Consider the following 69,043-nt stretch of genomic DNA (forward strand, 5'->3'; position numbering starts at 1 on the left):
GTGGCTCCCACTCCCCTCCCCTCATTCGGGCTTCTGTTGTTGGTTGTTTTCCAGTTTTTATGTTGTTGTTATGTTTTGTTTTGGGCTTTTCTGTTGTAACCTCTCTGTTTATTCCCGTTTCAGTGTTTGAGTTTTTCGAACTCTTTATACATCTTTTACCACCTTAATTGGTGGCCTCGATTTTTGGCATCCGTGTCACGAATCACAGGGCCCGCATTTTTGGAAGCATTGCCCTCACGTACTTTCGTTCATAATTTAAATTTTGGGTTACTCAGCCCATTTTGAAAAATGTTATGCACTTAAAATCACCAGTTTCTCCTACCAAAACATGAAATATCACAAGTATTATTACGAACCGTTTGAAAAATGTTATGCACTTATGTTCTGTTTGTTTCGGTGTAAAATGTTTTTTGAAAAATGTTTTCACCATTTTCAGTGTTTCATAGGAGCGAAAATAATAATCAACAGAAATAATTTTTAGTTTGGTAATAAAAGTCTCTTTAATTTTTGAAAAACGTATATCGTTTTCTGGATTTAAACTCTTCATTCTTGCACACACATTTGTGGGAATCCGCCACCGCTGAGAATTTGAGTTTGTTGGTAGCCCGACTCTACCGCTGAAGATCCTTGAATTTTGGTACCTGATTGCTAGAATCCAATGGCACTGGCCGGAATCTGGTTCGCTAAAATTCAGCAACGGCAGCCGGACGTTGCCGGATTCTGGTGGCGGTTGCCAAATTCCATTTTACGCCATTGGTGATTTTTCGTACGAGCCAAATGCCCAAAAATATTTTCAGGAAAATCATTTTTTCTGAAAAATGATTTTGTTAAAAATATTTTACGATAGAAAACATTTTACGTCGAACTAAACGGAGCATTAAAATCATCAGTTTCTCCTACCAAAACACGAAATATCACCGATATTATTAGGAAAACTTTTGGGCACTACAAGTTTTATTACATTTTTTTTTTATAAATTGACGTGACAATTTATGTGGCACTATCAAATTAGTCACAAATCAAATTTAGTTATTCAGTGGTTGATGTAGTAAGTGTTATGTAGACTTACAAATTGACGTGACTAGGGATGTACACGTAGATCAGCATTTTACGGTTATCACTTTTAGATAATTGCATCTGCATCATGCGGTTACTAACCATTATCCTCACGATTGTTGAATGTGGTTATTAACCGTTACCCGTATATAAAGTAATGGGCATTTTGAGCATATTTTAGTATTTTTGGGCATATATTATGACATATTTTAAACGATTTTGAAAATCTTGAGTCTGTTTTTAGTGTTTTGAGTTTGTTTTGTATTTTTTTTAAGCCATATTGTTTTAGATGAAATTCATATCTTAATTTGACATTCCAACTTAAAAATAACAAAAGAAAATACAAACATCTCAGGATAGGTATTAAAAATCAAAACAACATCGTTTCGGTAAATTTTTATATATATAAGGCCAGGGTATGCAATTACCGCTATATACATCTGCATATGCCGTTAGTAATTTTTGTTATATGCATTATCACTTCAATCACAATTAAATTTAAGATTTTAATAATTGACGTAAAATATACTCTCATATTAATTTTTAAATCTACCTTTAAATTTATAAGGCTTATATTGAGCCTCACAAATTTAATGGTAGATTTAATTTAATTTAATTTTTTATTTTTTTGACATGTCCACACAAGAGGGAGGAGGGAGGAGGGGGAATTCGAACTAGTGACCTCCGCTTTATGAGGCATGATTTTCAAGCGATTGAACTACCCCGTAAAGATAGTAAATTTAAAATTTGATTGAAGGTAGATATACAATAAATATAAAAGAAATGTAAATGTATCATTTCTATACGAAGTCTTTGCCACACATATGATTCGAACCCTCGGTAGGCCCCACAGTGACCCCCAACCTCTTCTCGTCGTTATCCGACGCTCAAGAATCATCGCCCCAAGTAGACCCCACGCATCACATGTCTCCTCCTCCCTCATTGGACGAAAAAAAAAACACAATAATCGAAAAGACGAAAATACCCTCTCTCCTCATTCTATAAATGGCAAAACAAACTCCCAGCTCCGAATTCCATTGTCTGTGCTCTGAACTTCCTATTGGGAGAGAGAGAGAGAGAGAGAGAGGGTTTACTAGGTGGAGATGTTGGGAGTGTTCAGTAGTTCGATCGTGTCGCCGCCGGAGGAGCTGGTGGCAGCCGGCAGCCGGACTCCGTCGCCGAAGATGACGGCGACGGCGCTGCTGAACCGGTTTGTGGAGTCCAATGCCTCCGCGGTGTCCGTGCAGGTCGGAGACCACGTCCAGTTGGCCTACACTCACCATAAGGAGTCCCCGTTGTTGCCCAGGTAAATGACAAAGAAGAAATTAAAAGAAATCGCCGCTATTCGTTTTGTGCTAGATCACGGTGGTACCGTATTCTGATTGGTAGAAATGCAAAATTAATTGCTCCTCAACAGTTAACTCAGATTATTGATAACTTGATCAGTATTGTTAGAGTGGATCACAATTTTGAAAAACCATCGTCTACCTGCTGTGATTTATGTCACCATTTTTATCATTAATTTTCTTAGATATTAAAGGTTTTACAAAATCGTGGTCCATCTTAACAAATATAACCAAATAATGAAAATAATCATAAAATTGGTTTAATTTTGGGTTGTTGGTCCAGTCCTGTTTCAGTTTGGAAATCGTACGGTGGCCAGACTTTTTAGCTTCACATATCGTAAAGCTTGATAAAACAAAAATGATTGAAAATATCATCTCTCGTACTTGGCTGCGGAATTAATTAAAAAGTTAAATTTTTTAATTTTAATTTATTAATTTTGTGCTGAATTTGTATTAAAAGTTATTAATTCTAAACGTCATGTATTGAGTCAGAATTACGTCGAGACATGAATATAAAAAATTATATAAATTAATTTTAATTTAACCTATTTAATTAAAGATGTTAAGAGCATTTATAGTAAAGTCGTCAAACAGATGATTTTGCTCAAAATCTCGTTGGAGATGAGGGCTGGCCGAGAAGTTGCTGGCCGTTGAAGGATCCAGTTGTCATCGAAAGCCGGTTCCGATGGATCTAGGAACAGAGAAGGTCCACAATTCGTCAATCTTTCATTTTTGAGAGGAAACACCAGCCGTCGAGCCTCGGTCGTTGAAGGTTGGGTCCGATGATAGTCTTTGTTGGATCCGATGAAAGTTGAGATTCTAGAAGGGTCGGTGGTTTTTTTTTTTTGGAACCAGAAGGTTTTTGTTGGGTTGGTTGAAAGAATAATAAAAAAAATAATATTTATTTTGAAATAGAAAATATTTAGAGAGTTTAATATTTAAAATTTTTAAAAATTAAGTAGCTAAAATGCTAAAAGTGATATTTTTCGTCAATTTTGAGGACTTCACTATGGATGCTCTAAATCTCCTAAATCTAGCTCGCTAAACGAATTTAAAAATTAGCATCAATCGAACTTACAAATAACAAATCTGTGTAGAAAATTAGCTGTCATATTCTCACGTGACGTGGAGGGAGGAGATCCAATGGTCATCATTTTAAGATCATAATGGTTCATCATCGGTGATTCCGGAGGGATGGATCGCCATGGGAAAATAGATTTGACATTTAGTTGGTGGAGACAGGCTTCTCTGTGCTTGCCACGTGGCTATAGAGATTCTCTGTCTTGAAGTACTCTCAGCCCTGCGCGTGGTTGATTTGCCGGAAAATAAGTTATAGCCAATAGGTGGACGGTGGGATGATGGTTAACGTGAGTCGACGTTTTACGTGGACAACTGTGGTCGTGGAGGACCAACTGGTCCCACCAACTTTTGACTTCAATGTTGACAGTTGGGTTGGCGGATTTGGTATACATTAAATTAAAACGAAAGAAAAATAATATATATATATATTTTTTATTTATTTATTTTGGGTAGATCGTGATAATAATTTTAACAGATGTTTTTTTTTAAAAAAAATTTTTTATTTGATATAAAAGTGGAAGTTTTTTTAAGTGAGATTTATATTTAAAAAGTATTTTGTGTTTTGAATTGTTTATTAATGATTTGTTTTATTTTTTAAAAAAAAATGTATTTTTAATTTTTAAACTGGAAAAAATATTTAAAATCGCTATCAAACGAGCAATATTATATAACTATCTCTAAATTATAAAGTTATTTTTAAAGAAAAATAATTGACGTGCAATATTAAAGGTATTAAAGTTATTCCAAATAAAATATGATATGTTTATTCATAGTTAAACTCTTATATCTATTTTCCTAAACAGATTGGAACATTACACTTTACAGCACGTCTGTCTTTCCCAAAAAGAAAAAAGAAAAAGAAAAAGAAAAGGAAAAAGAAAAAGAAAAGAAAAGGGTTAAATACTTACATGTTGGAGCCACTAAATTTATTGTTCATTGTATGTTGGCCATCTCTGTCTGACTGTAGTGGTCACAGCCACAATTTTATGATGTGGGCAGAAGAGACCTACAAGTCACAGCCACCATTTCTCGATCGACCATTGATGCGAGTAAAGGATAATTATTCGTGGGTCCATTTCTTCTGTGTGGGTGTCTCTTTTTTCTTTTCTTTTCGGGAATTTTGATAGTGGTTGATAGTTACCCTTTTGGACTTCTTAGACTGGATAAGGTTGGTGGGATTAGGATAAGGATTACAGAACTTTAGGTGGGGGACCCCGTATAGATGCAATGAATGCCCAATGGTAGAAAAATCAGTGTTAGTGATAGGTCGTTTAGCTAATTACTCTTATGGGTGGGAAATGGCAGGTCGTTTGCAGTGAAGGATGAGGTATTCTGCTTGTTCGAGGGTGCGCTCGACAACTTGGGAAGTTTAAGGCAGCAATATGGGCTGGCCAAGTCTGCGAACGAGGTGATTTTGGTGATCGAAGCGTACAAGGCACTCCGTGATCGAGCGCCGTATCCTCCCAACCATGTTGTTGGCCACCTAAGCGGGAATTTTGCTTTCGTAGTCTTCGACAAGTCTACCTCAACCCTCTTTGTTGCTTCTGTAAGTTGATTAATTAGCCCAACAACCAAATGCCTTGGCGAAGCTAATTAATTAATAGCTGTGCTTTTGGTTTCTAATAACAGCAGCTGGGTTTGGTGTAATATTGTGACAGGACCAATATGGTAAGGTTCCTCTCTATTGGGGAATCACTGCTGATGGATATGTCGCCTTCGCTGACGATGCGGATTTGCTTAAATGTGCTTGTGGCAAGTCACTTGCTTCTTTCCCTCAAGGTGGGTGAAAAACAAGATGCTAGCTTAATTATCAGCTTATGGGGTCGGTCACCATCATTGTTATTTAATTACTTAACTTTGTTCACAATTCTGCCTTGGCTTCTGTAGGATGTTTCTTCTCTACAGCAGTAGGAGGACTGAGGAGCTATGAGAATCCTAAGCATAAGATCACTGCGGTGCCTGCTGCTGAAGAAGAGATCTGGGGTGCAACATTCAAGGTACAAATTTCTGTAAACAAACACCTCTACTACAAGTTTGCAGTATGTTTCAGATCAAAGTGCCACATATTATAACTTTCTGTTGTATTGACTTGTCAATTTGGTGGGGGTGAAATTTCAGGTGGAAGGGGCATCAGTTGTCGCAGCCACAGAGTAGAAGATTTTCCTTGAATGGCGCAAGGTCGAACATCATCTATATATACTCCTGAGGTTGAGAGGTTTTTATATGGCAAGGCATGGAATCATGGATGAAGGGCCATGTAAATACCCTGAATGAGTGAGAGTCTGTTGGTAGACTTGGTTTTTATGTGTAGTTTGCCTTTAGTTAGCCTCCTTTGCTCTAAAGCTTTAACCAATGTACAGCTGCCCTTTCTAGTGTAATAAAAGTCGGTTTGAGGATTTGACATCCACTAGGTAGTCACAATCTTGTGATTTATTGTTCTCATCCACACCCACAAAGCATTATGCCAAGCCTTGAATTCTATGCCGGTTTTTACAAGGCGGAAGTTGGACCATACTGATAGCTTATGCTCATAGTAGCTGCCTCTCGCGTCAAACACTACAAACCACGGATATAAAATATAATTTCGGGGAAATTACACGGAGATATAAAATAGTGAATAAAGATGCCTTTCTCATTTATTCTGCCGAATTACCACTCGTGACAAATAATTTCCTCAACTACGATTTGAAAGCAAAATGCCCCTCCTGTAACACGTTGTCGGTGGCAGAGCCACCCTAAACAGGTTTGAAATGGTTGGGCCACCTTAGGGTGAATTGGTCACCTTCATGTGATTTGGGGTGGATTTAGGGCTAATAATTTGTGATACGATTTACGAATTCAACATGAAAATAAAGAGTTAGGATTCAAGAGCATAATCCGTTTAATTAAATGGATCGGATTAGAGTTGACTTATGTAGTCTTATAACCATACTTCAGCATGACTCGCCGACAGATAATTTTTACATGATCCATAAACCCAATACAAAATTAGAGGGGTTGAGGAGTTTGACCCGTTTAATTAAATGGATCAAGTTAAAATTAACATATATAGTCTTATATTTATACTCCGACACGACTTAAACTCGACACGCGAATACAAATTGCCACCCATCATTTTAAGTGGTTTGACCTTTCTTTTTTAGTTTTAAATTTTAAAGTTTTTTTACACATTTTCTTCGTTATTTCAGAGAAAAATAAATAAGCATGCATAAGATTTAACGCCTTCAATAAAATTATAGAACAAAATATAAAATTGCATTTAAATGATGGGTCAAGTGAGGAAGGAAAAAGGCTTTAGCTCTAGGCTCACAAGTGTTAGAAACAGAAACGAGAGACCCAGCCATCGCAACGATCATAAATATTTTACTAAGGTTTGGTTGGGGTGCGCCTGGCCCGTGCTGTAATGCAACGCATGGGCGACGCACGAGAGCCCCAGAAGCAAGCTCCTGTGATGGGCTCTCCCCCTAGAGAAATTAATTTAATATCGTGTGGCCCATTGGGCCACGTATCAGATATTAAACTGATAAGAACAGATACTACACTTGATCTTAGCCAAAAGGCCGAGAAAGGTATGCTTTGTATAACAGCTTGCTTCTGCTTTTGTACCGGGCCTCCGTTTCCTTGCTCTTTCATTTCTTCGGTGTGGTACCACTTGAGGATCACCGATTCCCAAATTCAACCATCGTGGCATCGTGCTAGTAAACATGTGAAGCCATACTATTCAAGATGCTTCCAAATAGCTAATCCTCTGTTGGACTGAAAAAATAAATAAAACTTCAGTCTTCCGACGTAAAAACGAGAACACAAAGACATATATACATTTGCAAGCATAAATGAAGCATAAGGTGAACACAAAAAACTTCCATATAGTTCCCAATCCTCTTTTCATTTGTTTAGCTGTGCTATTGCATCAGCAGTTGAGCATGGTTGAGATTTGTTTTCTGCTCTTGTTGTTTGGTGTTGCTATTATCGGGAGCTTCGGTTTGGCGTACTGATTGTGCTTTGGGTTATCTTAGGGTCTATATGTGCCGCTAGAATGTGGAGCCATTTTGGAGCTGTTGATCGATGCTTTGCTGAAATTTTGGTAGTTCTGCTTAGGGGTATACAACCGGTTGTGGTTGTAGTTATTTCCTCATAACTACTATTCCCATTTAAATACCCGCAACCAAAACCGGTCGATCGGTTGCGGTTATTATCAACCGCCGGTTATCCGATTATTAAAAACTGATTTTCATACATTGTTAATTTTTTTTTTTAATCTAATATCCAACCATTCAATATTTAATGCTAAATAGTAAATATTACTGCACGTACATAATTTCATTTATCATTAATCATTCATTCATTTCAATGCGCTCATAGTCAAGTCCATAGATTAAATAAGATGATTGCAAAGAAAATCAAACAAACAAACAACATTACAAATCCAAAATCAATCTAAAACCAGTTATTAAGAATTAAAAAACATTAAAAATCCAAAACATTAAAATAAAAAAATAAAAAAAGTCTAAATCAATGGCCGGCCACGGGCCACCAATTCCCATTTCAGTGATAATAGGATTTTTGTTTATGTTTTTTCTTTGTGAATCGATTTTTTTTTTTTTTGAACTTTTTGCATTTGAATCCATATTCCACTTTCCACTATAAGTATTCATTAAATTTTGTATTGACGTTGCTTGTCTCGATGTTGGGGTATTCATTCATTTAATAGAGGGTTTTTTTTAATTATTTACATTTTTTTTATTTTTATATATATAGATATATAAAAACTGATTACTCAATTTTCTAAAACCCTATAATTTGTAACTACAACCGAGGTATTCGGTTATTCGGTTGCGGTTATTTTCGATTTTTCAGTTATCCGGTTAGTGCACTACAAAAAAGAAAGAAAAAAAAAAAGGATTTCTGGGCGGTTTAAAACCGTCCAGAAATCGAGAAAAAAATCGTTTGGGAAAAGGTCCAGACGGTTTTTTCTGGACGGTTTTAAACCGTCTAGGAGAATTGGTCGGTATTTTGAGTTGCGGACGGTTTGGGCCAAACCGTCCACAATTACAGACGGTTTGGCCGAAACCGTCCATAAGATGTTATGGACGGTTTTTCGAACCGCCCGTAAATAATTCCAGACAATTTGGGCCTAAAACCGTCCGTAACTATTTATGGATGGTTTGGGCCCAAACCATCCGTAATTTCGTATATGGAAAATGAATTTGGCCCAAACCGTCTAGAATGATATTTTCTTTTTTAAAATATATAATTAAAATCCCAAATATAGAATTTCAAATCCATTTCCAAAATCCCAAATTCAAATTCAAATCCAAATCTATTTCCAAATTCAAACTCTTCACAACAACGGTCCATTAGCTTACATATTTCAAAAATTCATGCATACCTATTACAGAATTCAAATATAAATACATAATTAAAATCCAAAAAAATTAAAACCTATATTCCATTCACCATTATAATCATCAACGCATGGAAGCCCAGAGGAGAATCTGATTTATGGCCTTGTGTGCATCAACGCATGGAAGCCCAGAGGAGAATCCGATTTATGGCCTTGTGTGCATTGCTTGCTTCAACCATCTTGTTCGTTTATGCTTATAGTGTTTGCTACGATAGGTATACAAATCCCAAATTGTTAGGTAAGAATCATCTTGATGAGGCTATGATTAACATATTGCAAGGTGAAAACTAAACACAACTAATGATTATAATATAACCGCCTAGATACTCATACAAGCAACTTTCTTTTTTCTTTTTTCGCTTCAAAGGATAGAATAGATCCTTGAACTGTAGTAGTATTGCAAGGTGAAAACTAAACACAACTAATGATTATAATATAACCGCCTAGATACTCATACAAGCAACTTTCTTTTTTCTTTCTTCGCTTCAAAGGATAGAATAGATCCTTGAACTGTAGTAGTATTAGGAATTAAGTAGCTAATTTTTAACTTCCAATATCACACTGCTAAGCTAATGATAGAATAGAGAAAACAATGACGATATTTTGCACTACAGAGCCATTTCAGCACCTACACTACCAAAGAGTACAAAGTTCTACAAAAGATCATTGATAAACAGCTAAAATTGTAGCTAATAGAAAATACGAGTTGATGATGTTTTCCCCCAAGAAAAGACATGTTCATGAGGATTCCAAGATTCAACTTAAGCATATAATTATAATAGTTAACATTCCTCTTAAGTATTAACATTCCTCTTCAACCATAAATTATTCTTGTGGAATTTGAAATAAAAATAAAACAAGTCCAATGAACAATAAGAGGGGACAATTAATGATTGATTAATAAAAAATTAAGTGTAAACCAAAACATCACCTTCTTCTTTGTTTCCCATTGATAGTTGTTTTCCTACCATAATCATGGCTACCATATGTTTGACAACTGCCAATTCTTCCTGTTGCGCTTCATGCTTGTTGTTTTGCTCTTGCAATTTGATGTTTTGCGCTTCGTACAAAGTCTTCAAACGTTCCATCTCAGCTAGGGGTGTAAACGAACTGAGCTACTCGTGAGTTTACTCAAGATCAGCTCGACTAAAGATCGACTCGTGCTCGAATCGATTATTAAATGAGCTACTCGTGAATACGAAATTAGGATCGATTATTAAATGATGCAAACTCGTATAAACTCGGCTCGACTCGATTAAAGCTCGTGAACCCGCTCGTATAAGGATCGACTCGTTTATTAAGGCTCGACTCACATGCATATATATATATATATATATATATATATATATATATATATATATATATATATATATATATATATATATATATATATATATATATACACACACACACACTAATTTGTTAATATATATAACTTATTTTTATAATAAAGTATATTAATAAACAATATACTATATGTAAGCATTTATTAAGTAACAAATAACATTGATCATTAGATAGTATCTTAAATTTTTAATTACTACCAAGTAAGCTCACGGGTAATTGGTTACAACTTATAATACAAGATGAATAATATCAATACTTAATTGTTATGCATGTGATATAATGACAATCTAAATACTTAATCATATTATTCATGTAATATAACATGACTATATAATCATATAATAATATAACATTGTGTCCCAAATGGGTAGCTCAATCGGTTGAGACCACGCCTCATGAAGCGGATCACTAATTCGAATCCCCCATCCCCCTCTTGTGTGGACATATCAAAAAAAAAAACAATATAACATTGTGGCATATGACATGTAATCACTTTATTATATGTTATAAGTATTATCATTAGATATTTAATAATCATTACATCACGTGATCCAAGATCTAAGATCATACGGATTGTTAAATTATATTAATTTGTTAATATGTTGTCATATGATAATACTTAGACCGTATGATTATATGATATATACTATTATTAATAGATAGTTATGAATTATGATAATTATGATTTATTGATTTATGATTCACAATAATCATACTTATCATAGATTCATAGATAATCTCATAAATCAAGTGATATGATATGAATCATATGATTCAGAATTCATAATTATAAAATATATATACATATATAATTATAAATTAAGTTATAAGTATAAATTATAACTACATAATGTCATATAAGTATAAAAATTTACACTAATATAATGATTAAGAATTTAAATACTTAGATACACTCATATACTGATTAATTATGATTTAAGACTTGAAGTATTTAATAATTATTAGTAATATTTAGATACAATGACTATGTATATAGATTACATATGTAAATATGAATTCACGTTAATCATATGATATAATGACACTCCTGAAACTTAATCATATTATTCATATATAATGACAATGTGATTCATATAATTAAAAATTAAGTTACTAGGATTGGAATTACCAAATATGTTAATTATAATCACAAGTTAAGTATTACTAATAAAATTTAGATCATATAATCTAACATTGTTGTATATAACAGCTAGATATGATATAATTAGTATTATCAATAGACTTTTAAAAAAAACTTAAAGTATTATCATTATATATATAGGACCATATGAATCATATAATAATATAATAATTAACATTGTTAATGTTAATGTTTTAACTTAATAAGTTAGTTAGTATTTATATTGACTATTATTTTATTTTTCTTAGTGACAAAATTCAAATGATAATAATTTTTTATTTGAGAATATACAAACATTTAAATTAATAATAGTAATGGTAGTTTTTTTTTCTTCTATGCATATATGAATGTTAGTTAACTAACTTTTTAAGTATCTAGATTTTATTAATGTTAGTTTTATTTTTTCATACGCATATATTAATGTTAGTTAACCAATCCTTTAAGTATCTAGATTTTCTTAAGAATCTTAACGTTAGTTTTTTTTTTTTTTTTTTTCCTAAGCCTAAGCAACTTTAACTAGAGATTTTTGTAAATTTATTTGTGAGTAAAAAAAAAAAAATGTTCATCGATTTTCAGTTTGTTTTGGTAGAATATTGTTGGTACAGTTTCCGGTATGGTATGAATCTGCATGTTCCTTTGATATTCTTCACGCTTCTTGATAATTCTGCAAAACAACAAAAACTAGGGACCCTTCCGGGGGTCCCACTCCGATGCCTAAGTTAGCTTCTTTGAGAAAATAATGCTCTATGCATAAAATTGAGTCTTCGTTTATACCTGGGGTATGGGCCTATTTATAGGCAAAGAGGTGAAGTCAAACCTGGATTAGGACTCCTGCTCTTTGTTGATCTAGAACTGCTGTCAGAATTCTAATTGGACTTTAATCCTTCTTAGACTTCTAATTTGATATCTTCTTAGACTTCTGATATGATATCTTCTTAGACTTCTGATATGATCATTATTCTTATCTGTTTGGACCTTATTTGACTTTTGAATCTCCTCTTTGGATCGGGTTGAGTGGGATTTATCCCCAACAGTTACCCCCCAATTCCCTTATCCGAAGCTTGCTTGAATAATGGGAATTCCATGTCTAAGGAAACCCGATCTTTGTCTCCTTCTGAAAACCTTCTAACCTGCAAAACCTGAGGGTTAAATCTTACCCCCCATTACCTTCTTGTTTTTCCTTAGGGTTCTCTCCCTGTCTCTTGAAAAACCTGCAAAACCCGAGGGTTAAATCCGACCCCCTGGCTCTCTTTATTTCTCTCTCTCGGCAATGATTGATCCGAGAATGCTTTCTTGTTGCTCTCGGCAAGGACTGATCCGAGACTCTCGGCTAGGACTGATCCGAGAGTTTTCTTCTTGGACTCGGCTAGGACTGATCCGAGACTCTCGGCTAGGACTGATCCGAGAGTTTTCTTCTTGGACTCGGCTAGGACTGATCCGAGACTCTCGGCTAGGACTGATCCGAGAGTTTTCTTCTTGGACTCGGCTAGGACTGATCCGAGAGGCTCCTTCTCGGCTAGGACTGGTCCGAGAAGTTTCTTCTTGCTCTCGGCTAGGATTGATCCGAGAGGCTCCTTCTCGGCTAGGACTGGTCCGAGAAGTTTCTTCTTATACTCGGCTAGGACTGATCCGAGACTCTCGGCTAGGACTGATCCGAGAGTTTTCTTCTTGTACTCGGATAGGACTGATCCGAGACTCTCGGCTAGGACTGATCCGAGAGATTTTACCTACAAAATAAGCGACATCAACGGGTTCCCGGTCCCTAGACCGGGAACACTCCGATGCTTAAGTCAGCTTTATTCATTTATTTTGAAAATACTTATTCCCAAAATCTGGGGAATTTTCTATCTAGTCTGAATTAAAAATAAAAGTCTTTCTTTGCAAATATAAATGCTAAAAAATGAAAGCAAGCCTGAAATTCCCGAGAGTCCTTTTTATGGGATCACGGGCAGATACTGTTGTTGCCTCGGCTCTCTATGCTGTGGGCTTCTGCTTCTTCGGTCCTCTCTTCTTTCTATGTCATCTCGGGGAGCATTCTCTTGATGCCTCTCGTCTAGCTGAGGACGGTCTCAGGGATAATAATCCCGTGGCTGTTGATCTCGGGGCTGATAGTCCTGATGATTCCGAGGCCTGTTATTTCCTGGATGGTTCCGTCGCTCTCCCAAGAACCGAACTAGCTTGCCATTCTTTATGAATTCTTCTATTAACAACCTTAGGGTTACGCACCCCTCGGTGTAATGACCTGCTTGTTTATGAAAATCACAATACTTCCCTGCATTCCTATAAGGAGGATTACCTGGTATCTTTTGCGGTTCCCGAAACGCCGGATCTCTCTTGATTTCCATGAGGACTTCTGATATCTCGGCATTGAGAGGTGTAAAGTTGTAATCTTTGAACTTCTTTACTTGCCTCTGCTCTTCCCCGTCAGCTTTCCTGAATTCTTTCCTTTTCTTTTCTGGGGCTGTCTCTCGGGGTAGTCTAGAACTGGCCATAGACTTCAGTGTCTCTTCCTGATTAATGAATTCTTCTACCTTATCCATGAGGCCCTGCAAGGTACTCGGTTGCTTCCGGATGAACTTTTTCATCAAAGGCTCCTCAGGTGAAATTCCCTGATAAATGGCAGCGAAGATCATATCCTTGGTCGGATCTTCGACCGTAGCCTTCTCTCGGTTGAACCGAGCCATAAACTCCTTAAGACTCTCGTTGCCCTGCTGGTACAATGATAGCAAATATCCCAAAGGCTTCTTCCTTGTCCGGAAAGCCAAGAACTCCGTTAGGAATATCTTGGACAATTCCTTGAACTGATCAACGGAATTCGGGGGCAGCTTCCTGAACCAGTCTCGGGCATTCCCCGAAAGAGTAAGAGGGAAGGCCCGACATGCTACTTCATCGGGTGTCCCGTGAAGGTCTAGATGAGCTTTGAAATTCTCTAGGTGATCCAAGGGATCTCTGTCTCCTGCATAACTTAGAATTTGGGGTACCTTAAACTTATCGGGAAGCTGATAGTCTGCCACCCGTCTGGTGAAGGGTGAGTCTGTATCCATTAGGAGCTTGTCCACCATTACGGATCTGCTTTTGTCCTTTCTTTCCATCTCCATGTACGTGCACCTTCTCTCCAGCTCGGCAATAACTCTGCTCAGATCTCCTTGGCGGTCATCCTCCCTCCGAGGATTAGTGTTGCTGTTGTGATCTTCTTCCTCTCTCTCATCCCTGTTCATCTTGGGATTGGGCTGTTCCGGCCTCCTGCGCAGCAACTCGGCATTCCGATGTGTTAAGGATTCAATCTGGGCTTCCAACGCTGCTATGCGATCTTGATCTCCACCCCCCGGGGGAAGGTTCGGTGGAGGCTGCTGATTATTCTGAATACCTGGCTCCATTCGGACTATGGGCTCTCGGTTGGTTTGGCTTCCGGAACATGTGTTCATCACCATGCTGGATCTTATTTTTCTTTTATGAGGAACGAATAATCGTTTCCCACAGACGGCGCCAAACTGTTGGTACAGTTTCCGGTATGGTGTGAATCTGCACGTTCCTTTGATGTTCTTCATGCTTCTTGATAATTGTGCAAAACAACAAAAACTAGGGACCCTTCCGGGGGTCCCGCTCAGATGCCTAAGTTAGCTTCTGTGAGAAAATAATGCCCGCTCCGATGCCTAAGTTAGCTTCTGTGAAAAAATAATGCTCTATGCATAAAATTGAGTCTTCGTTTATACCTGGGGTATAGGTCTATTTATAGGCAAAGAGGTGGAGTCAAACCTGGATTAGGACTCCTACTCCTTGTTGATCTAGAACTGCTGTCAGAATTCTAATTGAACTTTAATCCTTCTTAGACTTCTAATTTGATATCTTCTTAGACTTCTGATCTAATATCTTCTTAGACTTCTAATATGATCATTATTCTTATCTGATCATTATTCTTATCTGTTTGGACCTTATTTGACTTTTGAATCTCCTCTTTGGATCGGGTTGAGTGGGATTTATCCCCAACAAATATGTTCATGCTGCTGGCTAATGAAGGGTTTTATTTGGTATTTTTGGTGGAGATGACTTTTTAATTAAAATGAATTTGCCATTTTAAAATTAACATAATGCCATAATATGAAATTTAAAATTACGATTGACTACGTATTTGTTATTAATATGCTTGATATTGGTATAATTAAGGATATTATATTTATACTTATCATTGGCAAATAGAACTGTTGAAAATATGACCGTTTAAAAATTATTACGTTAGAAAAATGACAGAATTAACAAAACGATTGTTGAAAAATATGATTGTTAGAAAAATGATCGTTTGAGAAAAAATAATTATTTTAACAAAATGACCGTTGACAAATATGATTGTTAGAAAAATGATCGTTTGAGAAAAAATAATTGTTTTAACAAAACGACCGTTGACAAATATGACTGTTTGAAAATAAAAAAGGACAGTAAAAAATTACGATAATGAGAAAAAATAAATAAATAAATAAATAAATATAGTTAAAAATAGATAATCGGATGTATGGTGCTTTTAAAAGTTATTAGTTATACTAGATAAAGTGAGATTTAGTTAGCTATTTTATATAAAAATTTACATAAGACTTTGAAAATGCTCTTAGTCACTTAGATAAGTCCCACCTACTCATAATTTCCTATTTAATCTAACCTAAGTCTTAATCTATTAAGAATTTTTTTTTTTTTAGAAAAAAAAAAAAAAAAAAAAAAAAGGAAAAAAAGAGGTGTCTAGTAGTACATTTCTCCTTGTCTTGTGTAAAGGGATTTTTATATTAGGAAAATTATAAAAAAAAAAAAACCACTCAGTTACAGACCCACATACCACCCCCTTCAAACACTCCCCTTTATATTAATATGACCGTGTACACTATATAACATCATATCTTCTTTTTGACTTGTCTGACTCAAGTACCATATTTCAACCAATATATATATAAAAACAAGAAAAAGAAAGGCACATCCGAACACTTGATTTAAAGGAAAACGCATTCCTCCCAATTTTTTTTTGTTTTCCTGAATGGTAAAAACTAAAAAGCGTTGTCCTTTGTTAAGTTAAACAAGGTGTTTTGGCTTTGCCACAATCGTCCGCGTGTCAGAAAAAACGTGAAGAAATGTTTTGAGCAGTGCGCCTATCACTTGCAATAATGACGCCTATTCGCCTAACGTAAACATTTCCCTCCAAAAAATATCAGCCACTTTTATTCCTAATTTATCCTCAACAAATCCCGCCTCTTCTCTCTACAAACTCTTCACATTTACCCCTCAAGGAAAATTTTTATCGTGGTTGACAATCTCGTCTTTCCTTCAAGTTCAAGGTGCGTCTTCTTCAACCTCCTTTGCTTGATTTTTTTGCTTCCAAGTTTTAACAGTTTGACGAAATCACTTGAAAACTAACAAAATCTCGGTATGACTCATGAATCTCAGCCACAACAATCCACAACTCTGAAAAAGAACTTGCCCAAAAATCGTTTCTTTCCAAGCTTTCAAGATTGAGAATGGCGCTTCTGGCATCAGCTCCGTTCCATCTGGTTTGTTTTCTACTTTCCTGTCCTTTGCTTTTTTCTGGATTTTGTGTATGAGATTTGTTGGTTGATTGGTTTTGATTTTAGGGTTCTCGATCTACTTGTTTGTGTTAGGATTTTTTTTTCACTCCAGTCGAGCTCGAGCTCGATCAGTAATTCTCTCTTAACGAGCCGATCTGGCACACCAAAATTAGGCTCGTGTCGAGCTCGAGTTTCACTGTTACATAAACGAGCCGATCCCGAACAGCCAATACCCGCTCAGGATCAGCTCGTTTACACCCCTAATCTCAGCTGCCATCTCTAGTTCTTTGGGAGTAGGCGCACTAGAGATCGATCCTTGTCCGGAGGTATAAGAGGTGGATTTATCAGGAGTCGGCCCTAGCCCCACCCCACGTACACGACCGAAATGTTCTGGTCCTAGCACTTGTGCACACGCATCGTTATGCGACCAATAGACTGACCCCTGTGAACACACTTGTTCTGCATGCGACTGATTCTCGATAATTTCTCTCATCTTCACCTGCACAAAACACCCAAGGGTGAAAACTTGAACATATAACTAATATTACGTATTTACCACTTACGATAGCTTCCCCAGCCACTGCATTCACAAGGTTCCCATCTTTCTTAGTATGCGAGACAATGAACATATCATCTCGGTTCGATGTTTCTCCTATGTCTTCCTCCTGCAATATCATTAACATTATCAGTTATAAGCTTATTATCTTACTACAATACGTACAAGCCGTAAATGTTTATCTATTATACGTACAATTTATCGTGCAACCTGTGTGATGCTTTTCGATCCCAGAGTGTGAAGAAGTGCGTTTTGGTCACGGCTTGTCTTGGACTTCAACACTCTCTCCAATAAATTTGGTGATGTTAATATGTGGATTTCTTCAACAAAATAAAAAAATAAATGAAAATATCTTATCAGTCGAAGACAACCACGTATCAATTTGCATTTCGAAGTCTTCTGCATTGAAGACTGGCGTTATCGAAGCCCTACTGACCACAGACTCTACGGTATCACCTTCTTTCAAATTTAGACTCCTCTTGATCCCGTACCTGTATTGCCTTCTTTTCTTTACTAGGTCCATTAATGTTAATCTTTTTATGTGCGCGAGTAGGTGAACATGCTCAAAATAAAAAATTTTCTACACCAAAAAATGAAATCTCATAGCTTAATTGGAAATGTAAGGCTACAAAACTATAAATAAGAAGTGATTGACATGAAAATAAAAAGTTTCATACCGTTATCGTCTAACCCTACAACCGGTCGCTCATGTAGTACATGCTAAGAATCTACGCCCCCTTGTGTCTCGTTAGGATCATGTGTTGTATCGTCTGACCCTACAACCGATCGCTCATGTAGAACATACTAACAATCTACACTTCCTTGTGTCTCATTAGGGTCTTGTGTCGTATCGTCTGACCCTACAACCGGTTGCTCAACCGGTGTGCAGTCTATAGGCTTCCAAAAATCCTTTCTCGGTTGCAGCGTCCAAAAATTCTCTAAGCAAAGCACACAAAAGAGTAAAGAACACTGCTTTTGATTAAACAACGTCAAACAATTATACCACTCACAGTGAAAACAATAGTTGACCATAAATTCCAGAAAACAACAAAAGAATCAGCATCAGCAGAAGTCTAGGAGTGTACGAGTATGGTGGTTATTAACCGCTAGTAACTGGTAATCGCCAACAATAATTTGGGTTTGCGATTTCAAAAAGTACAATTTTAAAAAGTGATTTTAAAAAATGTAGTTAAACGTTTAATAAAAATTGTAGTTTGACTTTTAAAATCACAAGTTAGCCTTTAAAATTATGCGTTTTAAAAAAAAAACAACCATTTGCTTACGAATTGAAAAGAAAATTTTATGTGTTTTTAAAGGAAAATACGAGAAGATAATAATGCAAGCTTAAAAGTAGTTCCGAATCAATTAATCATCTTGAACATCTTTTATAACAGATGGTGTGGTATGCCGTGTTCAACCTAGCAACAACAAAAGTGGAGAGATTGTGGATTTCGAAGGATTACATACGACAATTACTTTTTATATCACATTAATAATTTTTTATATTATTCAAATAAAAAAAATCGACTACTGTACAAAACTTTTTCATATTTCTATATAAATTATTTCTATTTTATATCACGTCAATCACTTCTTACTACTGCTAAAAGAAAAATCAACTCAACCATTTTTACCAAACACACCCAATTGTCTAGTGAATCCACCAATAGTACATTAATATACATATTTGGACATCATTCTAGCTTAAAAACTTAAGCTAATGAGCTTGGGTCTACTTACGTTTATTAACTACTATTTTTCTTTATACTTTTTCAAAGTAGGACACAACATTCACAAGTTCACTCACAACAAATCTCTCTCTCACTCTCTCACACACACACTTGTGAGTTGCGAGTCTCTTTCACCCTTTTGTGTGTGAGTCATTTACAAATCCAAGATTGTCACGTGTACCATAATTGCACTAATTGCAAGCCACATAACGCAACTCTGCTCCAAGAGCCATCAACACTTTGTTTACTGGAACTGAACCAAACTCGTCAAAGACCAAGACACTCGTATTGGCGGAAGCTAACCATATCTCTGATACCAATTATTAGAGAGAGAATCGCTTAAAGAGTCCACCAATAGTACATTAATAAACATATTTAGACACTTTTCTAGTCCAAAAGCTTAAGTTAATGGGCTTGAGTCCACTTAAGTATATTAAGTACTCTTTTTTTTTATACTTTCTCAAAGTGAGACACAACACTCACAAGTGTATTCACAACAAAGTTGATGACTGTCAATTAAGGAGTATGCAGCCAAGTTTGTGGAGCTATTGCACTTCGCCCCCTGGCCTACTTGGTACCAGATGAAGATCTGAAGGCAGGAAGTTCAAGAAGGGCTTACACCCACAAATCATGGATCAAGTAGCGGGATTCGAGTTGATGAATATTTTGGCAGAACTAATTAATAAGGCATCTGTTGTAGAGTAGACTCTAAAGGTGAACGCAAAATTCTTCAATCAGAGAAAAATGTTTGCACCCTAAGGTTTAACACATGCATGGAGGGCAACAAGCGAACAACAAACGAAGGAATTTTTCGTCTGTTGGATAAAAAAGCAGGAGAGCCACGACTGGCCGTGGGTTGTCTCCATGGTCCCAGCATTGTTTTTTAATCTAAGGGCATAGTTGTATTTTCATACTCTCCTAGGGAGTATAGTGGACATTTTAGGCATTTGCCAACTAAATTAACAGAAAATCTTAAAGCAGGGGTAAGTGAAATAGCTCAGTAGTTTATGAGTGGCACATTACAATTTTTTAAAGTTTAGAAGAGATATTACAAATTGAGTGATAGTTTGAAGGGACTAAATATAAACTATATAGTTAATTTTTTTTTTTTTTAATATGTACAATTCACATTATGGAAACATTTTTTGCACCTCTGAAATCAATGAGTTAAGCTATTACAGGTCTCCTTAAACTCTTACATCTTACATTTTTTGCAAATATGTTCCGTTTGTTAATGCTTTTTAGACTTTTTTTTTTTTTTTTTTTAATTTGAAAAAAAAAATATATTTTAATGTGACATATAGGTGAAAATAATTTTAAGTAATTTATAAATATTTTGTGTTTTTAGTTATTTGTTAATATTTTTATTTTAAAAGAAAAACAAAAAAGAGAAAATGAAAAAATTGTATGGAACAAAGCTCAGCATCTTCGGCATCATGAGCCATGCACCTTCTCCCTTTTACTTAAAGCTGCAGTATGAACTAAAGTATTTAATTAGTCAATGAGTACAGGTCAATTGAAAAAAGAAGTGGCGTTGGGATGGGGTATTATCAATAACAGGTTCATTGATGATGGATTTAGCGGACCACAAATTTTTTATTATGTGAGAGAAAATGATAACTTGTGTTATCAACAATCGTTCTACTCTTTTTTACTTCGTGCATTTTTATTTTTATTTTTTCTTTTCTTGAAGTTCTGTTTTGATAAAAAACAGAAAATCCACCAATTTTTTTAAGCTCATGAGTTGTTATAAGCTTAATTATACAAGTAATACTAAAAACTACATATTTCTCATTTATCTAACATTTATCATATAATATTGTGATGTGACAATTTTGGTTAATTTTTAAATTAGTCATTGTTAAAATATAAAATAAAATAAAAATTAAAAGTTTGTTGGAGCTGTCATATCAATATTGTGGAATAATTATGTGACAAATATTTTGGGATAATTTAACAATGACCAATTCAAGGATTAGTTGGAACTGTCACATTAACATTATAAAATAATTATAAGATAAAAATGTGGTTTAATTCTAGTATTACTCTTACTTTAATAATATACATATAGTCTATGGAGACATCTAATTGCTTCTAAACACTAACAACCAATAATAAAGCCAAAAGAATAATGTTATATATTACATTTCTTTGGCCCAAGTGGTGAAGACCTTAGGTTTGGTGGCATTCCCATTAAGTGTAAGATTTGAATTCTTCTAGATGTAAACAATTTTTTAGGGCCACGCTCGCGGTGAAGCCTAGTCTTGCACGGGTTTGGAATTTTCCTAAAGGGTGGGTACATGAAGTGATCTGCCTTAAAGGGATTCTCCGTCGTTATCTTATAAAGTTGACGTGATAGTTTTAACAAACTCTTAATTTTTTTTTTTTCAACAAAGATTGATATAAGAGTTGTTAGCATTGCCACATTCGCATTGTGGGATAATTGTAGGATAAAAATGTAACATTTAGCATAAGTAATGTTATATGCAGCCAATCTATCCGAATTTCATTTGGATGGGCTGCATATACTGTTACTCTTTGTGGACGGAGGACTGCTTTATATAGCATTACTCAAGTAAAAAATATAATTGGAAAAACTTCACATATAACCCTTGATCTTTCATCATTTTTGCAATTAAGTACTCAAACTTTAAAAAGTGTCAATTTAAGATATCTATTTTTTAATTTTTTTTAAATTTCAACCATATGTTGAAATTTTCCCTTCAATTATGTCAAAATTTTCAAAATACTCTTCATTTTTTTTAAGAAAAAAAGAAAAAGAAAAAAGGTATTGGTCATAATTTAACGAAATTTACAAAAATACCCATGTCTGAATCTTTGAAAAATTTTATAAGTTTTTTTTTTTTTTTTTGAAAAAAAAAATTGGGTATTTTGAAAATTTTGACAGAATTTAACGAAAAATTATGACGGGTCGTTGAAATTGAAAAAGATTAAAAGATTTACACCTTAAATTAACATTTTTTAAAGTTTAAATACACAATTGTAAAAGTGATAAAAGATTTCAAGCTGGCCAGTATTTTTCAATAACCTTGATTTTAATCTTTTCCCTCGCACTTTCTACCAGAGAGACGACAATAACTGACATGGAAATTCTTTTTCAAAAATCAGAAAACATGCGCTCTTTCGTATGACTAGGGTTTCTTAGAAATCTTCTTTGCAAACGATTGGATCATTATTATAGAATCCCACCCAATGCACCCATGCGACCCATCAGCATGTAAGAGGGGGGCAGGTCAATAAACTAAACGGGAGGGGCAAAATAGTGAGAGGAAAAAGGGTCAAACCGAAAGTTATAGTTGGACGACGAACCGAACTGGCCATGGCGCTTTTTCATAGTCAACCTTCCACTCCCTTCTCCACTTCGATACCTTAACTCTTTTAATTTTTTAATCCCATTTTAAATTACTAAACAAATCATAAAAGGGTTTTTTTTTTTTTTTCTGAATTATTTGAGATATAGTTGTGTACTATATAGTTATAGCATAAAGATACATCCTCCTATGTTGGTCTTTCTTGCTTTTCTTCGTTTCCAATTGTTCTCTTTTGCTTCTGCTATATCGGAGACTCAGAGTCGACTTATCTTTTGGGGTTTCACTGAGCAAGGAATCGGACCAAAACGCTGCGAATAAGGTACGTACCCTTTTGTTTTTCTACGCAGTGGTTATTGGTTAATGGATGATCATGTTTTGTTTTCGATTGTTTTAGTGTCCGTACGTTTTTTTTTTTCTTTGATTTCTTGGTTGAATTTATTTTCTGGGATTTTGGTGAGGCTTGGGCGTCGGTTGTTGTAGATGGTGGTTGAATTGTTCGTTGGGGGTTTCAGAAACCATGGAATTCGATTTTGACGTTTTAGTACGAGGTTCTTGTCGTACATGGTTTTGTATAAGATCCAGTTGCTATGTGTCGGTTGCTGTTCTTGTTGTTGGGAGTAGTTGGTCCACTCCAGTTTAGTTTTTCCTTTTATTTTATTTTATTTTTTTAAAAAAAAAAACTTTCCTTCAATAGAACTATCTTACTATAAATGTTATCATATTTTTATGCCAGTTAATTTTCTTTCCCACTTCAGGCTGATAATTTCTTAGAGAGTCTGGATGAGAAAAAAACTTTTTTGTGGTGGTTGGCTATCTGGGGGAGACCATGTCTGAGACAGGTGTTAATCCCAATGAGATTGATGGGTTTTTGAAGATCAGAACTTACTTGATCCAAATGGCTTGTACAGTTGTACTGATCTTCTTTCTCAGCAATTCGGTTCAACAGATCTAATATTTGCAGAACCCTAGATTAGATTTCAGATCATGAAGTAGTTTTCACTAATTTTATAGACACAGGTTTTGATCTATATTGGTTTGAAAACACACGTTTTTATGCTGTTTATTTCAATGTTTATATTTGAAGCCTTGCAAGAATGCAAGCTTGTATAGAAACTTAATGACAGATCCTTTTCTTTCTGATATTTTGAATGCTTATTTATGTACTTTAGTTAGCATCACAAGTATTTCTTCCAAGCAAATCTACACCAGTATGGATCATCAAGGGCATGGACAGCCTCCAGCTCAAATGGCATATGGCGTCAACCCATATAACCCTAACCAAATGATTGGATCCTCCCAACCGGGATCGGCCGTTGGAGCTATGCAGTCTCCTACTCAGGCAGCCTCTTCATCTCAGCTTGCACAAAGCCAACTTGCTTATCAGCACATCCACCACCAACAGCAGCAGCAACTGCAGCAACAGCTCCAAAATTTTTGGGCAAATCAGTACCAAGAGATTGAGCAGAGTACAGATTTCAAGAACCACAGCCTGCCATTGGCTAGAATTAAGAAGATCATGAAGGCTGATGAGGATGTCAGGATGATATCAGCTGAAGCTCCTGTCATATTTGCCAGGGCCTGTGAAATGTTCATTCTAGAATTGACGCTTCGGTCTTGGAATCATACAGAGGAGAACAAAAGGAGGACACTCCAGAAAAATGACATTGCAGCTGCAATTACAAGGACTGATATATTTGATTTTCTGGTTGATATTGTCCCGAGGGAGGATTTGAAAGATGAAGTACTTGCTTCCATCCCAAGAGGAGGGAGTGTTCCTGTTGGAGGAGGTGACGGTGTTCCCTATTATTACGTGCCATCTCAGCATGCTCCACAGGTTGGTGCTCCGGGGATGATGGTGGGGAAGCCTGTAATGGATCAAACACTTTATGGCCAGCAGACTCGCCCTTACATGACTCAGACGATGTGGCCACAGCTTCAACAGGAGCAGCCACCCACAGATTCTTGAGTGATCGAAGACTAAGAAACATGAATTAAGGACAGTGCTTGTGAGTTAATCATGATCTTTTGGGGTTGTAATTTGAAAATAAGCAGTAGAAAGTCGATCACTTTGCTTAATATCTATTTACTACAGTTACAAAAAGTGCTTGTTTTGGGCTTATATCGTTTTCTCCAATTTTGTAAAAGGTGTGGTCTCTTCTTTAGTATGTGAAATATAAAGGTTTCTCTATTATGTCATTTTCCTCAGCTTGATATCATCTACGCTCTTTTTTCATCTTTTTCTTATTCTGAAAAGCATATCAGAATTTATGAAAACAGAATTTATGAAATACAGATGCTTCGCAAAATGCAACTTTCTGTCTTATCTCTTACTTGAAAGCATTATTGCGGAGCGATTGAATGAATAGCTGCCTCACAGCAAAATGCTTGTCGGGTAATTATACTTTGAATTATTGGATTGGACCTCGAGGATGGACTAGTACCATGAAGGGGGCAATGCAGAACGAGCCCATCAATCAAAAGAATCTATCGTAGCTAAAGACTTCTTTAAAAGGAAGTGGTAGTGCGGAGCATCCATCACTTGGATGCTCGGACTTTCAGATGAACAGTTAGGTATTCGGTATATGTTCAAAAGGGAAGATCTCATTTATAAAAATCTTTGGCCATTTATTAGACATGGGATCAGCCAGTCCAATCAGAACTAAGTACAGAGGGAACAGCGCGTCTTGCGCCGCTGTTCAAGCCACTTCATCATACTAATGGTCAGAATACTATAAATGACCGCTAATCGTGTTAAATCAAAGTAAAGTTGGTCCTCTCAGACACTGTGAAGATCACACGTACAAGCTCACAAAAAGAAGATGGTATAAATTGAAATCATAAATGGGTAACACCTAACTTCAGTTGCATTAATTGTTATTCTCCTTCCTCTTCACAAAAACAACGACTGACTTAATCATCGGAGGAGGCATCATTGGCCAACCCCCGGCATACCCCTTTTTCTGTTTTGCAGATCCCAAGTCCATCGGCCCAACAATCCTCTTCGGGCTCTCACTGTTAGAAGGACTACCCAACGATTGACACGTCACCGTTTGGAAACTGTGTAAACAATGCTAATGATCTTTTGCAAAAGAACCAAAAAGAAAAGAATGTAGACTAGGAGCATGAGAATGATCATTACATTTGTGGTAAACGGACCAATGTAGAAAAGCAACCCTTCTTAATATGTCAATCTTCTTCACAGCACGATAATACATCAAAATTGCAAGCGAAAGAAAAGGACCAAAATGGGGAAAGAGAAAGTTAAAGCTTAAGTCATACGTACAAGACAGAAGTTTACATGATTAGGAGAAAAAAGAGATATAGGTTCAGTCCAGCAATGTCTTTCTTGGGGCCAACCCCGTGAACACCGGCTAAGGATACTCTTCATTTCATTGTCAGAATTTAAAGTTGGTACATTTAATGATATGCATAACAGATTATTTAAACTTTTTAAAAGACGTATCAACATTGACATCATGTACACCGTTTGATGCACCAACTTTAAATCATGACCATAAAATAAATACTATCTATTTCATTTGATATTGAGATGATCATATTCCGTGAAGTCTGCACGGTGAAACAACAGCATCAACTGGCAGGGCAGATATCCTCCAAACTGCAACCCCGAACCCGGATTAAAAAAAAAAAAAAGGTTCAAGTTAGAGACTCAACTCTTGTTTTCCAATTGAAGACCATTCTCAAAGCAGCCAATACCTTCTCCCCAAGCACTCGATTATATCACTAGTGAGGGTAGACCTTTTCTTATTCTGAAAAGCAAGTGATGCAGCTTTCCTCATCAAAGCAGACGCAGCAATGCAACCCAACATTGTTGGATTAATTTTGCTGAAACGATCATAAATTTAAGGAAAGACCCAATTTCAAACAAGTGCAAGACTATATGGAACGAAAATTAAGAACTGTAAGCAACAATATAATTATACATAAATTAAACTTCAAACCTGATGCTCAAATCTCCTTCTGCAGCTGAAAGACGTTGACGAGCCCATGATAAAAATACTGCAACACTGGAACCAACAAAAAGGAAATATTCATTATTAAATCTCAGAACTCCAATGGATAAAAGACTTTGTAAGGTCACAATGTTTGAGTTCTAGATACGCATCAGTTTGTATCATTCTTTACCTCATGATACAGTTCCAATCCTCTTTCCCTCATTTCTTTACAAGATCCAAAAAAAAAAAGGTACAGAAAATAATGTGAAGAGGTAGGTGTAAAAGATGAAAGAAAAAAAAGGAGTAAAGAGAAACAAACACATCAGATTTGAAATAAGCCATCTGAAGTAGTCAACTCAACCACCTAATCCCATAATCAGACATCATCTAAACATCAGCAAAAAAATTTCTCTAGTAGAATATGTGCTCAAAATCATAAACAGTCGCTTGCCTTCCAGAAAGTATATCACCCTGTCCACCACAGCGTCGAGGAGAACCATAGATGCTCACTGATTTGACTGCACAAAGCATCTTATTATAACTAAACCAAGTTCCAGAATCACACGCTTTTAATAACAAAAAATAAAAATAAAAATTGTAGCAATGCCTCAGAAACCAAAGTTAGAATACAAAGGATGTGGAGACTACTTCAATTTGGTTCACACAGTTGGACAGCAGCCAAATCACGTGACTCACAAATTACTCAAATATTCAAGCACGAAAAGTGAACATTTGTTAGGTAATATTCTCCAAAAGACCTTTAAAAATACCAATACTACCTAGTTTGGTGGTTCTTATGGCTTGCCTTCTTTTCCCCCTCGCAAGAGTTGCTTTCTTACTAGGGTTTTTCAATCCTTTTTTTTTTTTTTTGCCGAAGGTGCTTTTATTAGATTTCCCGATTTCCTCAAGGCGCAGGAAAAAAATATGTGGTCTTCCAACTTAAATTTGGGTTTCTTAGTTCAGTCTTATATTTAAATTCAGTTCCTTCTTTTTCTTCTCTAACTGTAATTGGTTACAGGCATGGTGACAAGTGACAACTAAGAAAACCCTCTAATTTTTTTTCCACTAATATATTTGCTTTTCTTTTTTGCATGCATTTAATGATGTGAAAAAATCTGAAAATTTACTTTATTGAATAATAATATCTGTATTTATATCGTTCAAAGAACCCGGGTAACAGTCTCAATGCATCTTAAAGAATGTACAAGACCAAATATTCCTGGATTTAAGCTCTATTTACATGAAAGTTGATCCAACCTGCTCAATGACTGGCCCTGAGTTGACCAATTTGACAGATTAGCCAAGCACAGCTTTTCAAAATTGAAATATAATATTAATGTAAATAATGGGAATGTCTCGAGATTACAACCTCGATGCTGCTAAAAATGTACCATTGGAAGCACTATAATCATTCAATCCAAAAAATTGAAAACCAGACCATAACATGCCTTATCCTACATTGCAAGGTCTGCAGGGAATCAATCAGCTTGTGGTTCCTAACTTCCTACTATCATGCCACTGTGTCAAGTCAACTGCACTACCACTGTTGATAATATATGCTTCCCAAATGATTAAACCATATTTTTCAGACCAATTTATAGTTTGACATGCATTCAAAGAAAAGTAACCACATATTATTTAAGCATAAAGTTTGCAGATTTATATAAAAATGCATGAAAATAAATTATTTCAAAATCATCTGATTCATTACCTGTCTCACCATCACTAATGAGGTCAGATTTTCCTTTCCGTAGGATGGTTACGCCACCAATCCTGACAAGGAGACACACACTTCAGCAAGTTTCCTATGACTACTGAATTAAGTCAGAGGAAAAAGAAGTATACCAAACCAAATATAATGTGAAGTTTATATGTACTTCCAGGAAAGCTACTTAAAGGAAGTATAAGTATTTAGTATTAAGCAGACTTAAGAAAATTGTCCAGTAGGGTTTAGGGGACTTAAGTGCCCTATAAATGGTGCTCAGCCACACTGGTCTACATCTATTTTTCGACGGTTCAAGATACTGGAATAATCACTCTCCATTATACATAATATATCCATGTTCCATTGCTGCAGAAATACTGTATTGTTTTTCAAATACAATTGGGAATCAGTTCACGGAATTGATCTGCTAATGCAACCAATCCTGTACACATGACAATCACCCAAAGAGTGCAGCTGTGCTGCTAATGGATCTGCATTCAAGGAGGAAGCCCCCTTGCCCAACCTAATTCCATTAATTTAGCTGGCATGAGGTTTCAAGGAATAGCAGCGTTCCATGTAGCAAACACCCTCTCTCTCTCTTTCCCTAGTAACACTCGCCCAACCAACCCCCTCCTTATCTCTTTCTGTGTGTGAGTGCATTTACATGTGTGAGACTTGTATGTTATGCATCAGCAAAACATCTCCAATGCCTCTACAACAATAAAGAAATTTGAAACATAACTTTACCCTTTGGCAAGAGACAGCAATTGCTCATGAGCATCTTGATCAGTAGCTTCACAATTCAGCACTTTCTGAACAATGCGCTTATATTCATTAACATTTGGTGTAAGGACAGCTAAGGGATAACCACTAACAAGATCGAGACTGTTTGTAACAAGAAAAAGTGCATCCTGGAAAAGACCCATATTGTCAGCTGAAAGGCCAAACCAGATGCCAATGATGCCATACTGTAAAGGTTACAAGTAGAAAATAGAATTATCAAGTACAAATTTGAACCCAATCATTCATACACTTGCAGATTACATACCCCATCTACGACAATCGGGACATTGGACTGTCTTGCATGCTTCATGATTTCACTAACACAGTCCTGGACATGATATGTGAGTCAGAAAATATTTTACAATGACATATGACAGAAAACACTGTATACTAAGAAGGAAGATCATTATACAACTGAATGCAAAACTGAAAGTAAAAGTGAAAAGTTTTCCCCATCACAGCCATGTGGATACTGCATAAGCATCATATGAATGTGCCCCACAATCAAAAAACAGAGATGTAGTAATAGTATCTATCTCATGAGTAAAGACTGTGAACTTCATAGCTTAAGTCGACCTTCTCAATAAACTACGTCAAGAATCAAGAAAAACAAACCAGAAGAAACGGGTCCCTTCCAAGGCCCGGACCAACAACGAGACAGTCAAATCTTTCCATCCACTTATCAACCTCTGCCAGAACCTTGCCCAATGTGGATAGTTTGTCCTCATCCCTGAAAATAGACTTCTATGAAAATCATCATCCCACTCAATGATAAAGTTTGCAGATTGAAAGGGATAAGCAGATCTAAAAAAACTCACCTAACATTATAGGATTCTTCTAAAATAGGGTGTACAATTAACTCAGGACTATAGCTTTTTATGACTGAAGCGGCATCTTTTGTACAGAAAACATGAGACAAATCTGCACCCTAGAAGGCAATAAGATAATTTAAGTTCATCCAAACTGGAAGATCATAAATAAACGACACAGTGAAAGCGCTTTTAAAAAAAGGAAAAAAAATAAAAATCAATAAACTACTATACCACATGCTTAAATTGAAACTAGCTAGGAACCACCCCCCTCCCAAAAAAGAAATCGAGAACTAGGAGGAAGAGCACTAACAATTTTTAGAGCTGAAATAGCCGCAAAATATGGAGCACCGGTGTATTCACGACACCCACCAATAACAGCTATCTTTCCTGATAGGAAACGTAAAGTGATTAAAGGATTAAATGAAATTTTTCATCATCTTATACAAAGCAATGGGGTAAAGTAAACATGGCAAAATGAAACCTCCTCCATTTTAATTAATTATTGCCTTTAGCACAAAGCATCAACAACAATAATGATCATTTTTATATTAAACAAACCTTCTGGAATCACAAAAATCAGTATAGATCAAACAAACAAAAGTGGGTGTCAATTATCAGTTATCAATTCTCAAATAGACACGCAGTACCATAGAGCAAGTACAGAGAGCCTTACCCACAAGACGTAGAATTAAAAAGCAAGAAGGAAAAGGAAAAGGAGTTAAAACTAAAGAGAGCTAGTTTAGCGAGTTCACCAGCTTGGCCTTTATGTTTAGTGGGATCAAGGGTCGGAGTAATTGCTCGCAAAATGTGCTCAGCATCGGCCTCCAAGGCAATCCCACTCATTGCCTTAGTTTGTTGCAGTATTTTCTGATGGGTTTGATCAGTGTAGCCCCCAAGAGTCCTTATCAAGAATTGTTGCCTTCTGAAAACAGCCGAGGAACCCAACATACAGTGTTTCGCAACACCCAGAAAGGCGAACTGAGAATTCATGCCATGTTTGACAAACATGAGCCAAACCGCACACAGAAACGAACGCAATGAAATCCAGAGACTTGAAAATGTGATGGTTTTCGGCCCATCTGGGGCTCTCGTGTTTGTATAACAGGCCTAACTGGGCCGGGCCTATTTGCTAAACATACGGGGGGGCCAACTGGACAGTCGTTTAGCCAAATTGTCCGTGTCAAACAACCGCCGTTAATCATTTCTTTGATTTCCCCTTTGATTCCTCTCGCTCTGATCCGTCTTCGATAGTTCGCGGCTCGCGAAGAGGGAATGAGACGGAGGTAGAAGTGAAAGATGGATCAAAGGACGAAGATGAATGCGATTAGGTCGGGGATAGTGGTGGTGGGAACTTTGGCATTCGGATACCTAACCCTACAGCTGGGGTTCAAGCCCTTTCTCGAGAAAGCTCAAGAAAAACTCGAAAAACCTGACCCCTCTCCACCCTCCCAGTAGACACGCCACACTCTTAGCTCTCTTTTAGATCCCTTTTTTTTTTTTTTTTTTGTCGGGTTTGTTTCTGTACTCAACTGAGCTACGGTCTGTCTGGATCGAGAGACAAGGGGAGATAAAGGTATGGTTGATATACCCCTTTGCTCTCTTATTTCTTAGTGGAATTGGGCATAGAGAAATTTTTATTTTATTTTATTTTTTGTTGAAAACCATGATATTCATGGGGTGCGAAAAAAGATTAGGACTTTGTAGGGCCACTCTCAGTTAGAGGGTTAAGATTTTGGAAACTTGGCCACTCTATGAAATGATTTTCAAAGCCATTTAGACTGCAATGTGTAGCCTTTATCGTCTTTTAGCTGTTTAAACCACCTTGATCCCCCAATGAAGGAAGACACTGGGATATTAACACCCTTTGAGTCTGCTTCTTCTTCTTTTTCCATTCTCTATAATATTGATGACAATGGTCAAATTATCTGGTCTCTGTTAAACTCCGAAGTTTATATCATGAATGGTTTTTTACTAAATTCAGTTTGAGTTTGCTTTGTGACTAATTCCATATTTAAGCTTCATTACTATCGTTATTCATATCTGTTATTGGTAAAGATGCATCTTGCGCATTAACATATACACTTGTTCAATATGTATCTTTTGTAGTTGACAGAAATTTAACAGTTTCTTCCAAACCCATTTCATTGACATGTAATTTCCGCATACAGTTTAATGGTTGATCTCAGGGAGTGATGACAAACCACAACATTACTATTGGTTTGAAATATTTCTCACTTTGGATGCTATTTGTATGAATAGAGGTTACGAATTGGGGGAGGGGAACAGATTAATGTAACAAACTAAGATATGTTATATTTTGCATATCATGTTAATTGTTTCGAAATCTGTGTTAGATGGATTGGCAAGAAAATTTGGAAGATGAAGATGAAAATTGGTTACTGAATTGATATCAAAGAAGACGGATGGCTGTGGCTCAAGTTCTTTGTTTGGTCACATATGAAATGTACATGGGTCATGTATAATGCCATAAATACCTTGTTGATCAGCCTGCAGCATCTTTGAATAGCAAAAAACACAAGGGTTTGGGGGATGATTTTTGTATGTGAGAGTTTGAAGGTATAAGGGCAGCAATTAAAAATGTTGCAGAAGCAATCAGGGAGGGAAATGCTATTATAAAGAAAGGTCAAGCTCATGTTTAATTGGAGGAAGAAGTTTTTTCTGAATTGGTGAACATGGGTGTTGAACGGAACTTACGCTACCGGGCCTATACTTTCCTTACTGAAGATGCTGTGGGGGTGTTCTTTGGCTGCCCAATTGATGAGCACAAGAAGTTTTTGCTTCAAATGATGTGTGGTCCCTTTGATCCTTGATGAGCCTGTGTTATGGTGAATGAGACAAGATGGAACTTCTTTGTGATGTTTTGTGGTTGTTTCTTTTGTGGATGATTAGGTGTGTTTTCTTCTTCTTCTTTCTTTGTGATGTTCTTCCCTGGCATTTTAGTTCTTGTTAGAGCCCCTCACCAAATTTGCCGAGAAAAAACTTTCTCCACTTCATATTTTATATTTCTTCAATTTCTTACTCTTGTCTTGCTTCAAGAGTTGATTACTGATGCTGTGGGTTCCTTCATTTCGAATTTTTGGATGATAATCATGAAGTTTGTAGCTTATTTGATATACCCATAGGATGACTCTATATATTTTTTCGTTGATGTTGGAAACTTGGGAGTGAAAACCAAAAACACCTTGAATATTCATGAAATTGGTTGGATGTTGATACTGGTTTTGGATTCATCTGTGATTGGGTGATAATATAGTTGATGATTTTCGATTTGTAGTTATATCCATGGAATTTGTGGTTCAATCAATAGGCCCATGAATTGATTTGTCAATTTTCTGTTCCAAATCTACTGCCATCGGATCTTTCTTTCAGTTTTCAATCTTAATCAAATATAAAAAGAAAATGATATTCGAGGTTGCGGTTTTTCCATTTGTACAGCTTTCTGAGTTTCCCTCCAGGCCTTGAAGGTAAGACAATCCTTCTTTAACTATTGCTTTAAATTTTAATGCATGTTAAGTTCTCAGTTTATTCTTGAACGTTGAAAGTTTTTCAATTTCCTGCTCTGGTAGCTGGGTTTGGATTGTTTTCAAATATGATAGACGAACTGTTTTAATGAACTGGGTTTTGATTTTAATTGATTGTTTTGCAGATTAAGAGTTCAATGATGTTATTATGGATGGTTTGATTGCTAATATGAATGGATTTTAAAGAACTGTGTTTTGATTTTTAAGGAATAGTTGACTGCTTATGTGGATGTCGATAGTTTTAAAGCATTTTGAAGACTTGAGTTTGATTGTTGTGTGTTCTGTTCTGGAAATTTTTATGGTTGTTAATCGAAGGTGATCTATAGTTGATTTTTGCTTGTTGGATTGATTGTCATAGGCTCCGGGGGCGATAGTAATGGAGTTGTTATTTCCTATAAAATTTGTTTCGAATGTTGCGAAGAATTTTGAGCATAATGTTATATTTATGTTCCATTTAGACAATTCGGGTCATTATTGTTGCTGGTTAATTTTCAGGTTCTGGGTGAGTACATGTCTTCTCAATTTTTGGATGATAATCATGAATTATGTTTAGGAAATCTGTGTCATAAATGTTTCACATTGGATCAATTAGTGTGGTCATTAAGGTTTCTTGGGATCACTTTGCTCATTGTTTTGAGAACATTTGTTTGATTAGTGAAAATATGGAAAACGGGTTGCAATTTTTATTTTATTTTTTCTAATTGAAAGGGGGAAAAGGGTTACAAGAGAGGATATTTCCCACTCTTGATCCGGATGAAAAAAAAAAAAAAAGCATGGGTGATCTTATGGGAATGCTTTCAAACACTAGGAGAAGCGGCTTATTTAGTCAAATAATGTGTTCTAAAGTTAGCACTTTAAAAATAATGTGTTCTCCGTCATATCCATGAATTGATTTGTGGTTCAATCGATAGACCCATGAATTGATTTGTCAGTTTTCTGTTCCAAATCAACTGCCATCGGATCTTTATTTCAGTTTTCAATCTTAATCAACTATAAAAAGAAAAATGATATTCGAGGGTGCAGCTTTTCCATTTGTACAGCTTTCTGAGTGCCTTGAAGGTAAGACAATCTTTCTTTAACTTTTGCTTTAAATTTTAATGCATGTTTAGTTCTCACTTTATTCTTGAACGTTGAAAGTTTTTCAATTTCCTGCTCTGGTAGCTGGGTTTGGATCTTTTTGAAATATGATAGACGAACTATTTTAATGAACTGGGTTTTGATTTTAATTGATTGTTTCGCAGTTTAAGAGTTCAATGATCTCATTATGGATGGTTTGATTGCTAATATGAATGGATTTTTAAGGCATGGTTGACTGCTTATGTGGATGTCGATAGTTTTAAAGCATTTTAAAGAGTTGAGATCTGTACAAAAACCCTAGGGCAGCAAGAACAAAGACATGATATACGACGGTATGGCATTAGCAACTGACTTAAGGAGAGTGGTTGTAGCCGCCTGGGAAAGCAATTTTGATTTCCAACCGGAAATCTTTGAAAGCATTTTGTCCTTCAAATCAGCAAAGGATCTCTTCTTGCTTCTACGAAAGAAAAGGTGGATCCCGAGATATTTAGCCTTAGCCGAAATGTTGAGGAAGATACTGCATGCTTACAGTTTTTGCTAAAGAAGATAGCAGACTTGGAGGAGTTTATCTTCTGCCCAGACCCAACTAGAATAAGTGGAAAGGCAGTCTTGGATCACTCTTGCTTCTGACTCTCTGAGAGACATTAGCTTTGGAGAAGAACAGCAAATAAAAAAGATGGGAAACAGTAGGACGTTGCCTGCCTATTCTGATACCATGGATATTACCCAAGTTTTCCTCTCTGATGATGATTCTAGATAGAGCTTCAGCCTTCAGATTCTTCTCCACAGAATCTGAAACCCAATTCCTTGAAACTCAATCCTCGCAACCCATATCCATAAATCCTAACGAATAGTTTTTCTGAACTTCGAACAATTTTTTAAAGTTTTAAACTATCACAAATCCAATTCTCAAATCCTTCTACTCAAACTACTTTTGAACGAGAACTCAATTCTCCAATAACAAAATTCAAAATCCAAATCAATCTGATTCCATCAATGTTCTCAATCCTCCCATATTTACTTTCCTGATACTCAAATTCAAACCCGTGTCTTGTGGATTCGGATCTGCAGTCAACCAAAATCCAATGTTTTTTTTTTTTTTTTTTTTTTTTCAGAAAATATAACCAGTTGCTGAAGGCTGAAGCTAAACCCATTTTTTCTTAGAGACTGAACTGAAATTCAAATTTGCGTGAATATGATTGAAACAAGGGTTGGAAGGTCCAGATTAAAATTCAATTGCTCAAAGACTAATTAGAGAAAAGAAGGAGAAGAAGAACTAGATCGAGAAGAGGAAGCTGACTGTTAGAGATTGTTCAGTACAGAGCAATTTTTTTGTTCCTTTTTTTTTTAATTTTTTTTTTTTTTTTTTTTTTTTTTTTTTTTTTTTTTTTTTTTTTTTATAGATACAACAAAAAACCAATTACAACAAAAAATAAAAAACACAAATACAGTAGGGCCTGAGCAACCCAAAATTTAAACAATGAACATAAGTACACGGGGCAATGCTTCTGAAGATGCGGGCCTTTTGACTTGAGGCATGGATCCCACAAAGTCGGAGTCACCATTAAAGGTGATTTGACAAGTATATTGAGTCACAATGACCCAAACACAAAAACAAGGGTGAACATAGGGAGATGGGTACAACAAAAAACCAAGAAATACATAAAAAAAAAAAAAAAAAAAAACACACACAAACAGCAGCACTTGTACGGGTTGGGTGGGAAGCCGTTCTTGGAGGCGCGTGAGAAACACGCGTCTCCCAAGGGTGGCCTCTCAACAACAGGGAAAATAGGAATCAATTAAAGCCGCCGAGGGCTGAAGCGAAAGGTGGAGGAGGATGCAGGCATGAGCTCCACGCGCTAGTTGATAAAAAGAGCATTCGGGTGCGTGGGAAGCACGCACCGACATCTAGGCGACGATGGAGATGGAGAAGACGGCCGGTGGACTCCTGAGACTCCGGAGAACCCTTTACCGATGAGCATATCTTAAGAGAGAGGACGAAAGGGAGAAGATTTAAGTCCAAAAAACCTAAACCAAACACCAAACAAAAAATCCTCAAAACATGGTGGGTGATGGGGGATAGGCTCAAGAAACATTGTTGATTAGATGAAAGCAAGTAAAAAACTGGAAAGAAGAGAGAAAACTCTGGTGCAAAGCCAGCTCTGAGGGAGGTCCTCCAATGCAAAGCCAGCTCGGTGGTTTGAGAGAGAGCTATCAGACTTATTTGATCAAAGATAGTTGTGTGGTTGTAGGGAGGGGGAAGAGATGACAGAAACGAAGGAGATTTCCCTCCCATGGAGGGTGCACCAGTAGAGAACGAAAGGGGGTGATATTTCTAGAGAAAAGTTGGAGCGTCTCTCACTAGATGAGCAGGGAGATCCTTAGGGTCCAATGTATGAGATTAACTGGGATATTCGAATAGAGGAATAACTTGAAATATGGCGACATAGTATATACATTGAAACTCAGATTATTCGAAGTGATTGACTGGGATATTCGAACATGTATTATGGGGTTGAGAAAATTTAAAATTAGAGTTTTAATCCAGCTCTGTGCCCTCAATGGGGTAGTTGTGTTTATGGATTTGTTTTTACATTCTGATCTTTTTTATTGCTGTTATTTGACTAGTTTATGTATATAGAATGGATTGTATTGCTTGGGAAATTTGTTTAACAAAGTAAATGCCAATGGGTGCCTGGTAAATGAGTTGAGAAGCTCTTTATATGTGTGCCTGTTCGTAATTAGAATGAAATTAGTGTGAACTTTTGACTAAAACATAAGCAATTAGTTGCGAAAATGGGCTCATCATTCTGGAACCTGTTTGAATCAAAGTAGTGAAAAATAATTTGGACAGAATTAGAATTAACTTATTGGGCCTTAAATGTGGTAAAGAGTGCACATTTCAGGCCGAAAAGGCCTTGAAAAGTTTTTTATAGGGAAAAGTACATTTACTTCCCTTAAACTATCACTCATTTGTCAATGTGCTTCCCAAACTACCAATTGTATTAATGTTCCCCTTAAACTATCAAACATTATCAATATCTTCTCAATAACAAAAACACGCTTCATAAAATTAGAAAAATTCTTAAAATTATATAAAAACAAAAATATATAGATTTTTTAACCTAGGTTTTTCGTTTTTTTGAATTTTATTTTATATAATTTTCAGTTTGGATCACCCCTTGAATTTTCATTTTTCTCTTTTTTTGTTTCTCGAATTCGTAGGGATATATTTGTCTTATTGAAACTTTTTTAGAGTTTTTTTTGTCTTTTTGTTGATTTAATGGAAGACATTGACATTTTTTTTGTTATTTGAAGGTACGTTAACAATTGAGTGTAATTTAAAGGGTATATGTACTTCTTTTTTTCTTTTTTCTTTTAAAAGAAAAAAAGGCCCCAAAATATCTAAAGTAAGTCCAAAACCCAAAATACGCCCAAAAGACCCAATCTTTTAAAAAGGAGGTTAGTGGTGCAGTGTGGTTATTAAATAACTGCGAATCACATAGGCAGTTAGTGGAAACGATTATCATTTTCAATAGTCGTAACCCTTTTTTTACCCTTAAATTGTCTGGATCGCTCTCCTCCTAGAAATATCTTCGAAAGCAAACAAATTTTGACTAATTCCCACTTTACAACAACTTCTTATGTGGAATAATACAACAATGAACAAAACTGAGTCAGACCACTGGAGTCCTGGAAATCACTCGATTAACTGCATATTTTTCAAAATTATTTATAGATAATTCAAAACACAAAACACAAGTATATTTAGCTCATCTCTTAACAATTCCCATTTCTTTTCTTTCTTTCTTTCTTTCTTTCTTTTTTTTTCTTTTTTTTTTTTTTTTTTTTTTTTTTTTTTTTTTCCTTTTATTCTTTTAAATAAAAAAGGGCCCAAAATGTCTAATGTAAGCCCAAAACCCAAAGTGTGCCCAAAAAAACCCAATCTTTTAAAAAGGCGGTTAGTGGTGCAGTGCGATTATTAAATAACTGCTAATCACATAGGTAGTTAGCGGAAGCGATTATCATTTTCAATAGCCGTAACCCTTTTTTTATCCTTAAATTGTCTGGATCGCTCTCCTCCTAGAAATATCTTCGAAAGCAAACAAATTTTGACTAATTCCCACTTTGCAACAACTTCTTATGTGGAATAATACAACAATGAACAAAACTGAGTCAGACCACTGGAGTCCTAGAAATCACTCGATTAACTGCATATTTTTCAAAATTATTTATAGATAATTCAAAACACAAAACACAAGTATATTTAGCTCATTTCTTAACAATTCCCATTTCTTTTCTTTCTTTCTTTCTTTCTTCTTTTTTCTTTTTTTCTTTTTTTTTTTTTTTTTTTTTTTTTTTTTCTTTTTTAATAAAATAAACTTGCAATGTTTTTCTCGAATACTAATATATGTTCCTGGAATCCTGTCGACATAACTCATGGAACTGAAATTGTACATCCCAATAATGCAAAACCATCAATCTCGGCATGACGGGTACGTTATGTTGTTTATGCCTCAATTCTTCTGTCCCCAACACAAATGACACGTGATTTCAACCTCCTAGACATTGGTACGTGGTCCCACAGTTACGTTTTATCAAGAAAAGTTAAGTGTTTCCCGCGTGCTTAGAGGTACACGACAATGTTATAGACTCTGTCGAAAAAAAATCTCGGAATCTAATTTGAAGAAAAATTCTGTCCAACCAAGATTGGTCCCAACTCCTAAGTACGCGTTGTACAAGTCTCTCGTTTTGATTACACTAAAATAATTGGTCTTATTGAAATTGCGTTTAAGATTGCGATTTCGTATACTAGAAGTGTAATTTTAAATTAAATTGCAGAAAATAAATAGTTAAAAAATTACTTATTTTTTAAAAACGTAAATCCAAACCGATCCTTACGCTAAAAGGAAGAAGTCAGTCTTGTTAATGGAGTTTACTCGAAGGATGAAGCCAAGTTTTGTTAATTAATGGAGTTCATCACGGAAAAAATTGATATATTTGTCCGAACATGATAGTCTAGATTCTTATTCATTCTAAGAGATCATTTACCAAATAGCATCGTGCAAAGATGTAAGGTTTGACTTACTCTGAGAACAATATGTGGTCAAATTTCTAAATTAAATAAGACGGGATAAATAATGTTTTTAAAGGATATTAGCATACTAATTGCTAATATCTTACTCCGTATTATGAGATGTGATCCCCAACGGATTGACTTATCCTCTACGAACGCTAATAATTGATTATAAGTTGTCATGTCATGTCAATTGTTAGTTGTATTTTTTTAAAAAAAATATGTTCTTGGATAAATGGCACTCAACCAATGTACATGTAGTGATGTGCCCACTTCAAAACTTTGACCCATTAATATTCCTAAAAAGATAATAGAATTAGTTCGTCTGAATTTTTTTATTTTTTTTAGAATTCGTCGCATGCTAATGTTCCTTATTGCATTATTGATTTTCACTTGTAGCATGTTTTATATATTAATTATATATAAAAAAATATATATATATATATAGTATAAATATGCATTTCTTGCACGTCTTATTTTCCTTTCAAACATGTGGTGGCATGGTAGCAATCAATACAAAGTCAAACCGCAACTATTACAAGAAATCTTAATAAATTTCGTCAAGTGATGATTTAAAGTTTTATTCGCATATTATATTATTATTATTATTATTATTATATATGGCCTCTTTTCTCTATTGTACATAGAACAGGTCTATAAACCCTTTATATGATCTTTGACCTATTATTACGGAGATTAAGGTTTATTTCTTCTTAATCATCGTGCATTGCATACAGTTATTGTGTAACATCGTTCTCGTGTATTTTCTCCAATGCAAGTTTGATTAATAAATCTAACGGAAGTGGGAAAAAAAAAATATTGAATTAATAGAATTTGAGTATTATAGAGTATATATATGACTATGAAAAAGGTATCTATGAATACGATCCAAAATAAAAAGAACATATATAATTATATATTATATACATTTTAGAGCATTCACATTCCGCTCGGTGCTTCTTCTTTTCTTTTTTCTTTTTTTTTTTAAAAAAAAAAAAATATTTTTTTTCTATTTTACCGGCCTATTTTCATCTCATTCTCAAGTATCCATTTTTATTATTCTATTTAAATATTTTATATACATATATATTTGGTGAATGACTAATATAAGTGATTTTTTTTTAATCCAAATTTACATTTCGAAGAGCTAAAATTACCTTTAGCCCACCAATTATGAACTAGGATTCTCTCTAGTTGAGAGAAACTGGAGAGGAACCAATCTTTTATACACAAGGACATTTTTATAATTTTACATCATATAAAATTATAAAAATACTTATATATATAAAGGCCGGCTCCTCTCTGGTTGAAAATCAAGCTAATAGGATGCTGATGCATCAATTATATAAGGGTAATGAGTATTTTTCTTTTATTTGGTGACGTGGGTTTTATACGTTGAAGTTAGTCCCTTGGCAGTCAAAATTAGGCCCATTTGAACCAGTTCCCTTCCACGCTAGGGCCTGGGCTGAGTCAATCGCAAAGGACACCGGCAGCCGGCAGTCGATCTTCATCGATTCATCGTACAAAGGAGAGAGTGTTTAGGAATACAAAGGGTACTTTCGGAACAACGCTAATTATTTCGAATTTGCTTTACAGCCGTTGCGTTGTCGGGGCCATCGTTAGAGAAAGCAGCTTCCCACGCTCTATAGCTTCGTCGTGCATTTGACGACCCAATGAGAAATCATAAAACTTCTTCTTATCCAATAATATTTGTCCACGTTCTTAAGAAAACAGTGGGATTACAGTCTCCTAGCCGTTACCCACTTTCGCCATTTTAAACCACTTTCCCCACGACTAAACTAAAACCCATCCATATTCCATACCCACGTTTGTCTACTTCAGAGTTCACTCTCTCTCTATCTCTCTCCTCCATTATTTTTTATGAATAAAATTCATAATCATTTATTGGATTTGGAAATCCAACTCTTTGTTCTCGTAAACAGAAGATAACCCACGAGTATTTAACCGTTATTCAATCTAATAACCAAACCACTCTCTCTCTCTCTCTCTCTCTGTATTTATATAAAGTAACCGAAAAAAGAAGAAAGGGATGATGAAAATTATTCTGCCATGAATGTTTCCTTGCTTGAGCCACACCCATCTCTCTTGCTCTTTTTGAAAGGTAATTCATAATTTCATAGCCCAAACGAAACTGAACTACCAAGCAAAGCAGTTCAAGACATGGTTCTACTCCACTATCCATGAGTTCTTATGTCGCTTACACTCTACACCGTTGCCTTATTTGTCCCACGCAGTTTTAGGACTTTTGTTTTTTCACTCAAATTTTGATCGTTTCCACCAGAGCAACAATACCCATATTCCCCACATTTCGCTCTTGAGCTCAAATGTCTGAGAAACCATCTGTGCCAGACCTTGAAGCCATGCCAGTTTCTGGACTTTTTAAGAAGTTGAAGCGCTTGAGACTCTTTGAGCCCTCCGTGGGTGTTCTAGGATTCGTAATTGTTACTGTCGGCGTGATTTGCTGCTTCTTCTACTTGGATTACAGAACAGTGGCTAAAGGATTCCTATTTCCCGGTCAGTCAGAGAGGTTCGTGTGGTTGAAGATCAAAGGGTCCGGTGAGGATCAAAGGGTTGAGTTTCTTGAACAAAAGGGTGGCCGCTGTGATATATTTGAAGGGGATTGGGTGTGGGATGAGAACTATCCGTTGTATCAGTCCAAAGATTGCAGATTTTTAGATCAAGGATTTCGTTGTTCTGAGAACGGGAGACCTGATTTGTTTTACACCAAGTGGAGATGGCAACCTAAAGATTGCAACTTGCCCAGGTTCTTATTATAATGTTTATTTTACGTTGGTTTTAGCACTGTTTGGTTACTGAGAAAATGAGGGAAGAAGGGAATGAATTGTAATTTTGGGCCTAAAAGAGGAAAGAAATTGAAATATTAAGAATGCCAAATATTTAGGACCTAAGAGAATGATTTTACTCTCGGCAACTAGAAGGTTGAATCATTCTTGTTCGCTTTTCTATTTTTCACGCTACGAGGCTAGCCAAAAAGACAATTAGATTATTTCAATTGAACCTTTCGTACGTTGGAAAAAAGAAGGATAGAAATTACTACACTTTGAAATTGTCTTCTTTATTATTTCAAGGATATGATTATTTTACTTGTGATTTTTTGATTGGATGTATGTTATGTCCGTAGCTTGCTTAATTTGATTTCTCCGTCAGTCCTAGTAATTGTGGACTTTCTTTCAAATTTACTTATCTCTGAAAGTAACTCCCTTGTTAGCTTCACCTTAAACCTCTACAAGTGGACATGCAGAGGCGGAAAACGTTAAGATTTTACTATGAACATTTTTTATTTTCTGTCATTTTCTTGACTTTTCTTAGCAACCAAACGTAGGGAGACTATTTCAGTTGAGAAATTTTCATTGGCTATTGATAAAAAACTACTTCTCCCAAGCTTGAACTTAGGGGAGTGGGGAATTTACTCATTTGATTAATTCTAATAGTTGTCCTTGGTGTCTCTAACTGTTATTTTAGTTTGATTTCTATGTGAGTACTGATGGACGTAATTATCAAGCGAAATTTATCTGCTGCTCTATGAAAATGACAATCTGTTTTAGTTTCGCCTTAGTATTAAATTTCTTCTATAAGCGGATATTCTGGCTAGGGAAAAAAATGGTTTAATTTTCCAATGCCATTTAAATTATTCCATTATTCTTAAATTTTTGTCTTTTCTCTTCCTGCTTCCCACCAAGTTCTTCTTTTTGGTTGTTTGTTAATGTTGCTTTCCTAGATTTGGAATGCTTCCACTGTACGCTAGCTTTGCCCGTGAACCTTTGGATGATGATAATTAAGATTTTCCAACAAAGACAAATTCCTTTTGCTTTTGGAAATTGAAATTCTTTTGCTTTATCTTGCTGTATAGCTTCTTTTGTTAGTAAGTTGTGATGTTACATGGTTATCTGTTTGATACCTTTACTCTCTTGTCTTTTCATTTCTAGTCTTGTACCTCTCAGTTTTGATTCCAAAGATTAAAAAAAAAAACGTAAAACTAATTTGGATGTCATTTTTTTTTGTCACCAATGAAAACAGGTTTGATGCAAAATTGATGTTGGAAAAACTGCGAAACAAAAGGCTAGTATTTGTTGGTGACTCAATTGGGAGAAACCAATGGGAGTCCCTCCTTTGCATGCTCTCATCTGCAGTTCCTAACAAGGATTCAATCTATGAAGTAAATGGCAGTCCGATTACAAAGCACAAGGGATTCTTAGTGTTTAGGTTCAATGATTTCAACTGTACGGTGGAGTACTACAGGTCTCCGTTTCTTGTATTGCAGAGCCGGCCACCTCCGGGAGCTCCGCAAAAGGTGAGGACAACTTTGAAATTGGATCAAATGGATTGGAACTCTGTGAATTGGAGAGATGCAGATGTGCTGGTCTTAAATACAGGGCACTGGTGGAATTATGAGAAGACCATAAGAGGGTAACTTAATATACTACAAATTCTCTTTTAATTTTTGTTTACAAAGGTCATTTGCATTTGGCATGGGCTTCTTTTTTTTTCATTTCTTTTGTTTTTATTTTTCTAATAAATGAGTATGAATTTTCACTGGGCTGGTTTTGAAAATAATAAAAATTACATTGAAGGATCTCTGAAAGGAGCCAAGAGGCATTTTAAAGTCAAATTGGATTACCTAACTGTTTCTTTTGACTTTGCTTCCCAAATAAGGATTGAGGTAAAATCCATACCTAATCAAAAGTTAATATGATACTATCTCATGGTGACTAACTGTAATACATTGGTCTCACATTGGGAAGATGAGTAGCCCACATAGAGGGAATGGTTTATAAATATACTCATGTGTGATAATCCTACATTGCTTATTTACTAGGTGAAACTGAGCTTTATAAGTGATTTTAAGAAAGCTCTAAATTGACTAGTACTTTTGAAGTAATAACGTAGATGTAGCTAGCTCTTTTTTTGGGTTGTTACAAATGGTATCAGAGTCACTTAGTACGCTATACGGTATTAGAGCACTGCATTAGGTGAAACTGAGCTTTATAACTGATTCTAAGAAAGCTCTAAATTGATTAGTATTTTTGAAGTAATAACGTGGATGTAACTAACTCTTTTTTTGGGTCGTTACAAATGGTATCAGAGTCACTTAGTACGCCATACGATATTAGAGCATTGCATGATTTGGCCCTAACGAATACGTCATGAGATTAAAAGAGAGAAATTGTTACACCCCGGTCCCACATTGGGAAAATGAGTAGATAAAGACACTCATAAGTGTTAAGTCCTACATTACTTACTTACTATGTAAAACTGAGTTTTATAAGTGATTATAAGAAAGTTCTAATTGACTAGTTTTTTTTTTTTTTTTGGTGATAGAGCAGATGTGACTAGCACTTTTCCTGAGTCGTTTCACTAACTGCATGATCAAATGGCCTCCTAATAGGAATATAGTATTATAGGATTATCTAAAACTGTTTCTACTTTATTAGATACATGACACATCAATGAACCTTCAGTGGAAATTTAGAGATTTGGATAGTCGATCACCTTTTTGTGGGTAAGAGCATTCCTAATAGCCTCACTAAATTTTACTCACCAAAGTAGCTAAAAATCACTTTTCTCTATTCTGGTGAGCCACTTTTTTAAAGTTTCCCCAGAAGCCTCACCATTTTAACCATTCACTATCATTATTCCATTTAAATAATACTTTTTCAGATTTCTTTATTCTTTCTCTATTTAATCTTTTTATATAACAAACTACCATATATTTTCATCTTGAGATTATAGCATTGCTAAGAAATTCACTGAAGTTTTCATTTGCTTCTCAACCAAATTCAAGAAAGAAATAAAGAAAAGACAAATGAAAGAACTACAAAGTTTATGTCAGGGACAAAGAAACCTTCATGTTCATGAAATAGGGATATCATCGTGTGAGAGATGGGAGATGGGAGAAGAAAATGGGAGAAAACATGAAAAAAGTGTGTTGTGATCATGTGAGAGAGAAATGAGAAATAAAATTGGTGAGAGAGTTGGTGAGTGAATACTACTCATCAAAATTGGTGAGTATTTTCACTCACCAAAACTTTTTGGTTATAGTGGAGAGGCTACTAGGAATGCTCTAATACAAAAGAATATGAAATTCTAGATAGTAAATCAATTACAGGAATATATATATATATATATATATATATATATATATATATATATATATATATATATATATATTAAATGCTTATAACAACATTACTTCTGAGAGAAGTCTTTTGTTTTTGCCTCCCTACGTGGCTGTTTGTGATTGTGCTTTGCTATTCTTCTCCAGGAGTTTCACTTATTTGTCATGTTTGATCTTTCAATATACTTACCAATAAAAGATCTCTCAATTCAAGGAGCTGTTGTGGAAAAGACTTATGATGCCCTGATACTTATTGTTTGGGCTGCATAAATGGGCCCTTTCAATTATGAATTTTATCTAAAACATGATGGTATGGGTGCTTGAACCTACTGATGGTGGGTCTCCTCGGCTTACTTCAATAGCAAATGGACCCTACATCCTATTGTTTTTCCTAATTCCAATTGCAATGAGATTTGCCTAGATATGAGGCCTTCCAATAAATCTCGGATGTGACTTTTGCACTTTATCTTTTTTGATTGTGGGACTGAATAGATGGCATGAAGGAGAAGGCTAATTGTTAGGTAGTGTGGCTTAGTTGGTTGATGTCTCTCTCTCTCTCTCTCTCTCTCTCTCTCTCTCTCTCTCTCTCTCTCTCTCTCTCTTAGGTAGAGAAAAGATTAAAAATCCATACATTTTGTTCAGGGGTTGTTACTTCCAGGAAGGCGCAGAGGTAAAGATGGATATGAAAGTTGAACATGCATATAGGAAGTCCATAGAGACTGTGGTGCATTGGATACAAACTAAATTGAATTCAAGCAAGACCCAGGTTTTTTTTCGCACGTATGCCCCTGTACATTTCAGGTTCGCTTCGTTTCTTGAAGCAATTGTTGTTTCCAGTATTCATTGTGTATTATGTGTCCTATTTGGGGAGGTAAATTGCTATATTATGTATTATGCAGGGGAGGGGATTGGAGGGCTGGGGGAAACTGTCACATGGAGACACTTCCAGAGCTGGGATCCTCGTTAGTGCCTTCTGATTCTTGGGCGCAATTCAAAATAGCCAATGCCATGTTATCAGCTCACATAAACACATCAGAAGCAGTGAAATTTGAGATGTTGAATGTAACCCATATGAGTGCAAGGAGAAAAGATGGGCATTCATCTCTATATTATCTGGGTCCTGATACAGGCCCTGCACCTATCCATCGTCAGGATTGCAGCCATTGGTGCCTGCCTGGAGTCCCTGACACTTGGAATGAGCTACTCTATGCGCTTTTCCTTAAGCGCCAGGCTACTCACTCCTGGAACTCATCAAAGTAATCAGGTGTAGGTAGATCGATGAAGAAAGCCTCTTATTTTTATATGCTACAGAGAATTATGCAAAAGAAAGAGACTAAAGAAAACAACAGATAGTGTGTCAGATGCATGCAAGAGTTTTGCAGTGAGGGTCGCAAGGCTGTCTCAGATTTTGATGTTGATAGATAGATGGGATTCTGAGGATATCAGATTTTTAGGTAGAGAAGAGAAGTCCAATTTCAGGTTCAGATGGGTGAACAAGGATTTCTGGAATAAAGAGTTCTGATACTGTAAAGAAACATTCACACATTGGATATTCATTGGGATTATATCAGGTGGTATAAGTTCATTTGGGAAAAAGATACGTAATTTACCAAATTTTGTCTATATTTTATGATTTGTATCAAAGGACTAAACGTTTAGTTCCTTATTTTTTTTTTTTTTCTGACAATAAATCTCACAATTCCAACTCTGCCTATCAATTGAGAAGAGTTTTACAAGGAAAAAGCACTTCACTAAACAGCCATGGATGATAAGAGACCCAACCCATAATACCTTCGACCATGGTGGGGGCTTACAGCTTTCAGATCCTGAGCTAATGTCTAGTAGGCACGTATTAATCATGTCATTAATATTTTAAAAATGACATAATTATTTTATAAACTGGTTTGTAGAAAATTTCATTCAACCCACATATAAAAAAGACACATGTTCTTAATGCTATTAAAAAAACATGTAAGAAACACTACATGCCAATGGACACATGTCAATTTTATATATGGGTTGTAAAAAATTTCCTAAAAACCAGTTTGTAAGAAATTTTTATCCTCTTAAAAAGATTAAACAAGGATTACACTTTGCTTGTTAAGGTATTTTGAGGGGTAATTTTTTTTTTTTTGAGTTGAAAAAATATTTTGATGTTCATGTTGTTTGTTAGTGTTTGTGTTTTGAGAAAATAAAACAAAAACCTTTCATACCCAAAACCAAAACTTTCTTTAACAACACTCCAAATATTATACGGATCTTTTGTTAAACCTATATTATTATTATTTTTTTTTATTATTATTATTATTTTTTTTGAAATAAGTATAAGTTCTGTTGAGTGTGTGAGGGATGTGCAAATTTGGTATTAAAAGTTTCACAAGGCAAGCGTAAAAGCCAAGCTACCACTGCCGTTGTATCACACAACAGTGCCCATTTGTGTGAAATTCCGAATTCCTACTTTTGGGACTTTAGCTTCCAGGCTTTATAGCCGAGCAGAATCCCAGTCTGAGTGATTGTAATGGCCGACGCCGAGGCGCAACCAAGCCGATCGAGGGACCTAGATAAGCTCCTCCTCCGACCGGGCCATCTCGTCGGCGCTAACTTCGAACCGGGCCAAGAAGTAAACTCTCTATCACTCTCTCTGCGTCATTTTCACAAACACTATCTTTGCAATTTCATTTACTATATGTGTTTTCTTTCTTTATTCATTTTTTGGGTTTTTGCAGTTGAGAAATGACCTTGCACAATATGCCAAAGTGTTAGTGGTAGGGGCTGGTGGATTGGGCTGTGAGCTTCTAAAAGACTTGGCTCTCTCGGGTTTCGAAAATCTTGAGGTCATAGACATGGACAGAATCGAGGTCACCAACCTCAATCGCCAATTCCTCTTCAGGTACTTTCTTATTCATTTTAATTTTTGTTTCCGATTTCTTTATATTTTTTCTTTTGGTTTTTTCTGAATCGAAGGTTGTTATTGCCAAATAGTTTTAATTTTTACTCTTAAGGAAGACTAAATGAATCACACCCATTTCATGGGTTATTTAGAAGATGGAGGAACACTCGGGCAAAGTAGGTGAATTTTGTTTATGTTGCAATTGTGGGTCGCTTTGCATCTTGGGGTTATCAAATGTGTTCATCGTTCAAATAAGATAGATTAATTGGTCAATGGATATCTATCCGTGTATACGTATGTATGTGTGCAAGTATTGATTGTTTAGATACATTGGGCACCTAATGAGTTCTGAAACCACGACCTCACCCTTTGGAACAGAGTAGATATAATGCTGGGGTAATGGGGGAAATTAATGAAGGAATGCTGGGAGTAGTAGTAGTTGTATTAATGGTAGTAGAGCAAACAGTAATGGCAGAATTTGAGGTGCCATCCTCCAGGAGACAAAAGCAGTAAATGCTAATAGAGATAACCCTAATAACCTAGAAGCCTTATATTTATAGCCCCTTACAATTAAGCCCATTAATTCCTAGACAAAATAGACCCACCTAAGGCCCAACACACTAGTCCTTATTTACTAAGATCGGTGGCCCAGGTCTGCTGCCCAAAACGCACCGTTTGGACCCACTCCAACTGGAACACAACTCAGCTACTGATAACCTTCTGAGCCGCGTGTCCCCACCGCAACTGCATTTCTTCCCCGAACTTCTCCCAGTCTCTTCACTTTTCCAAGACTCCATCTTTACCCTTCTTCTTCTCTCAGCACTGTGACAACTATCCCCCCGTTCAGAACACCTTGCCCACAAGGTGTGGGTAAGCATCCTTGAGACGGTGGTACTCCTCCCAAGTGGCGTCGTCGGAGGTTTGCCCCTCCCAGCGAACGAGTTCGTGCATCGACGGGAGGTAGTTTGGGTAAGGGCACCACCGCGGATCCAAGCTTCGGCTTCAGTTGGCTCACGTGGAAGACCGGGTGGATACGGGCCTCCGGCGGTAGCTCGATCTCATAGGCCACCTTCCCCACCTTCCAGAGCACCCGAAACGGCCCATAGAACCGAGGCGAAAGCTTCAAGGCGCGGCGATGGGCAATGGTGGTTTGGCGGTACGGCTGGAGTCTCAGGTAAACCCCTTGGCCCACCTTCAATTCACGCTCAGTCCTTTTTAGATCTGCATATTTTTTCATCCGCTGTTGGGCCTGCTTGATGTTGTGTTGGAGTAGTTGTAGGATTTGCTCACGGTTTCGGAGCACCTCGTCCACCGCCTCCACGCGAGTGGTACCAGGAACATAGCTGAGGAGTCGCGGTGGTGGAACCCCGTAGACTGCCTCGTAGGGTGTCATTTTAATGGCTGAATGCCAACTGGTGGTATACCAATATTCGGCCCAGGGAAGCCAGTGGTTCCACTCCTTAGGATTGTCCTGTGCAAAACACCTTAGGTAGTTTTCTAGGCTTTTGTTCACCACTTCCGTCTGCCCGTCGGTCTGTGGGTGATAACTTGTGCTGAGCTTCAGTGAGGTTCCCTGCAACCGAAATAACTCTCTCCAGAATAGGCTAGTAAAAGTAGGATCCCGGTCGGAGACTATTGACTGGGGCATCCCATGGAGCTTAAAGATATTCTGTATGAATAGCTGAGCTACCTTAGCCGCGGTGTAAGGGTGAGAAAGGGCTGTAAAGTGGCTATACTTAGACAACCGGTCCACCACTACCAGAACCACGGAGTGCCCTAGTGAGAGAGGAAGGCCTTCAACAAAGTCCATAGAGATGTCAGTCCAGACTCTGGTTGGGATGGGAAGGGGCTGAAGAAGCCCTGCTGGCCGAGTATTTTCATGCTTGTTTTGCTGGCAAATGTCACATTCCCTAATGAACCTCTTGATTTCCTTTCGCATGCCCTTCCAGTAGAAATCCCGCTTAGCCCTTTGAATGGTTTTGTCATACCCTGAATGCCCCGCCATTGGATCACTGTGGACAAACTTGAGCACTTGGGCCTTGATCTCAGGAGACTGTCCTAAGACAATTTTTTGTTTATATAGTAAAATTCCATCTCGGGTTGAGTATTTCCTAATGTCCAGCTCATTTCTCAACCATTTCTACCATAGTGGTTGTAGGTCTTCATCACTCTGATACTGCTGCTTGAGTTCCTCAATCCATTCTGCCGTGGGAATAGACAGCAAGAAGAGGGTTCCATCTTCTTCCCAACCCTCCTTCCTTGATAGGGCATCGGCCACCCTGTTTTCCACTCCTTTCTTGTACTCTACTACAAAGTCGTACCCGAGCAGTTTGGTGATCCATTTCTGCTGAAATGGCGTGCCAACTTTCTGTTCTAGTAGAAATTTTAGACTCTGTTGGTCAGTTTTTACCACAAAGGGCTTGCCCAATAAGTATGGTCTCCACTTTTGGATTGTTGTCACCAAGGCGAACAGTTCCTTCTCATAAACTGACATGTGTAGGGCCTTGCCTTTAAGAGCCTTACTCAAAAAAGCTATCGGCCGATTACTCTGCATTAACACTGCTCCTATGCCCACCCCGTTAGCATCACATTCAATTAGGAATGGCTGGGAGAAATTCAGGAGGGCTAGAACAGGGGTTTGTGAAACTGCGTTCTTAAGGGCTTGAAAGGCTTCTCGGCCTAAATCAGTCCAAGTAAAAGAATTGTGGCGCAACATGGCTATTAAGGGTGCAGCTATGGATCTGTAACCTTTTATAAACTTCCGGTAGTAACCGGTAAGCCCTAGGAAACCCCCAAGTGCTTTGGTAGTTTTTGGGAGAGGCCAATCAATCATAGCTTGGATCTTCCTTGGATCAGCACAAACCCCCCCAGCCGAGATGATGTGGCCCAGATATTCCACCTTCGAACACCCGAACCTACACTTGGAGAGCTTGGCAAAAAGCTGGTGCTGTTTCAGCAAGGTCAAGGCCTTTGTGAGGTGTTCTAGGTGGGTGTCCATATCCTTACTGTAAATTAGGATATCATCAAAAAAAACTAGCACAAATTTCCGTAGGAAGGGCTGAAAAATGTGATTCATTAGACTTTGGAATGTGGACGGTGCATTGGTTAGCCCGAAGGGCATAACCAGAAACTCATAGTGCCCGGAATGGGTTCTAAAGGCTATTTTAGGTATATCGGATTCCACCACCCGAATTTGATGGTAGCCGGATCGAAGATCCAACTTAGAAAAAACCTTAGAGCCCCATAATTCGTCTAATAACTCATCAACCAAGGGAATTGGGAACTTATCTTTCACTGTCACCTTGTTGAGAGCCCGGTAGTCCATGCACATCCTCCATGTGCCGTCAGCCTTTCGCACAAGCAAGACCGGTGATGAAAAGGGGCTGTGACTCGTCCGGATCACCCCGGAGTCCAACAGCTCCTGGACTATGCGCTCTATTTCCTCTTTCTGGAAATAAGGGTATCGATAGGGCCGAACCGAGACGGGCTGAGCTCCGGCTTCCAGCGTAATTGAATGGTCATGGGCTCTTGAGGGAGGAAGTCCCTTGGGCTCCTGAAAGATTCCAGCAAACTGTTCCAACACAACTGTTACTGGGCCCAGTATAGATGGCTGCTTGTCTGGCCTTAAACTTAATGATTGACCCTGTATCTCTCAGGTTTCCTGGCTGCCCGTTATTGAGTGGCCCACTAGATGTAGCAGCAGCCCTTTTTTCTTCAGCCTAGGGAGCTTAAAAGAATCTCCTCCTTCAAGGTTAACCCTAGGCCCCTGTCGTAGGCCTTGTAGGGTCCATGGTACTCCTCCCAAGGTGAACTTCATAGTGAGGGCCGAAAAATCCCAGAGAATGGGCCCTAGGGTTCGGAGCCACTATATGCCCAAAACTGTGTCACACCCGGCCAGTGGTAGGATGAACAAATCTGTCCGGAAAGTAACCCCTTGTAATTTAACCTCCACCTCCCTACTACGCCCGGGACTCGCCACTTCTTGACCATTAGCTATTTGGACAGTAATTCCGTCCCTAGGTTGAGGCTGGATTCCCAGCGAGGCTGCCAATTTTGCATCCATGAAATTGTGGGTACTCCCCGAGTCAATGAGGACAATAACCCTGTGGAAGCGGATGACTCCGACGATCCGCATGGTTTTCGGGCTTGGGGTTCCGGTAATGGCACTCAGCGAGATCTCCGAAAATTCCTCTAAGAAAAATTCCCCGGGGTCCTCCTCGGTTGGGATAACCGGGTTACCTTCTTCCTCCTCATCCCTCGATTAGGAACAGCTTGGGCACGGTGCATACATGGCCGCGAGTCCATTTGGAGTCACACGAGTAACACAAGCCACGACGGCGTCTCTCCTCCATTTGTGCCTGGGTGATTTTCTGCACCGGAACCAATGCCTGGTTCGGTTGTGGACCCCTATTCGGATTGAACCCGTGTCTCACAGGGGCTTGTGAATTAGGCTTGGGTTGCCCCATTGAGGTAGCCCGAGGAAACATCCCCTTACCATTACCTAGAGGAAGCTCCGAGCTCATGCTCCGCGGGGAGTGGTTAAATGGGGTAGACCTCCACGGGGGTCTGACGCCACGTACCAGGCTGGACAGACACTCCTCCTGGATGCGAGCTAGGGAGTAAGCGTCTACTAAGGATTTTGGGTTGAACATCCGGACGGGTAGCCGGATTTCATCTTTTAACCCACCAAGAAAACAGCTGAGCTTATGCTCATCAGGTAGCCGGTGTACCTTAAGAGCAAGAATATCAAACCGGTTCTTGTAATCCTCTAAGGAACCCTCCTGGCTCAGCTTGGAAAGGGTTTCCATGGGATCGTCGTAGGGGCCCCGGCCGAACCTGATCTGAATTGCCCGGGTGAAATCCGTCCAAGAGGAGATCGCATTGCTGGCCTTGAGCTCCTGGAACCACACCAGGGCTTTTCCATCCATGTGGAAGGCGCAAATGGAGAGACGTTGAGTGTCTGGTGTGCAATACATTTCAAAGAATTGCTCAGCCCGGCAACACCAAGTCTCAGGGTCTTCCCCGTCGAAACGTGGGAATTCCAGCCTAACAGTCTTGGGTTTAAGGCCTTCCCCGGAATAAGAACTTTCCGGGAAGGAATGGGACTCACCGCCCAAGTTGGTGGGGGGTGGGTTAGGAATATGTGGGTGGGTATGGTTGTTTGGGTTAGGATGGTGGTGGATATGGTTGTTTGGGGAGTCGGTGTCTGAGTGGGTTTCAGTGTTTAGGATAGGTTGTTTTTCTGGGTCTCTGGGTCGGTCATCCATAAGGAGCTGTACCATCTGTGTTAGGCGGTCTACAGCCTCACGGGTGCTCTGAATTTCCGCCTGGGTGGCCATCTCAGCCTGAAGACTAGTAACTTGTCCTTGAAGCTGAGCCAACTGTTGAGAATCTTCAGCCATTGCAGTAGAACGGGTTTTCATAGGCTGGGATCGGGGGCTCTAATACCAAATTGGAACAGAGTAGATATAATGCTGGGGTAATGGGGGAAATTAATGAAGGAATGCTGGTAGTAGTAGTTGTATTAATGGTAGTTGAGCAAACAGTAATGGCAGAATTCGAGGTGCCACCCTCCAGGAGACAAAAGCAGTAAATGCTAATAGAGATAACCCTAATAACCTAGAAGCCTTATATTTATAGCCCCTTACAATTAAGCCCATTAATTCCTAGACAAAATAGACCCACCTAAGGCCCAACACACTGGTCCTTATTTACTAAGATCGGTGGCCCAGGTCTGCTGCCCAAAACGCACTGTTTGGACCCACTCCAGCTGGAACGCAACTCAGCTACTGATAACCTTCTGAGCCACGTGTCCCCACCGCAACTCTATTTCTTCCCCGAACTTCTCCCAGTCTCTTCACTTCTTCAAGACTCCATCTTTACCCTTCTTCTTCTCTCAGCACTGTGACACCCTTCAACCGATTTTCACGGGGAGAAGCTGCCATTTGAGCTGGAGATCATTGGTGTAAATTGCTATGTATTGTATCTCTGCCAATTTACCTTGATAATTGTGGTTTTTGAAGACAAGAATTACCTAGAAGGACCAAGTAAATGGGCAAACCCTCCTATTTGCCAGTTATTTCGTCATATGTTGCTGGTCGACTTGCTTTATTTGAGTGGGGTGGCTAGTCATAAGTTTAGTTATTTTCTAGAACTGGAACGACATATTCAAAAAATCTAGAGATGAGCATGCTACGATCTTGTTTAACAATTACTTTTTTAATATGTACTTTATCTCCCATTGTTTAGTATTTGCAGATGATTATAAGCCAAAGTAATATGCAATCTTTACAATGTATTTGCTGTGGCATCATCTCAGTTTATGTTGACTACGTATACTTCTGTGCACTAATGACTCCAGCAATCCTTTAGTTTTTGTGTGTTATATATGTCGCTTTGGCTTTTCAATTTTCAGTTTGGGAGTATTATTTTTTTTAATATTGGCTTCTCCATTTAAGACTTGAAGATGTTGGTAAGCCAAAAGCTGAGGTTGCTGCAAAGCGTGTCATGGAAAGAGTTAGTGGGGTGAGTATCAAGCCACATTATTGCCGGATCGAGGACAAAGACATTGATTTTTATAGCGATTTCAATATTATTGTTCTTGGCCTTGATTCAATTGAGGCTCGGAGCTACATCAATGCTGTAGCTTGTAGCTTCCTAGGTATGTATCTAGAACTCATCTAATTTTTTAACTTCTTACTGTAATTAGGTGTAACTCACTTTTGTGCTTCTCAGTTGCTACACTCTGTTATTGAGTCTTCATATAAACTAATACATAAAAGCAAATGCCAAATGGCCTACATGAACAGTTGACTGGCAGCTTCCTCAAACTTTCATGGGTTCATAATGTGTCATTCTCAAAGTGACTAGTCATTACTGAACTCCGCTTATGCTCATCTGCTGTGTTTCATTGTTGTTTGGAAATGTAGAGTACGATTCTGATGATAACCCTCGAGAAGAGACGATTAAACCTATGGTAGATGGTGGAACTGAAGGTTTCAAGGGCCATGCTAGGGTTATTGTGCCAGGGGTCACACCATGCTTTGAGTGTACCATCTGGCTTTTCCCCCCTCAAGTAAAGTTTCCCTTATGCACCCTTGCTGAAACTCCTAGAACTGCCGCTCATTGTATTGAATATGCCCACTTAATAAAGTGGGATGAGGTAATAACTACGCATGTTTGTTCTTTTCCCTTTTCCGAAGTGGGGAATTTAAACTGATTTATGTGTTATCTAAACATACATCTTATTTTTAGGTTCATAGTGGAAAGGCTTTCGATCCAGATGACCCAGTACATATGAAATGGGTCTATGATGAGGTTAATAAAATGCAGTTATTTAGTGACTGTCTTAATATTGATTTTCATTGTGGGTCATCTCGCTTATGCTACCCATTTCTCATAGGCTGTCAAGAGAGCTGAGCTTTTTGGCATTCCAGGAGTCACATATTCTCTTACTCAGGTATTTGTATAGTCAGGGATGTCAATTTCTCAAAAGCTTAATTTTTAGTTGAGTTTCTGCCCGATTACTGAGTGGTTTGGCTTAGGTGTTCTTTGGCTACCATATATTTGAAAAATCAATTTAAAAATATTTAAGCTTTTGGTGCTCTTTGCTACTGTATATTTTCAAGAGTTCATTAAAAAAAATCAATGGTCGAAGTTTCAGATATCTAAATTCTTATATAAGTGGCTTCACCTTGATGTTTACAGGGGGTGGTGAAGAATATTATTCCAGCTATTGCTTCCACCAATGCAATTATATCAGCTGCATGTGCACTCGAAACATTGAAGATTACATCGGGATGCAGCAAAACTCTATCCAACTATTTAACGTGGGTCATAATTTTTCTCCTCTTTTTTCTTGGTGAAGAAAGTCGTTAGAATCTTGTCCTTGATGTGGTAACACTGGTTGATGATAAAGGATATTATATAAGAATGATTATGGTTGCATTTGTAATCATTGGATCATGATAAGGGCTTTTTCGGTACATGAAAGGTTATATGTCTTAACTTGTATATGTTTGGAGGGTGGACATAACATCATGTTTCATTTTAATATACTTGGTTACGAATTTTCTTTTGTACAAACATAAATGTACTGGCACATGTTTGGAAGTAGAAAATATACTCACACAAAGCACAGTTTGAAAGTAGAAAAATCTCAGTTACATGTGTCTTATATGTTTTGGGAATAAAATTTGTCCCTTAAATTTCTTATTTTTATCTGAAAAGATTTCTGGTCTCCGTATCATTGTATGACTTCTTAGAGTCAACAATGTGTCTTGTGAAAGTTGCCTGCATTCTTGTATGACCACTATTTTTTTTTTTTCAACATTTCAGCAACAAGCATTTGTTTCTTTCCGCACAGCATTAGTACTGTAAAGTGTGGATGTCCCTAAAGTTGTCTCGTGAGATATATTTTTTCATTCTATAGGTATTTGCTTGTGACATTGTAATCTGTAAACTATTTGATACTTCGTCTATTTTCACTACAATCCATACCTCTTCTTTGATCCTACCTTGTGGATAATTGAGCCAATATGATCGTAATTGTCAATTTCGTGTCTCTCCTAGTGATGTTTAATCCCTCTTGCTCCTAATTTAGTTAAAGTTACATTACCCTTTTTCTTCTTTTTTTAATTTCCTTGTCAAATTTAGTCCTCGTATGTTTTGATGGCTCTTAACTTTTTGTCCTGTCTTTTTTGCTGTGAAACTTATCTTTTTATTTCCTACAGAAAGCTTAATATACTTTCTATTTCTTGTTTTATATTTGAGCTTTAGAGAATTTTTTTTGAGAGTTGATTTCTGCAATTGAAGTACTACAGGTTGTCGGTTGTCAGAACTACCGATGGCACCTTTTGTTAAGAAGTTAGCAAATTTGGTGTGACCCTGGTAGTCCAATTTTGAATGTTGAAAAATAAATTTCATGATTTATTTTATTTTATTTTTTTTTTTTGGGGGGGGGGGGGGGGGGGAGGAGGGGGTGGTGGCTGTAATTTCTCTAATCAATCATTTGGAAAACTTTACATACTGATCTGAATCTTTGTAGGTATAATGGGGTAGAAGGTCTTCACACCAAAGTAACTGAATTTGTAAGGGACAAGGACTGTCTCGTATGTGGTCCAGGTGTTCTTATTGAGCTGGAAGCTTCGGTTACTTTGCAAAAGGTGATCCTAATTTATATTGTTTAAATTTATTAATGATGGACACAACAGTGGTTCTTATTTGTACTTCATTCCCGGTTCTTGCTTTTCCATGTTGATGTTCAGACATGATTTCACCTGTTTTAATCTGAGAATCATTGAACTACTTGATTTGGTCGTACATTTCTTCTTTACGCCTTTGCTTGAGAAGGAAAACCAAGTCAGGTTTATTTAGTTTTGGGTTGATACCTCCAGTAAAGCAGCTTGATCCTAGAAGCTAGCCACTAATAAAACACAATTATCACTTGAATCTGTCGTGTAAAAGCAGAGCAGGGATTTGTTGATAAAATAAAATTACAACTTTGAGGTTTTCAGCTGAAACAATTTCTAAAAGCTGCAGTACTTGTTGCTCATGGGGAGATGTTAGAAAGTATGTTGTGGAGCTTTTTTGCATAGCTGTTTGATGTTTTGTCTCCACTCATGAATCTTTCAATATGAGGATGCCAACATAACATATCTTAGTAGCCAGTGGACATTTTTTTATTTCTCTCTCTCTCTAGATATACACATTATTAATATGCTGGCTTCAAGTAACGGCTGGTAACTATTTGCAATGTTACATAACTCGTTAAGTTCAAATTAGACGAATATTTGTCTCGTCTACGATTAGTCAGGTGTAACACTAAAAGAGTTATGTCATGTGTAATTTGTGTGCGTGTGTGTATTAGAAATAGTCCTTTGGCAGAAACGAGTCCTTTAATTCTCCAAGAATTGACATATCTTTGTGTTTTTTTTTTTTTTTTCTTTTGTTGCTCAAATCTTTAATTTTCCAACACTAAAATGGTTTGGGTCTTGTATATTTTACTGTTTAACAATATTTTTATGCTGTATCACTACAAATCTTCATTGGACAAAGTCAATACACAGAGAAGTTGGTAGACCACCCAAATGGGGCGGGCACATCTCATATTAGCAATCATCAAAATTAGCTCACACTTTTTGCTTTATTTGTCAAAAACAAAATGTGAGTGTTTATTTAAGACATAAGCATGATAATAGCATTTTGATTTTTGAGGAAGCTTTGCTATTTTTGCTTATTTTATGCCTGTCCTAATTGAATTTTTGTGGCAACAGTTCATTGATCTACTTGAAGAGCACCCAAAGCTGCTACTATCAAAAGCTAGTGTCACACACCAAGGAAACAATCTGTATATGCAGGCACCTCCGGTTCTGGAAGAGATGACCCGATCAAACCTAAGTTTACCACTTTTTGAGCTAATGGGCAAAACTGCGAAGAGTGCTCTCCATGTGACTGGTAAAACTACCAAGAACGACAAGAAGACCTCTGCTCTGAGAAAATTACGCGTTGTTTTTAAGGGAGTTGTTGATGGGGTTACAGATATGGATACAGCTGGTGGAGCATAGCTTCCACAACGCGTCTCGGTTTACTTTTGAAGCCACAACTTGTTGAAGCATTTAAGACTCTCTCTCTCTTTCTCTCTCTCTCTCAAATTAGAGCAGTGAAAGGTCGGTGAGGCTAGGTTGAATTCCATTTGATTCTGTAAATTTTTTCCATAGATGGCTGTTCTTTAGAACGATTCAAGCGATGAATTTCTTGCCAAGAGAACAGTGATAATTTACACAGTTCCCTAAGTTGCTCTGATTGGATCAAACATGTTTGGGTAGTGACTGCCATGGTCCGCATTTGGATTTCTTGTATCTCACTTGTATATATTCTTCCATCTCCTCACCATCTTTATACAACCAAGTTTTAAATTCACCATTAGATTTGTGGGATTCAATATAGGTCCTACAAATCTAATGGTGAATATGAAAATTAGATGAGTAAGAAATGGGTGAGTGATGAATTTGTATCATTTTCCTTTTTTGCCTTCCTCTATCAGTTGTCCAGCCCCCTTTACACTTTGGACGGCCCTTTCTTGGCCTTTTTTGGCCATGAAGTTCATCGGACCCTAAATCATATCGGTAGAGATGAAATTAGAAGTGTTAGAATATACGGAAAATATAATATATTTTTCGTATATTTCATATTTGGTTGATATTATAATTTTTTCTATTTACGAATCACGGTGAATTCTATGATTTGATTATCATATTAGTGTTTACTTTAAAACCTATAAATGGGGACCTTTCTGTTGTAGACAATCAAAATACTAAGAGCACAATGTAGTCCTTTGGGTTTTACTCTGTGAACGTATGTCATAGACCGAATCATGTAAAATTTCTGTCTATTTTCTCTCTCATGCTTCAGCTATTCTGTCTCTTTAGATTCATACACAAATTTCAACCAAAAGGAGCCGAAATATAATATACCGACTTTATAAAAATTGATAATTCGATGATATTTTTAAGTGAAGTTTTTCGATATTTTTATTTGATTTTCCTGTTTATTTTTGTCCTACAAAAAGAGAAAGAAAGTCTTAGCCACAAGGATTTAGGTCCGGCCGACAAGTCCTTTGGCGGAGATTGGACTCACATGGGACTGATGGGAGGGAGACTAGACTGCGAAGTGCGAAGGCCTTTTGAATTGGGAAGTCTTAATGAATGTATGTATCGTGCTCAACGCTTGATCAGCCAGATGAGGAAGATGTTTGTTTAGGAATAAATGCCGCCCAACATACATGCCGTCTTTAAAATCAAAGGTTTATAGAGTAAATGAGGGAGATGGGCTGTTGTTTGATGGAATGATTAAGAATAATCATGCATCATATGGAGGGGCCGTGAAGGATTCATTGCAAATGGGGCGGGTCCCTTTGCCAGCTGCCAAGAACACTGCAATGTGGACCACACCGACACCCATAATTCAGTTTTATTTGCTTTTCCAGTTTCCGGAGAGGAGTAAAGTCGTCGCGGGCCTCGTGGATGAGGTATCCGTATATACTATGTTTTGATAACGATATATGATATTTTGTCATTTCAAGATGTACTTCTTAGTTACTTTTAAATTCTTTTTTTTAATAAAAAAAAGAAACGAAAAAAAAAAAAAAGTAAAAGTTGTTACGTGGGTAAAAATAGTCAAAAGTTGTGTCTTGGGGTGATAATATAATATATTTCTTTGATAACAACCGGAGAAAAGAGTTCTGATGAAGCATGTTATTCACTTAATGCATGTTGTTGGGAATAATCTTACTCCAAGTTGAATTGGGATAGTTGTCTCAACCCGGGTCCAATAAGGACTCTTCGAAGAATCTGATCAACGGTTCAACTGGACACTCTTAGTTTAAGTGAGAATAGTAAACCTAGTTCAGATTTGACTCCACCTATTTGCTTATAAATAGGCTCATACCCCATGTATAAACGTTAAACTGATTATTTTATGCATTGAGCATACTTTTCTGATTTAGGCATCGGACTCTTAATTTTAATTGTTTGTGCCGTTCACCTTTACCCCTGGGCCCCTCCTTTTGTGTCCCACGAAAAAAGGAAAAATACACGTACTCTCTTCAAATTATCACTCTATTGTAAATGTCTCACTTCCCTCCTCCAAACTACTGATTAAGTTAACGCCCTATTCAAACTACCAATGTTGTCGGTGTACCCCCATAAAGCGAATAAAAAGATAAAAATAGCTATAAAATTTTCAATAAGATAAAAATATCCTCACAAGGAAAGACGAAGGATAGCAAGTACCTGCATCATGAAAATGAGGAGGAGAATAAAAAGAAAGAGATCTGGAGGGGAATGTAAAGCGAAGGTGTTCCTCCCCCATGGGCTTCATGTCTACTCTGATAAGCACCCCCATTTGGCAATGAGGTGTTTTTTTAAAAAATAATAATAATAAGTTTAGTTTAGTTTTCTTTGATATCATTTTTAAAAATAAAAAATAAAAATAAAATTATGAAGGGTTTTTTTGTCATCGGAAAACATTGACAAATTTTGGTAGTTTGGATGTGACATTATCGTACAATAGGGTAGTAGTTTGAAAATATATACTTTTCCTGTAAAGAAAAAGAATAAAATAGTACTCCCACTATAACGACATAGAAAAAGGACTAGTCACATTTGTAGTATCAACCAAAAGAATTGGTCAATTTTAAAACTCTTTCACCTAATAAGTAACCAATGTGAGACTTAACATCTATAAGTGTCTTTTATAAACCACTTACTCCAACTCCAGTGCCACAAAGCGTTGCTAGGTGACTCTAATACAATTTATAACAATTAGTCACATCTGCGTTATTACCCTAAAATAACTGGTCAATTTGAAACTTCAATCCTTTAGAATAACTTATAAAACTTAACATCACGTAATAATAAGCAACACGAAACTTAGCACCAATAAATATCTTTGTAAAGTATCTACTAATCTTTCAAATATAAAACCGGGACGTTACACTCACAGCCACATCTTGATGCTCCACCCTCCAAACTCGTGCAGAGCTGTACCACGAGGGTCTCTATCCACTTAATTATGAATATACTGGCCCATCACTGTTCAATAAAGATGCATTGTCCTTCCTAGCACGCGTCTTTTTAAAAATTATGATAAGGTAATAGTCTTCAATTATAATTAAGTTATAGTCTTTAATTGTGGGTATGTAATAGTCTTCAACTGTGACTTGAATCTTGATCCAATGATATACGCTAACATGAATTATGGACCAGATACGTGTGCCATTTACAACCAATCTGCGTGGTAGAGATTTAGCCTATCTTGGATCAGATATCTAGCACACCTTATTGCCGGCTGTTCCTCATCCCTTTCCTCAACTGGATAATATCATCATAACGCACTTGCATGATTCTTGTGGGGCTCGTCGGACTTAGCTAGATTGGCCAACTAGACCCATGACCCCACCACCCCCACCCCCACATGCACATTCCTTCTAGCTAGCTACACCATATGCTCCAACTTACCCATCCCCCACCCTTTCCCTATTTATACACCCATTTAATCCTTTGATTTGGAGAAACAGAGGAAAAAAAAAACACTATTAAATGATACTAAACAGCACAAACAAGCTCTAGCTAGCTAGTTTGATCGAGTAGACATGGAAGTAGCTGAAGATGATTTGTTCTTCGCAGATTTAAGCAAGCAAATCTCTCTTCTAATCATGGAGGACGACGACAACAACAACGACGACCGCCCGGTTGTAAACTGTCCTTCAGTTTCTCTCCAGGTTCTTCTTCCTCTTCATGATCTATATATCTCCATCGATCTCTTTAAACTTTTACAACTTTTACAAGTTAATTAGCGTATGTGGTTGAATATATATAAATATATATTCAGGATTTCTCTGGAGCAATCAACCCACCTGCACGATTACCTCCAGTTCTCTACGAGCAAGCTTGCCGCCGGGAAAGCAAAGGGACCGGAGTTTTTATCCCGCAGCTGTCACAGCAGAGGAGGAAGCAGAGGCAAGGAAGATTTGCTTCTTACAACACAATATCCCATAGGCAGCCCGATGGTACGAGGATGGTTTCCCGAGTATCTTCCAACTATTCTTTTAGACCCAAAAAAGGTTGAGTAGAGATCCTTAATTATGATCAGATCGAGGTGTATAATTCAATAATTTCTACTAATAATTCTTTGCCAAGGCAAGGATATGAAGATCGATTCTAAGGCTTATAATTAATATGGTGATCTTCATGTACATGGAAAAGCTATGTATACTTAATACTTTGTTCCTTAATCTCATGTAATTATGGAGAGGTTCACCAAAGGTTTCTACCCCTCCAATATTTGTGGACACGTATGGCTGTTATTTAGTTTTGTTATAGTATAAGCTTTTAATTCATTCTATTATCGTTAATCTGAGGATATTAATTAGTGAATTTAATTCTTTTATATTTTTGTATTTTTTTCTCTACTTGTCCAAAATATCTAATGGGATTATCTTAATTTGAATAGAGCCGAACAAATTGTGGATCTCGATCGTGAGAATGACCACTTCTGCATGCTTTGTAAATTGTAACAATGAGCATCTATCGATCCAATCATTCGTTTTCATACGTATTAATGTTATTTAATAGGCCGCTATACGAGTGTTATATAATTTAATGATGTGACAATAAAAATTAACTCTCAGATCAGTACTTACAAATAAAAATTCAATATTGATTTTTTATATAATAATCGTTTCGACAGCCCGCTCTATACGTAACCACTGGTATAAATTCGGCTTGAATTCGGTTCGTTTAATAAATGAGTTGATCGTGAACACACAATTAGTTTCAATTATTAAACGAACTATACTTGTATACCTTCAGATTTATTGTTTTTATAGTATTATTTTAATTTCGTAATTAGAACATTTTAGGTAAAGATAAATTCTCTTCCTAATATAATTAATCGATATAGCTTGCATTATTATTAATGTGAGTCTTGATATAGATAAGCGTGTTTATGTGTATATGAGTGTGTTAGTGTATGCATAAATATATACGTGTGCATAATGAATTTATATGCATACTATAAAACATATATACATATCAACTTGAGGTTAGATCAAGTTAATTTATTTAACTAACTCGAATTATAAAATCTGCACAATAATTAGTATGTATTTTTGAAAAAATAAATAATCATGATATTTACTTTATATAAGGAATAAATAAGTTAACTGCCGTGAACGATCTCGAGTTCGCTCGAAATTAAAATAAATGAGCTCGAACAAATTATCAAACTTGGCCGGTAATAAGTCCGAGCTCCGCTCATGTTAAAAATAAAATGAAATGAACAAACTTAAACATTTAATGCTCAGCTCAATTACAACCCGACTCTTTCCTCCAATGGGAGTTCTTTTCTTTTCTTTTTTTTGGTTTCCCGGCCGGTCTCTCACTTCTTGTTTGGTTAGGATTATTCTCTTTCAGGTGAAGATTTAGGAGCAACGACGTGTACGTCCCTTCAGAAAGTTAACTACTCCACTGGCATTTTGAATATCAAAGGAAGAGATCGAAGATTTTATGCTTTCACTAGGAAAAAGGAAATTAAAGATTCTTAATTATCTTTTTCTTTTAGGAGGAATCTGGTGGTTGTAAAGGGCCAACATATATAAAAGAAAAAGACAATAAGATTTCGAAACTAGGCTCCTGTTAGTTCTTGGATTCCATTGGGGCCTCGTCGGCAGGCTGCATAATTGCAGGCCAGGCATCAACTTTCAAATTTACCATTAATTAGTCATGATAATTTATTAACTTTTTCTCTGCTTTTACCCCCTTTTTTTAAAAAAAAAACTTTATTGTGATATGAGTAAAGCCAACGGTAAACTACTTGTCCAATTCCTGTACATATTTATTTATTTCCCAAATGAAATATGTGGAAGTGCTTGAGATATGCAATAACTTGTTGTGCACAGAATTTTCAAACAGAATTGCTATATATGAGTAATGCTACACATCATCCTCTTGTCCACCTTTTATCCTCCCAAAATTGATGTGGCTCTTAAAATCACCATTGGATCAAAATTCAATAATAATCTATCATAAATTCAATGGTGATTTAAGAGCCACATCAAATTTGGGAGGATAAAAAGAGGACAAAGAGATGATGTGTAGCATTACTCATTAAGTTTTTGTCTGGTTTTAGTGTTATAGACTTTAGATCTCCCACACATGTAGAAATGTACGGTCAAAATACAAAAGTGTCATCAAGAGATAATATGTAGGCTACTAATGTTGAAACTCCTATACGAGGAGGGACAAAATGCACTCACAATTTTAATATTGGCTAATATTTAGAGCCTTCTTTTTCTACTTCTTGAGGCCTTTATTTTTCTTTTTCTTTTCTATTTGAGGCCTTAGGCAATGACTTAATTAATGGCGTACCCATTGAGCCGAGCTTGATATATTTCTAGATGGTATGACAATAAAAATCAGCCATTAGATCGGTACTTGTAAAAAAAGTTAATGAATTAATTACTGGTTCAATGAATAATCTTTATTGCCACGTCATATATCTAATTATATAAAAATTATACTTAAATCTATTAAACAGAACTAATCTAAAGATAATCATAACACAAAATAGAGTCGATCGTAACAACATAATGCACCAAGATTTATTAGTTTTGGATTGAAAGCCTACATACATACGTCTACGGATAAAGTATAACAAGAAATAACCATAAAAGGATGAAGATTATAGTTTGTACACCCTAATGAGTCTGGCTAGAAATATTAAAGCTTTTACTATAACGTGACACTTATTTATTAAAATATAGACCGTCACGCCGGTCGCTAAAATATTGATTGTCACGCTGTGGAAGTTCGCATAGTATTACCACGTTTACAAACTGATGTGACAGTCCACGTGGTATCAATCATGCCAATCACTAAAATGTGGAGTATCACATGACATTCAGTTCTATAAAATATGAACTGTCACGTAAATTTGTAAAAAGATTATAATAAAATGTAGGTCCAAGCTATTTTTTTCACCCTAATCGGGTCAGCTGTTCAAACCATTTCTGAATGCAATGAAAAATATCCCAACAAATCCTAATAATACATTACTAGATCTAGTCGAAAAATCCAATGGATCACCCAAACAAATTGGTTAGTTATAAAGTTTAAATCACTAAATATATATATAGTATCACGTTTTAAACTTTTAAATGGTCTGCTGCTTCACTTGAAATTCCACGAGTTTGAAAGTGCAAAGTCCCAAACCTACTCCCACCTCCTCCACCGTCCACATGCCTCTCCTCCACTTTTGCACGTGCACCCACGCCAGCTGTGGTGCGAGTAGGCTATACTCACCGACGCCCTTTTTGGTCCCCTGTAGTAGATCTTAGGCTCCTCTAGCCTTGCTCTTCCAGGTCTCCATATGCATGTAGTTACCTTTTGGCATACGGAAACTTCCATATCCAAATCAAGGTTACACTCAACATTGTTCTCCATGTTATTTGCCATTTAACTCTTGAAGATCGAGAATTCCATTATTATTAGTTATGTTTTTTTTTTTAACCAAAATAAATATGAGTACTTTCAGCTGCACTTGCAACATCTTACTATGCGCTGGCCACTATAATGAGTTATGCTGACAGCATTCTTACTCGCTTGCTTCATAGTGAAGATTTTTCCCGGGCTGCTGTGAAAATGACCCGTTTTGAATTGCTATTAAGGACAATCTTAATCTTCTTCTTTTTTTTTTTCTTTTTTTTCAGCTCATCTATATAGCAACGACAACAAAAGTCCCAAAATATAGCTGTAGGCTAGCCTGTAGTCATCGTCAAAGACACGTTAGCAACAGTGGGAAAAAGCTGTTAACATCTGTTGTGTACAGGGAAAACTTGAGGCCTTTCTCTGAAGGTATCTTTCTTTCCAGCGCGCAGTGCAATCTCGTGAGGCATGAGGCATGAGGCATTCCTTTCATTCATTTTTGCCGTCATCTTCAAGCTTCTTTTTTTTTCCGCCATCATGCATGTTTTCCATATTCTTTGGGCCATCCTTCTCATTTCCATGTCTCGATCGCCTAATTTTCAATTTCAGTTCCCCAGTTGGAAACCATTTCAAATGACATTTTGGTTTTGATGGCAACTCTGCATCAAGAACTGGGACCCCAATTTTTTTTTTTTTATTATTATTTTTTTTTAATATATAAATATATATACTTTTTTTTTAAAACAAAAATGAATAATTTTTTCAAACTAAACTGGTGAAGTCATAAAGGGATCCCTAATATCACATAAAAGAGAAAATGAAAAATAAAGATAAAGATAAAAGATATGGTTACGGAATATTTGCTTTTATTTGTTTTCAAATCGAGGGCACTTATTAGGTAATGAATTGCTAAAGCATTGAATGAAGGATTTACTAAAAAAATAAAAAATAAAAATAAAACCTCAAACTACAAAGAGTGCCAAAAAGACCAATTTTGTCAAAATATTCTTATAATACCCTTGTGTCATGTATCATATATTCAATTAAAAATAATAATATATATATATTTAAAAAAAAAAAGGATAATTGCACCGTTGGTCCCTGTGGTATGCCATAATTATTTTTTACTCCCTATGGTTTAAAAAGTTCATGGGAGGTCCCTGTAGTATGCAATAATTACATTTTACTCCCTGGGTCGATTTTTCGTCCACCATTTTGACGGAATCTGTTAGCCCTATACGTCAACGCCATGTGTCGCCAATAAGATGGCGACACGTGTCCATCTTAATAAAAAAAATATAAATTTATTAATAAATAAACTTATTTAAAAAAAAAAAAAAAAAGGCAGGCCAAGGGGTGCCCAGGCCACCCCTAGCCAAAGGGGGTGGCGCGCGGCCACCCCCAGAGGTGGTCGGGGTTGGCGTGTAGGGCTAATAGATTTTGTCAAAATGGTAGACGGAAAATCGACCCAGGGAGTAAAACGTAATTATTGCATACCACATGGACCAATGGTGCAATTATCCCTAAAAAAAAAAAAAAAAAAACTAGTCCCGCTTTTTTTTCCCTTGTCCCTTATTTTTTTTCATCCATATCTTTACAAGCGCAATTGGTAAGAGAGATTTTTTTTTTAATTTTTTTTTTCTTTTTTTGAGCGCAATTGGTATTAGACTATTAGTCTAAAAAGATCTAGTTGATGGTAAAATTAGAATCTTTTGAAATTGTTTATAAAATTCATTTTCATTTAGTATAAAACTAATATGAAATTTAACACTTAAGGAATACTACACATGACTCGTGAAACACAATCGTGCAACACATGCACGCAAGAGCCTCTTTTTTTTTTGATTAATTAAACGCATAAGGCCCAATTTCTTTGAATCAAACGCATGAGATTCAATACTAAACAAAATACTATAAAAGTAGGTCTAATACCGCATGTTAAAATATAAACTCATCAAAATACAAAACAGAAAATAATTTAGACATACTTCTATCTATGTTTGTTCAAGCTTGTTCTTGATTTTGAAGTATATAGAAAACCCCAACAATAAATAGAAGAAGAACATTTTTAGAGAGTGAGACTGGTTCTAACTTATGCCGATTAATATCTTTTATGTCCATATTGATGGAATAAACAAATTTTTTGTTGGTGGCTGAAGGATGACAAAATGAAATCTAGAGTTCGACCTAAACCTTTAGATAGGCGTCCATCCTCAAGCTTATGCTAAAGTGACCAATTCTTATTCACATGCAGATTGTCATCGTTCAATCGTCAAAAGCAAAGATCGATCCTTTTGTTCAAGGTTGTAATGTTCAATTGTTTAAAAGTAACGTTAGATCGGTCTGCGTATAAAATTTCTCAAGTGTCCAGAAAATGTTCATTTTCTCCCCATTTGAGACTTAAGACTATCCAAAACACACTTAGGCTTAAAATTAAGGCGCCTTTAATCATAATCTTAAAGTGAGGTGTTACGAGTATAGGAACTGAAAATCCAATTTCCTTCACCAACAACAACAACAACAAA

General features: G+C 36.7%; 6 protein-coding genes, 1 long non-coding RNA gene and 1 other non-coding gene across 8 annotated transcripts; 6 read left to right on the forward strand and 2 right to left on the reverse strand.

Annotated features, from left to right (window-relative positions):
• The first annotated feature begins 2,091 nt into the window (after positions 1–2,091).
• LOC133882091 (stem-specific protein TSJT1) lies at positions 2,092–5,889 on the forward strand. Its single transcript, XM_062321197.1, has 5 exons — positions 2,092–2,362; positions 4,788–5,028; positions 5,141–5,261; positions 5,370–5,479; positions 5,601–5,889. The coding sequence occupies exons 1-5, from the start codon at positions 2,160–2,162 to the stop codon at positions 5,634–5,636; spliced, it is 711 nt and encodes a 236-aa protein (XP_062177181.1). The 5' UTR covers positions 2,092–2,159; the 3' UTR covers positions 5,637–5,889.
• A 970-nt stretch (positions 5,890–6,859) lies between these two features.
• On the reverse strand, positions 6,860–7,055 carry LOC133858959 (U2 spliceosomal RNA). The gene has a single exon (XR_009898632.1). It is a non-coding gene; the product is annotated as a U2 spliceosomal RNA (small nuclear RNA).
• A 15,519-nt stretch (positions 7,056–22,574) lies between these two features.
• Positions 22,575–24,726, forward strand: LOC133882100 (nuclear transcription factor Y subunit C-9-like). Its single transcript, XM_062321206.1, has 2 exons — positions 22,575–22,854; positions 23,705–24,726. Exon 2 carries the CDS (start codon positions 23,746–23,748, stop codon positions 24,499–24,501), a length of 756 nt encoding a protein of 251 aa, XP_062177190.1. The 5' UTR covers positions 22,575–22,854; positions 23,705–23,745; the 3' UTR covers positions 24,502–24,726.
• Positions 24,727–25,675: 949 nt separating this feature from the next.
• On the reverse strand, positions 25,676–30,858 carry LOC133882111 (ATP-dependent (S)-NAD(P)H-hydrate dehydratase). Its single transcript, XM_062321217.1, has 11 exons — positions 30,544–30,858; positions 30,102–30,178; positions 29,798–29,907; positions 29,595–29,709; positions 29,245–29,307; positions 28,944–29,107; positions 28,203–28,264; positions 26,943–27,009; positions 26,498–26,563; positions 26,253–26,381; positions 25,676–26,154 (listed from the first exon to the last, which is right to left on the reverse strand). Exons 1-11 carry the CDS (start codon positions 30,797–30,799, stop codon positions 26,127–26,129), a joined length of 1,137 nt encoding a protein of 378 aa, XP_062177201.1. The 5' UTR covers positions 30,800–30,858; the 3' UTR covers positions 25,676–26,126.
• Positions 30,859–31,067: 209 nt separating this feature from the next.
• On the forward strand, positions 31,068–32,857 carry LOC133882120 (uncharacterized). Its single transcript, XR_009902628.1, has 2 exons — positions 31,068–31,364; positions 32,146–32,857. It is a non-coding gene; the product is annotated as an uncharacterized LOC133882120 (long non-coding RNA).
• Positions 32,858–41,475: 8,618 nt separating this feature from the next.
• Positions 41,476–47,320, forward strand: LOC133882135 (protein trichome birefringence-like 10). Its single transcript, XM_062321246.1, has 4 exons — positions 41,476–42,272; positions 43,547–43,936; positions 46,287–46,445; positions 46,544–47,320. The coding sequence occupies exons 1-4, from the start codon at positions 41,833–41,835 to the stop codon at positions 46,902–46,904; spliced, it is 1,350 nt and encodes a 449-aa protein (XP_062177230.1). The 5' UTR covers positions 41,476–41,832; the 3' UTR covers positions 46,905–47,320.
• A 679-nt stretch (positions 47,321–47,999) lies between these two features.
• LOC133882126 (NEDD8-activating enzyme E1 catalytic subunit) lies at positions 48,000–59,416 on the forward strand. Its single transcript, XM_062321237.1, has 9 exons — positions 48,000–48,264; positions 48,371–48,534; positions 54,993–55,195; positions 55,464–55,696; positions 55,789–55,851; positions 55,937–55,993; positions 56,242–56,363; positions 57,581–57,698; positions 58,809–59,416. Exons 1-9 carry the CDS (start codon positions 48,163–48,165, stop codon positions 59,097–59,099), a joined length of 1,353 nt encoding a protein of 450 aa, XP_062177221.1. The 5' UTR covers positions 48,000–48,162; the 3' UTR covers positions 59,100–59,416.
• A 3,174-nt stretch (positions 59,417–62,590) lies between these two features.
• On the forward strand, positions 62,591–63,448 carry LOC133858939 (uncharacterized). Its single transcript, XM_062294387.1, has 2 exons — positions 62,591–62,815; positions 62,926–63,448. The coding sequence occupies exons 1-2, from the start codon at positions 62,687–62,689 to the stop codon at positions 63,160–63,162; spliced, it is 366 nt and encodes a 121-aa protein (XP_062150371.1). The 5' UTR covers positions 62,591–62,686; the 3' UTR covers positions 63,163–63,448.
• Positions 63,449–69,043: the final 5,595 nt, after the last annotated feature.

This window comes from Alnus glutinosa, chromosome 1 (assembly GCF_958979055.1).
Source record: "Alnus glutinosa chromosome 1, dhAlnGlut1.1, whole genome shotgun sequence".
Classification (NCBI taxonomy): Eukaryota; Viridiplantae; Streptophyta; class Magnoliopsida; order Fagales; family Betulaceae; genus Alnus; species Alnus glutinosa.

Coding starts and splice junctions, on each gene's coding strand:
- LOC133882091 (XM_062321197.1), top strand. CDS start 2,160: ATGTTGGGAGTGTTCAGTAGTTCGATCGTGTCGCCGCCGGAGGAGCTG. Junction 5,029..5,140: donor CAACCCTCTTTGTTGCTTCT/GTAAGTTGATTA, acceptor ATATTGTGACAG/GACCAATATGGTAAGGTTCC. Junction 5,262..5,369: donor ACTTGCTTCTTTCCCTCAAG/GTGGGTGAAAAA, acceptor TGGCTTCTGTAG/GATGTTTCTTCTCTACAGCA.
- LOC133882100 (XM_062321206.1), top strand. CDS start 23,746: ATGGATCATCAAGGGCATGGACAGCCTCCAGCTCAAATGGCATATGGC.
- LOC133882111 (XM_062321217.1), bottom strand. CDS start 30,799: ATGTTTGTCAAACATGGCATGAATTCTCAGTTCGCCTTTCTGGGTGTT. Junction 26,564..26,942: donor GGTGATATACTTTCTGGAAG/GCAAGCGACTGT, acceptor TGTTGGTTCCAG/TGTTGCAGTATTTTTATCAT. Junction 26,382..26,497: donor GAAGGAGATTTGAGCATCAG/GTTTGAAGTTTA, acceptor TGATCGTTTCAG/CAAAATTAATCCAACAATGT.
- LOC133882135 (XM_062321246.1), top strand. CDS start 41,833: ATGTCTGAGAAACCATCTGTGCCAGACCTTGAAGCCATGCCAGTTTCT. Junction 42,273..43,546: donor AAAGATTGCAACTTGCCCAG/GTTCTTATTATA, acceptor CAATGAAAACAG/GTTTGATGCAAAATTGATGT. Junction 43,937..46,286: donor TATGAGAAGACCATAAGAGG/GTAACTTAATAT, acceptor CATTTTGTTCAG/GGGTTGTTACTTCCAGGAAG.
- LOC133882126 (XM_062321237.1), top strand. CDS start 48,163: ATGGCCGACGCCGAGGCGCAACCAAGCCGATCGAGGGACCTAGATAAG. Junction 55,196..55,463: donor TGTAGCTTGTAGCTTCCTAG/GTATGTATCTAG, acceptor TTGGAAATGTAG/AGTACGATTCTGATGATAAC. Junction 55,697..55,788: donor ACTTAATAAAGTGGGATGAG/GTAATAACTACG, acceptor TCTTATTTTTAG/GTTCATAGTGGAAAGGCTTT.
- LOC133858939 (XM_062294387.1), top strand. CDS start 62,687: ATGGAAGTAGCTGAAGATGATTTGTTCTTCGCAGATTTAAGCAAGCAA. Junction 62,816..62,925: donor GTCCTTCAGTTTCTCTCCAG/GTTCTTCTTCCT, acceptor ATATATATTCAG/GATTTCTCTGGAGCAATCAA.